The sequence below is a fragment of the Carya illinoinensis genome, chromosome 8, assembly GCF_018687715.1.
Source record: "Carya illinoinensis cultivar Pawnee chromosome 8, C.illinoinensisPawnee_v1, whole genome shotgun sequence".
In the NCBI taxonomy this organism is placed as follows: Eukaryota; Viridiplantae; Streptophyta; class Magnoliopsida; order Fagales; family Juglandaceae; genus Carya; species Carya illinoinensis.
In genome coordinates this window covers 8,121,863-8,192,203 of record NC_056759.1, presented here as the reverse complement: position 1 = coordinate 8,192,203, position 70,341 = coordinate 8,121,863, and the positions used below count along the sequence as shown (strand labels likewise).

Genomic DNA, 70,341 nt, shown 5'->3' with positions numbered 1-70,341 from the left:
TGCTAAGAGGAAGGGGCTCCAAAATGCATTTTGATTTAATCCAACAACTGTATCTATTGGTTGTGGCATTAAATCACAACCAGTAGAAATATATTGCAGTCGACTCTTCTAGCTCATTTTGTAAAGGAACTGTATTTCTAGTACTTCCATAGTGGAATAACTAAAAGGTGAAAGTCATGAATCCTCGCAGCGCCAAATGAAGACCAGCCACTGCACCGAAGGGTGGGTCTCACATTCTCACGCCGTGCGTCACATGGGACACACGCATGGTTTTGGCTGCGCACGAGCCTTAGACGTAAATATTTCGTGGCCCATCTTGATCAACGGATGGTGTGGCATATACGATGGTATTGGCCGGTACTTTCCGTACTAAAATAGTGATACATATAGAAAATGCATATGTTTCATCCCAGCTTAAATACTGGCCATATTAGTATGTTATAATCAATATCGACCATACCAGTATTGGTCAAAATTAATGAATTTTTTTAATTAATGTAAAAATTTTAATTTTTTTTATAATTTTCACTTTAATTCTTACATTTGAATTAAATTTTATCAATGTGTATTTTAATTTTTTAAGACTTGTATTGATATTATTTTAAAATATAATTTATACATATATAATTAATTTATTATATATAAATTATTTCAAAATAATATCTGAAATGATATCAATATTAAAATATTTTATTTTCATTTCAATACTTTAATTGAAATTACAACCAAAACAGTATTCAATACTTACTTTAATAGCTTTTTTCAGACCAAAAAAAACAAAAATGTGCATAATATCCCTCTCATTTGATATACGAAATCTTCAATATGTTACACGCCGCATCTAAAAGACAAAAAGATAAAACGGTCCAATTTACACGTGCTACTTTACCAAAGTGCCGAATGACCGACCAATCTACCATTAGATTTTTTTTATTTTTGTTTTTATATAAATTAATATGTTTATATTTAAATAAAAGAGTAAAATTGATAAATTTGAGGTGTGACGTTGAAAATAATAATATAATATATATTTTTTTACATCCTAGTCAATTTATTATCATATATTTTCTTCTTTTTATAATTAATGCGATAATCAACGTACAAAACAGCCCCCGTAAGCCAAATCAACGGCCACAATAGCCTCATGAGGCGGCTGACCGTCTCAAGACTAGATAGACTCTTGGAACAACATAGTCGGGTCCCACCAAGCAAACAACGTGGTCAAAGACTCTTAAGTTCGGCTTTCAAACTGTATAAAAAATGAAGCTGAAAACCAAGTTCGTCTATTCGAGAACGCGCGAAGTGGCGTCGTCGTCGTGTCCCTAATGGCGCAGAAGAGTAACCTCGTGATCGATCCGAAGTCCGGTTTCTGCGACTCCAACTCCGTCTTCTACAGCAAACGTAAGCCCATCGCACACCCACCGAACCCTTTCCTTGACGTGACCACATTCATCTCCTCCCGAGCTCACCATGGCAAGATCGCCTTCGTCGACGCCTCCACCGGCAGCCACCTCACCTTCTCCGATCTCTGGCTTGCCGTAGATTCCGTATCCACTTGTCTCTCCGACTTGGGCGTCGAGAAAGGCCATGTCGTCCTCCTCCTCTCTCCTAACTCTATCTTCTTCCCCGTCGTGTGCCTCGCTGTCATGTCCATCGGCGCCGTTATAACCACCACCAACCCCCTCAACACCACCCGAGAAATCGCCAAACAGATAGCTGATTCCAAACCGGTCATCGCTTTCACCACTGGCCAACTTGTCCCCAAGCTCGCAGGGTCAAATCTCCGAATTGTTCTCCTGGACGAGCAGTCCACCCCCGCTGTGCAGAATGCTCTAATCATTTCCACATTCGGGGAAATGCTGAAGAAGCAGCCAAGAAGGACCCGAGTCAGGACCAGAGTGAACCAAGAGGACACCGCGACTCTGCTATACTCGTCAGGCACAACCGGTGCGAGTAAAGGTGTGGTGGGTTCACACAAGAGCCTCATAGCGATGGTTCAAATCGTGCTCGGTCGGTTCAATCTCGAAGGAGACCACAGGTTCATCTGCACCGTCCCAATGTTTCACATCTATGGTCTAGCAGTGTTCGCGCTGGCCCTACTCGCGTCGGGAACAACGGTGGTGATCCTCTCCAAGTACGAGATGCACGATCTGCTCTCGGCGATTCAGAAGTACCGAGTAACCTACCTCCCCTTGGTGCCGCCCATTCTGGTGGCGCTCGTGAACGGTGCTGATCAGATACGGTCCAGGTACGATCTGAGCTCGCTGCAGTCGGTCTTGTCGGGTGGTGCGCCGCTGAGCAAGGAGGTGATCGAAGGGTTCGTGGAGAGGTATCCGGCAGTAACGATTCTGCAGGGGTACGGTTTAACGGAATCGACGGGGGTTGGCGCGTCGACGGACTCGTTGGAGGAGAGCCGGCGGTACGGTACGGCAGGGTTGCTGTCTCCGGGCATGGATGCGAAAATTGTGGAGCCGGAGACCGGTAAGGCTCTACCGGTGAACCGGACCGGCGAGCTTTGGCTTAGAGGTCCCTCGATCATGAAAGGTACAGATTGTAGTATTCTTCTTGTAATCTTTTGTTTTGGGAGATATTCTTGTACGTTCACTTTGTGCTAATTGACATTATCCGATTGACACTAGCATAGGGACCCATCAATATCATATAGTCATAAAATTCATAAGAAACTTTACGATAAGTACTAATCATGGAGCTTCAGGCCAGATTTTAAGATATTCTTCGATTTCTTCCCGTCTGCTTCTCAAGTCTCTTTTCAGAATTTGAAAAAATTAAGCCAGAAGTTACTATTATTAATTAATTGTGTTGAAAATTGAAGTATTTTAAGAAATATTGTTGACAATTTTTCTATAATTCATGTTTTGACCCCTCTTGATAAAAAAAGATTCTGATTTTGTCCCGGTGGTCCTCCAAATTAATAATTTAGACCTATATAAGTTTCAACTGTGGCACATTTATTCTGGTTTGTTTCTTACTCTTGATGCTAATTTTTACTCCAGATTTATGCAATAATGATGTGACAATATTGTTACAAATGTTCGCCATGTAACAGAATGTTTCTTGGACTATATTATTATATTTGCATATCATAGAAAAGAAGATGGAGAAGGGAGATGATCAGAGAGAATTTTGGTATTCCCAATTGTCATTGAATACAAATTATTAATTTTTATTTATAAGAAAATTACATAGAGATCAAATAAGGTAAATATATATTTGCATCATAATGAAAAATATCTTGATTTGATAATGAAAAATTCTATTTATAAGTCAGTGTATAAAACACACATCCATTTGAATGACAAGATTTGTTTGGCGAAAGAAATTTAAAATTTTAATCTTTTACAAATCATGTATTGCCATGTCAACGACATAGAGGATGTGCTTTACGTACCAACTTATAAGTAGAAGAACTCTTTGATAATGATTAAAATCAATTCAGCAAATCAAATCATAATAAAAATTCTTGATTTGATGTTATCTCCAACATGGGTGGGAAATATTTTTTGGCTGGTGATGTTTCTTTTTAATGATTCTACATACCGGGAATGCTGTTGCAGGTTATTTCGGTAATGCAGAAGCTACAGAATCAACTCTTGATTCAGAGGGATGGCTGAAAACTGGAGATCTATGTTATATTGATGATGATGGGTTCATCTTTGTGGTTGATAGGTTGAAGGAGCTAATTAAATACAAGGGTTATCAGGTGAGACAATGAACATTGGATTCTTTATAAATTAATGAAGCTTTGCCTGGTTTCTGGAACTCTTGTGCTTTAGTTTTGGGTTATCTGATACAATTCTTAAGTACTTCATACTATATGGATGCAATCAACAACTTGGATCTTCTATTTCAACAGATATATCTGATTATATTCTGAGAAAAAAATGTATCTAGCTTGAAATATATGCTGATTTCTTTCTTGACCTTTTAGGTCCCCCCAGCAGAACTAGAGGCCTTGCTACTAACTCATCCAGAGATCTCTGATGCCGCTGTTATACCGTAAGTCTTATTCTCTACTGCATTAAAGCTGATCAGGGTAAACACTTGCTCTTACAAAAAGCAAAAAGAAAAAGATAGCCTCAGTTTGATCATTCTTGTGTTTTAGGTATCCTGATAAGGAGGCTGGACAGTGCCCCATGGCATATGTGGTAAGAAAAGCTGTGAGTAATCTATCTGAGAGTGCAATCATGGACTTTGTAGCGGGACAGGTAAGCCGACGATGAGAAAATTTGTGTGTGTGTGTGTGTGTATGAGTTGTATTATCAAGTCTATAGAAATATTTTGGTTAGCACTGTATTGATCACCTGGAGTTATAAACGTACGTGCAGGTGGCTCCGTACAAGAGAATCAGGAGAGTGGCGTTTATAGCTTCTATACCGAAGAATCCCTCCGGCAAGATTCTCAGGAAGGATCTAATCCAGCTTTCCACCTCCAAGCTTTGAATCTTTGGGGAAAGATGCAACTGCATACACGCATGCATGCATTTCTTCACTACTTAAAAAAAGGCATGCTTTTAGCCGTTTTACGCTGCAGTACTACTGGAAGTTCTGTGCCTTTGGTTTGACATCGATGCTTATGCGGGAATTTTATTTTCTGTGAAATAAGTCTTGGTTGATTAATAATCATGATAGTAATATCTAATTAATTTCGTAGTCGTTTTGAAGTAAGAACATTGGGTTGATGAAAGACAAATTTTGATCTGCTATGGTTTTTACTATATACACACAGATGGGGGATCGGAAAAGAATGAATACCAATTACCAACACTGACATTGATAGGTAGAAGTTAGAACAAGGTAAGTGTACGTAGCATTACTCGAAACGTAAACAAGAGGATCGAATAACTCTTGATAGTTAAGGCAGAGGAATGACTCTTGATATTAGTTAAGCCGAATGGGCCTGATTCTTTTCGAAGTACAAGAGAGTGGGCAGGAAATAAGGAAATATTGGGCCTGGCAATACGTCATGTCTTGTAAGTTATGGATATTCGATTATATGGGTTAACCTACACACGACCCATTAAGTTAAACGGATTAGATTTTTAAATCTTAATGCAATCTATTTAAATAATAGGTCACATTATATCATTTATTTTGACCCCGTTTAATAATTAATTAAAAATATATAACACAATACAACTCATTTCAACATGTTTCATGTAAATAGGTTGAACTAACTTGCATGATAAATTTGAACTGATTAACATAATTTCACATAAAAGATAATAAGTATTGATATTTTATTACAAATTTAACAATAATAAATATGAGCATAGGTCAAAAATTACAATTTCAACTATAAAAATATAAATATATTGAGAAATATTAATATTACAATTCAATAATAATAAAATTATAATTTTGAAATAAAATTTAAAATTGGTTATTTTGGATTGGCTTATTTATTAATCGTATTTTAACGGATCAATCTGTTTTGATTTGGGCTCATTTTAGTCATTTATATTAAACTCAAATTCGTTAATTTTGTATCGTATTTATGTTAAATTTACGGACCATAGTATATATTGACACCCTAAAAAATATCAACATAATTCACCAAAGCCAGTCAAAATTGAAGTCATGTGATAGACAACACGATACTAAGCTTGACACCTTATAGGAGTAAGGGGTCAGGGCTGTAGTCTTGATCTTCCACAGGCAACGTAGGATACAGGGCACAACAGAAATCATTTCGACAAAGATTTAAAAAAAAAGCACCTCACATGAGCAGGGCTAGCTCATTCCTATAACATTAGAGAAAAAATATTTACAATCATGAATTAGATAACCGCCACGTAATTGTTTTAAAAAAAAGTTAATAAAATATGAAATTCACATTAAAAAAAATAATTTTGTAATAATAGGTCTAATTCTTTTTCAAAACAATTATGCGATATTTATACACTTCATAATTATATGTAAAATTACTTATATAATTATATATATTACATTAAAAGGTGTAGCGATCCTTCTAGACTATTTATGGCAAGAAGCATGCATGTGTGGGATCGACCTAATCTAATTGAAGTACTCACTGTCAAAATTTTGCCCCTACAAATTTTTTGAGATGTTTGTTGAGATCTCCCTTTCTCACAATCCTTTTAAGAGCAAATTGAGACAAACGTTGAGCTAGTAGGCGTATAGATAATAACGATAACAGTAGTACTCATGTCTATATGTAAAGAAATTTATGGGCTTAACCCGTTTTATAAAACCGGTTCAATAAGAAATGGTTGCTCATTTTTTATAAACATATCTAAAATCTTGTCTATAAATAATGTGAAATTTATTCCTCAATAATATGGTACAGCACTATTATATGGCTGGTGTATGTTAGGGAGGGCAGGCTTGAAGCCTTGAAGGTGCTTCGTATGACAGATTAGAACTATACATATGGCTATGACTTTCAGCGTTCTGATTCCTTGATCATATCCATGTATATCGTGCATGGCATTTGTTACGGGGGGGCCATAACTTAATTTACACGAGTTTCAGGTACAACTTTCACTTTAATACATATAATGAGTTTGCTTATTGGTGATGCCTGACCCAATCTAAAAATCAGATCAATCTAGGTACAATGAACCTTCCTTTTACGATTCTAATTTGCTTCTTTTCTTTTTCTTTTTCTTTTTTTTTTTAAGGGAAAGGAAAACCTTTATTGCTCATAAATCAAATTACATCATCCCATGTAACACAAGATCATGAATAGACTCTGAAATTTCCTCAACATCCATGATATCTTCAGTGAGTTTAATAGCATCTTTAGCAAGATTATGAGTAGCATAGTTTGCTTCACGTCCAGCATGCAATTGACCAAACTAGCTTGAGAAACATTTCAACAAGACTATGATGTCCTCTGGCAGAAACCCATATTGGCTCCAGTCCCTAGTTCTCTTATTCAGTGCATTGACCACTTAAACGCAATGAGATTTCTTAAGCCAAGATCTTGACAAAATTTAGTAGACATCATAAGTGCATGAGTTTCAACCAGCGTAGCAGATGCATGCATCTCTCTACATGTATTAGAGGATGAATCATCACAGCACCACGTCAACAAAGAGAAGAACAACATGGTTACCTGAATTCCATTGCTCTGTTTGTTATTTATCGCTCATGCAATGAGCTGTATATAAAGGATAGTATTGTAATTCCTTAGGATAAGTTAGTTAGAAGATTCTTTTGTTATTGTATATATAATTGTACCGTTGGCATCATTCAATATACACACGAGAAGATTTCTCTCTGGAATTACTTTTTCCTCTATTTTGCATTCTCTTGTTACATGGTACCAGAGCTACCAATCAATGGACGATGCTAAAAAAGAAATTAATCCAAAATCTCCCAAAAATACAAACCCCATGAATAAGTACCTCAACTTTTCTGACCCTTTCAACCCATTTCGAATTGAGACTGGCGATAACCCAGCTGCAGCCCTTGTTTCTAAACTCTTGACTGCTAATAACTATGTCATCTGGTCCTGTGTGATCTCTCGAGCTCTTCGTGCGAAGAACGAACTTGCATTTATCAATGGTACATTGCCTAAACCTATTGACCCCTCAGAACCTCTCTTCGAAGCTTGGGAGAGATGCAATGACTTGGTTGTTTCTTGGCTACAGAATTCTGTAAATCCTTCTGTTAAATCTAGTCTTGCTTTAGTTAATGATTCAAGAGTATTATGGCTGGAACTCAGGGATCGTTTTACCCATCAAAATGGCCTTCAAATTTTTCAACTCAAACATGATTTAGCCAGCTTATCTCAAAACCAAGACAATATCAGTACCTATTTTGGTCATCTCAAATCATTATGAGATGAACTTGCTGTCTATGATCCTCTTCCCGATTGTGATTGTGGGAAATTAAAAATCCTCCACGACCGATATGACTGAGACTGTGTCATTCAATTCCTTATGGGGTTGTCTGATTCATACTCAAATACTCGAGACCAGATAATGCTACTTGACCCCCTCCTACCTCTTAACCGTGTGTTTTCAATGATCCAATAACAAGAACGACAGCATTTGATGATTCCTTCTACCAATTCCCCTGACCTTATGGCAATGATAGCCAAACCAACCTTTCACTCCAGCAAAAATTCCCCCAAGCCCACTTACCAAAAAAATAATCGTCCATACTGCTCTTACTGTAAGATCCCTGGCCACTCTCTTGAAAATTGCTTTAAGGTTGGAAATGCCGATCCACCACGATGCACTCATTGTAATATGACTGGTCACATTGCTGGGAGATGTTACAAATTACATGATTACCCACCTAATCACAAACTCCCTGGGAAAACTAATGGCACTGTAGCAGCTGTTACTCAATCCCTAACACTCTCAGATGGTGATCATGAGGAGGATCCAGCTGCATCAATGATGCTCACCAGGAGTCAATATCAACAATTGCTTTCTCTTTTTCATTCCAAGGAAACTAGTTCAGCCATGGCATCACTATCAATTACCCAACCACCTACTTCCTCTTCAAACACTCAAGTCAGCAACTCTCAAACTTCTGGTATGACCACCTGCTTCAGCACACGCACACACTCTTTTAATCACACACACTTTGCACCTTGGATTATTGACATTGGTACAACAGATCATATGATCTATTGTACTTCTCTTTTTACATCCATCACAGCCACACTTTCCTATCAAGTAAAACTCCCAAATGGTCGAGATGTTCCTGTTACCTACATTGGTGTTGTAAGATTATATGAGAATTTATTCTTAACTCATGTTTTGTGTGTACCTTCGTTCAAATTCAATTTACTGTCTACCAAGAAACTTACCCAACATCATTCTTGTTGTCTCATTTTTTTTATCCCCTGCTTGTTTCTTTCAGGACTTAGCATCATGGACAACAATTGGGATAGGTGAAGTTAGAGGCAGTTTGTATCAACTCCTCAGGTCTCAGGTGTCACCATCTACTCTAGTTGAAGCCTTGCCTCGTTTTCATCACTCATTCCCACTTCCTTCTACTTCCGCTACTCACTCCACTTCATTATGTGATTTATGGCATTATCGTTTATGCCCCATTTCCTTTTCAAGACTAGCTTTAATTACTGATCCTAATGTGACTCATAGTCAAACATTACACAATCAAATACCATGTTCAATGTGCCCTTTGGCTAAGCAACGGCGTGTTTCTTTCCCAACTTCTGCACATTCAGCTTTAAATAATTTTGATCTTCTCCATTATGATATTTGGGGTCCCAACTCCATTATTGCAGCAAATGGATCACGATTTTTCCTCACAACTGTTGATGACCACTCTCGAACCACATGGGTTTATATGCTTAAAAAGAAATCTGATACCATGTCTTGTCTTATGGCATTTTACAACTTAATTGAAACTCAATTCCACATCAAAATCAAAACCATTAGAAGTGATAATGGAGCCAAATTCCAAATGCAAGAGTTTTTTCAAGCTAAAGGCATTATCCATCAAAAGAGTTGTGTAGAAACACCCCAACAAAATGGAAGAGTCGAGAGAAAGCATTAACATATAATGAATATTGCCCGAGCCTTAATGTTTCAATCTCACCTTCCACCCCAATATTGGACTGACTGTGTTCTCACAGCAGTCTACCTTATTAATCGTACCCTCCCCCTTCTTCATAACAAAACACCGTATGAATTCCTCTTCCAAACCCCACCCCAATACCAACACTTGCGAGTTTTTGGTTGCCTTGCATATGCTTCTAGTTTATCACATGGTCGCAAAAAGTTTGATCCTAGAGAAAGAGCCTGCGTTTTTTCAAGGCTACCCTTTTGGAGTTAAAGCATATAAATTACTTGATCTCTAAACTCATCAAATTTTTTTTATCCCGAGATGTCCATTTCCATGAATCTATTTTTCCATTTCATTCTACCATTTCACCTTCTGGTCCTCCTTCCAGCTCTATCACACATCCTTTAAATTCTTCACTGCCTCATTCAGTTCATCTTCCTACTCCATCACAATCTACTCCTTCCTCACACTTCAGTACTCCCTCATATGCACTTCCCATTCCAGAAAATTCATCTCCCATTCCTACTTCATCTCCACCACAGCCTTCCACATCACCACCACCACCTGCTACTTTACCTCCACCTCAAACTTTACCAGTTCCTCTTCGCAGGACAACTAGAACCAAATGTGCTCCTGAGTATCTACAGGATTACCATTGCTATCAAACAACTCTAACTCCTCCCATACCGAAGTTGGACACGCTGCTATGTTCTTCATTAGGTACATCTTCACCTCTACACAACACTATTTCTTATCAGCATTTTTCTCCCACTTATAAAGCTTTTTCAATCACTATTTCCACTTACATTGAGCCAAAAACATATAAGCAAGCCCTTAAAGACCTCGGATGGTGTAAAACCATGGATGCTGAATTAGCAACCTTGGAGGCGAATCAGACTTGGCAACTTACGGATATGCGTCCTGGCAAACTTCCCATTAATTGCAAATACATCTATAAAATTAAGTATAACTCCGACGGGAGTGTTTAGCGCCTCAAAGTAAGACTAGTGGCTCGCGGTTTCACCCAACTTGAAGGAGTGGATTATCAAGAAACTTTTTCTCCTGTGGCTAAGTTGGTTACCGTCAGATGTCTCTTAGCTATTGCCTCCGTTAAAGGTTGGCACTTACATCAATTCGATGTAAATAATGTGTTCTTATATGGAGATTTGAATGAAGACATTTATATGAATAAACCACCCGGCTACACAAAAGGGTCACCCACTCAAGTATGTAAATTGCTCAAGAGCTTGTATGGCCTCAAACAAGCATCAAGGCAATGGTATTCCAAATTTTCCAATGTTCTTCTTGCTGCAGGTTTCTCTCAATCCAAGGCTGACTATAGCCTTTTTACCCATGACATTAATGACACTTTTGTTGTCATCCTTGTCTATGTCGATGATATATTGGTTTCAAGCAATGACATTGCTGCTGCACACGAGTTAAAGTCTCTCTTTCACAGGCATTTTCAGATTAAGGACCTTGGACCATTACGCTACTTTCTCGGCATAGAGGTTGCAAGATCATCAAGAGACATCCATCTCTGCCAACAAAAATACATACTGGATATTCTTGCAGATTCCGGCACCTTGGGCAGCACCCCTGCTAAGGTTCCAATGTAGCAAAATCTCAATCTTATTCAGGCAACTGGCACTCCATTACCTGATCCCAATATTTATCACCGTCTCATTGGAAGACTCCTATATCTTACAGTTTCTCGGCCTAATATTTGTTTTCGTGTCCAAAATTTGAGTCAATTCGTGGCAAATCCTACTGATGCTCATTTACATGCAGCCCACAAAGTCCTTCGATACCTTAAAGGTGCACCTGGTTAGGGGCTTTTGTTTCCTAAATCTTCTTCTTTACATCTTGAAGCCTACTGCGATTCCGATTGGGCCTCTTGCCTTGATTCAAGACATTCCGTTAGTGGTTACTGCATTTTCCTTGAATCTTCCTTGATATCTTGGAAATCCAAGAAACAATCAGTGATTTCTAAGTCATCAGCAGAGGCCAAATACTGCTCAATGGCTGTCACCTGCGCTGATTTAACCTGGCTGAGATACATTATGTCTGCACTTAACGTCAATCATCCTCAGCCCGTTTTGCTACACTGTGACAACCAAGCCACGATCTATATTGCGGCAAATCCCGTTTTTCACGAAAGAACTAAACATATTGAGTTCGACTGCCATTTAATTCAAGACCAAATTCAAGCTGGCAACATATGCACTCGTTAGGTCTCAAGCTTAAATCAACTCGCCGATATCATGACAAAAGCCTTATCCTCTAAGGTTCTCAATTTTCATTTATCCAAGATGGGAGTCATAAATTTTTACGCTCCATCTTGCGGGGGGGTATTAGAGGATAAATCATCACAGCACCAATTCAACAAAGAGAAGAACGGCATGGTTACCTGAATTCCATTGCTCTGTTTGTTATTTGTGGCTCATGCAATGAGCTGTATATAAAGGACAGTATTGTAATTCCATAGGATAAGTTAGTTAGAAGATTCTTTAGTTATTGTATATATAATTGTACCATTGGCATCATTCAATATACACACGAGAAGATTTCTCTTTGGAATTACTTTTTCCTCTGTTTTGCATTCTCTTGTTACAACATGCTCGAAAAGTGCCTATTACCTATGCTTCATAATCCCTGACTATAGCCTCGATGACAATTTTGCTCTGTAGTTTATCAACTGCAGCATCTCAATTCAAATTATAAAAACCTTATGGAGGTTTCTCCCACAATCGAACCACTTGAGGGGAAGCTGGTGATGAGGTTTTTTGAGAGATTGAGCACTCCTAAAAGCTTGTATATCCTCCCTAGCCTTCATATAAAGCAGTAAAGATTTAGGAAGGACCTTCAATGTAAGAAAACATCCACGTTTTTAGGATAATAATGGCCACTATCAACCATTAAAGTAGTTTCTTTTTGCTGTCTTCCCTTTTTATTTTCTTTATTTTGCATCGAATGGCCCCTCTCAACAAAAGAACATGAATTTATTAATTAGAAATATTGTTAGCATTTAGGAAACATAAAAGTTCCTCCCAACCCCTTCGATTTCCACCACATAAAGAACCACTCCAAAGTTTCAATCTTGACTTTTCAAAAAACACAAATAATTATTTATTTATTTTTTAATAGGTAATCAAGAAATTTTATTTATAGAAATAGACAAAACTCAAGTACATATAATGTATATATGAGAATAAATTAATTAGAATTTACGATCGAAAAGAGAAGATAATCTTTACCCAAAAGATAAAAACATTTGACATGATGAGGTGATCATTTTAGTATTGCAGGCAACCATGCATGCCTTCGACTGAGAAAAATCCATCCATCCCACGTTCAAATTACGCGGGTCTGGGTGAAGGCCTGCTAATTGTTTCGGAGGATATATATTGGGCTTGCGGCCACAAGAAAATAATAATACAATTCATATAATGCGCTATTAAAAACGTCTCATATTTGGATATACAGATGAGATATAAAATTATTAAGATTATATATATATTAAAAATAATTTAAATAGAAAATAATTTTTAATTTTAAATATTCAATATTTTTATCTAATCATCATCCAAACATAAATACTAACACAACTTTTACAAACATTGAAATAAAACACAAAAATTAATATAGCATAATTAGCATTTTCCAACTTCAAAACAAAATTATCTTAAAAATTTATTTTTATAATATTTTTATTTAATTATTATTATTTTTTTAAATCAAATAAAATATTTTAACTCAAATTATTTTATTAAAAATATTATAAAAAAGAGTCTTAAGTTATGTTCAAATAAGAAAAGCATCTCGGAGGGTCCTTTCCACACTTGAAATTTAAGAAAAGAAAAGTAGGGTCAGGTTTTGTGTGTAGGTTCAAGTAGGAAGCCCATCTGGTCCAAATCAAGCGTCATGGCCAGGTCTGGAAACCCGAGGTATTAGATCCAGTTTGAATTATAAAAGGAAAATTTTTCTTATCATCCTCACACTTCACACACCACATTTATTTTATTTTATTTTTTCATTTTTTCTATAAGAAATATGAAGTATGTAGATGATAAATAGAATAATTTAATTAGTTTAATAAGAATAAAATAAAATAAAAAATAAAAAAAATAAAAAATAATATTTTAATATATAAAGTGTGTGGTGTGGGATGTTGTGTAGCATTTCTCATTATAAAATATCTCATGTTATCTTATTTTATTTAATTTTATTTCAATATCTAAATATCACAAATATAAATATTTTTTAATTTCAATTTTTTAACGTTTTTATCTAATCATTATCTAATTATTATAACTTTTCCAAACTTTTAAACAAAACCTAAAAAATAATTCAATTTTTTCAAATTTAAAAATAAAAATTATATTCTACCACTATTTTAATTTTATAATATTTCTATTCGATTTTTTTTTATTTACTTTTCCAAAATCCATAAAATATCTTTACTCGATCAAACATTTCAGTACCATTCACAAATAATTTTATTACTATTCACAATTTTCTCGTCTAATTTCAACATCTAAACTAGACTTAGCTAATTTGCATACTAGAATATTCTAATAATATTTTATTACTATTTATTATTTTATTATTATTTTTATACCTAATTTTTATTACTATTTATTATTATTTAATATTTTATCATTACTTTTCTATTACTATTTATACAAAATATTTGAAATCACTGCCCAAACGCAACCAATAGTCTTATAAGTCAAGAAAACAACTTTATCTTTATGAGTGTAAGGATCACTAGTACTGTAGTGTCTAACAAAATTATTCCATTGAAAGAAAGGGCAAAAAAACAAAAGAAAGAAAGTTGGAAACTTCCGGATTAACTTTAACAAAGGAAACTAGGGTCCCATTCATGCATGCCACCATATATATATATTATATATATATATATGTATGTTTGTGTTTGCATGCACCAGAGTGTAAAAAAAAATTAATGATATCAATCTAACATATTTTATAATATGTTTTACAACATATATTATAAAATAAGAGTATTTTTATAAAGTAACGTTAGTTTTATAAGATATTTTATAAAAACACATTTCTTTATAAAATATTACTGTAAAAAGTATTATAAAAAGTCTGTATCATTTTTCCAAAGAAAAACCACCTACTTCATGGAAAGTGACCAAGTTAAATCGATCGATGGCTTCATACGAGTCAATAGTCATGGGTACTTGTCAAGCTGCCCCAAACTATATTAGAATCTTTTGATTATGAGTCCCTACACAAACGTTTCACGTCTGACGTCACTAGCTATGAAGCCATGGACAAACGTCTGGCGGGGGTAGAAATTATTAAAAGAAGAAGAAATGGTTCAAGAAAAAGCAACCATAAGAATCTATAAAGTGAAAGGTAGAAAAAGAAAAATAAGAAACGTCATATCATCAGGAAGTTTTCTAAACAACTTGGCTCTGACATTGCTAGCTATTCATCGTACGTTAGATGAGTAGTACTACTTCTTGACACATAATGAAGCGGAGTGACAGGAGATAGCTGGATCATGGAATGATGGAAAAGAAGATAGCTGGATCAGGAAAGAATTGTTAGGTATTGTTCGGTTATATGTAATTTTTATTTTAAATTTTTATTTTATTATTATAAATTTTTTAAATTTTTATATAAAATATAATGAATAATTTAATTTTTTTTAATAATTTTAAATTTTAATACAATAATAATATTAAAATATAATATTTTAATATTTAATCTTAAAATTTAAAATTCTTATTTAAAAAATTTTAGTGACCAAGCACTTTAATGGTTATGTATTTATTTTGTTTGAATGTTTTGACAAATAGTAGTAGTTGATGGTGCTTTCCGTCTCATTGTTTAGTTACATGATATTGATTAGGTTTAATAGGCCCACAAAGAATACTATAAAAGAGTATAATAGAGAGAGATCGAGAAAGTGAATTATTTTAGGATCGTGATATCATAGTATGATGAATTTATGATTATGTAAGAGGATAAATGAGAGAAGTGATATGTTGTTTAATCCGTAAATCATTAGGCTCTATTTGGTTGCAAGACTTAGCTGAGATCAATTCAGTTCAGTCTAGTTTTAAGCTGAGTCTAATATCTAAACACGTAACTCTTAAATTATTAAACTCATCTAAACTCAAAACCTCATTATATGTAGAATCCACAACCTTTTTCAATTCAACATTTCTTTATACGTAAGATGCACAACCTTTTTTAATTTTTTATAAATAGTACTAAACTTATATTAATATTCAAATGCATTTAAATTCATTTATATATGCCCCATATAATTCACTTCACCTACTCAACTCACTATTATTTATAAAGAATTCAACTTATCTCAACATCTAAACGTAGTTTAAAGCTAAATAGATAAACTATTCCTTCAAATTCCTCTCTCTCTCGGAAGGTCACTCGCGGCCCCTAATTGATTATTTTAAAGCATACCTTTTCACTTCTCTTTACTCTTTTTTATCGATTCAAAACGTGCTTTTAATTTCTGCTTAGAAATTAATTAATATCCTAGAAGTAGAAGGTGAGCTCGCATGGCGTGCTGCTGATCATTTGTTTATAATTAAAGTAGTGGAGCACCCCGAGACTTAATTGGCCCCATCCATAATTCGTAGTACTATGTATATATAGTTAAATTCTCTTACACGGGAAGTGGAGTTTGTGTGTGTTTATCTATATACGTACATCATGAGTGCTATATATATAAAGATTAATATGATTGCTTTTCAGGGCAAGCTCATGATCATGATATGTTATATCCACATATAACCATGCATGATATATATGCTTCGCTACAAAAGCTTAAAGCTGGTCGTCAGCTTACTGTTACTGATAATGGTGGATAATGAAATAGACTATATATATATATATATGTATCCTAAATATGATATGTCGAGTGATCTTGGGAAGGAAGGAATTGTGGATCATAGATAGATCTGCATCTATTGATATCTGAGATGTTATATATATTTAAACCCACAAACTGATCATCTACTTTACATTAGAGTGGTGCATGGCCGACGCATCCGTTTCCAAAGCAGATAGACAAGCTGGAAAAGTTTCTCAACACCAATTGGTTGTGCCATCTTTATTGCAGATAAAAGCACGGTCAAAGACCTGCTTTATTTCCTCACTCATTCCTTTCCTACGTAATGCTCCACCTTAACCTACTTACTCAGAATCCACATAAATGTGACAATATCTTCCTTAAACAGTACTTCTATATATATAGGTGCGCATATATTTATTGAACATCAAAACCATAAAATTCCTATATAAATACGTCTAGATATCCGCTCGTTACTGCACATCAAAATTATCTAATTAGTTCACTGTTAGAGAGAGAGAGATCAGACTGTACATGTCTTTGGCAGTGATGGGTAGTGAGGTGGTGGAAGTGAACATGATCGGTCCGGTGACAACAAAGAGGCCGGAAGAGGCAGAAACTCCGGCCATCTCAGCCCCACCCCTTCAACTTCATTGCCCTTCAATGTCTCGCTCTCCACTTTTGGATTTAGCCTCTAAGACCCCTAAATTAAGCCCATTTGCTTCGCGTTTTATGAGTACTCCAATAGCCAGCCCCATGAAAAAAGCCATTATAAGCATGCAGGGCTACTTGGAAGAAGTTGGTCACTTTACCAAGCTTGATCCACAGGATGCTTGGCTTCCCATCACAGAGTCAAGGAACGGTAACGCTTACTACTCTGCATTTCATACGTTGTGTTCGGGCATCGGGATTCAAGCCCTTGTTCTTCCCCTATCTTTCACTTCCCTCGGCTGGTAAATTTCCTCTCTTTCTGTCTAGGGTTAAATGCTTAAGATTGCATATACGTACCTGAATGTTCGAATAAATTATATAAATGTGATTATTAAGTACTAGTGATCATATCCTATAAGCCAATTAAGATCTATAATTGAGGGATTTGAAAATTTGAGTTTTTGTGTTGCATGCATGCATGAAAGCGCTTGAGTTGTCTTTGTTTAATTACCTGTTTGAGATATATAGCTAATTGTCTTTGTTTCAGGACATGGGGAATTCTGTGTCTTTCTCTGGCTTTTGTCTGGCAGATGTACACTCTGTGGTTACTAATTCAGTTGCATGAATCGGAATCTGGGACACGTTATAGTAGATATCTCCGCCTTTCCATGGTAGCTTTTGGTACGTACGCATATGATCATCATCATCTTATACACATATAGTATACCTGTAGACTGAACAGTACTACTGGCTTTCAAGCAATTTCTATAAAATTAAATGAGTACTTTAGACTGTAACGTACATTGATATAAGATAATTATTAGAGATTATGAGTTGAAAAACTTAAAAAGATATATAATGAATCAATGATCAGGAGAGAAAATTAAAGATATGATCTTTTAATAAACAGAAAATCTGCAAGTTTATATATACATAATTTTCGAATGAGAAATGATTTGTGCAGTCGGCGTGCAGTCGGCTGTAAAAAAAAATTAATACAGGACTTACATGAAAAAAAAAAATTATTTTTATAGCTTTTTATAATTCATGCAGGTCTCCCTGAATATAAAATAATTTTTTTATAATTTTTTTTTATTCATTCCGTACAGCCGACTGCACGCCGACTGCGTTTCTCGACTGCGTGTAGCAAAGCCCTCTTCGAATATATATTACGTAATTTTATTTATATTTATCAAAATTCTTTGTCGAAACGTGTTGTACGTTGATAGACCAAGTCACACCATCCGTATCAATCAATCAAATCAACACTCTTAACGTCACATGAATGGTACGAACGTTAAAAACATAAATGAACTTACCAATAAATTAACACTATTTTGCCAAAACGTGTTTTGGTCTTTCCTCTATTTTTGTTGCAAGGCTGCTTTCTTTCTTGTCTGAACTTTTTCTTACTGTTTTATTGTAAAGGTTAGGTTTATAAATTGAGACGAGGGAAGTTGATTTGAGTTATAAATAATAATATTTTATAAATTTTATTGAGATTAATGTAATTTTTTAAGTTGAAATGTATGATATAGGTTTAAAAGAATTTAATTTTTTATATGAGAAATATTAGAACGTGGTTCGTTCTAAGAGGGGACAATTGTAATTGACTAATTCCTACTTGAGTGTGAAGTGTGATCAATAGGACTTAAAAAAAAAAATAGATCGGAGGACTTTAAGCTATACAGAATTGGAGGCATTTCTTTTCTCGAATATAAACCTAATTCATTCTTATATATTGGAACTGTTCACAATCTAATTTAGGAGACCAATTATCATGTATAACAGGTGAGAAGCTAGGAAAACTGCTTGCACTGTTCCCAACCATGTATCTATCTGGTGGGACATGTGTGACCCTAATCATGATAGGAGGTGGGACCATGAAAGTCCTATTCCATATCATCTGTGGGGCCAATCCATTAACGACAATTGAGTGGTACGTGATTTTCACTTGCTGCGCCACTGTTCTAGCTCAGCTTCCTAACTTGAATTCCATCGCTGGAGTTTCACTGATCGGAGCCATCACTGCCATAAGCTATGGCATGCTGATATGGATTGTCTCTATAAGCAAAAGTAGACCCATGGGCATCTCGTATGACCCAGTACCCCATGCAAAATCTCATGCAGAAAGGGTTTTCACCATTTTCAATGCACTTGGGATAATAGCATTCGCTTTCAGAGGCCACAATCTCGTCCTTGAAATACAAGTAAATTTTCCAATATATATTGTAAAATGATTATTTCAAATGAGAAAGAGATTTATCTATCCGTTTAGGTTAATCTTGGAATCATTGCAGGGGACCATGCCTTCGAGCGCAAAGCGCCCATCGAGAGTACCAATGTGGAAAGGAGTGAAGTTTGCATATATAATTATTGCAATGTGTTTGTTTCCAATTGCAATTGGAGGCTATTGGGCTTATGGGAATTTGGTAATTAGCACCTCATTAATACTCGGAACATTCTTGTAACAATTAGATTAGTGAATTAATTCCTCTTTACAGCAAACACAATCAACGATTTCTGCTTTGTTGCCAGATTCCTAATGGAGGGATGCTCAATGCTTTGTCCAAATATCACGCGGAAGACACATCAAAATGGCTCCTAGGATTAACAAGCTTGCTCGTGGTGGTCAACTGTCTCAGCTCATTTCAAATATATGCAATGCCAGTGTTTGACAATCTGGAGTTGAGATACACCAGCAAAGTGAACAAACCCTGTCCATGGTGGCTGCGAGTGGGGTTCCGAGCCGCCTTTGGTTGTCTTGCATTTTTCATAGCAGTGGCACTGCCATTCTTGCCAAGCTTGGCAGGATTGCTTGGAGGAATAGCGCTACCCATCACCTTGGCATATCCATGCTTCATGTGGACACTGATCAAGAAACCACAAAAATACAGTGGGATTTGGTACCTCAATTGGGGGTTGGGAGCCTTGGGAATGATTCTCAGCATCCTGGTTGTCACTGGAGCAATTTGGGTTATAGTGACCATAGGAATAGAGATCCACTTTTTCAAGCCCCAATGAATGGTAATGACAAGAAAGCATAAGAATCTGTCTCCAGTCTTCGGTTTCTAAATTAACCTCTGGGCTTTAAATAAGAATTCAATGATCTGGAGCCAATGGCAAGGTTTCCTTACCATTTGAGTGCAATCTGGGAGATTTCAATTCCACCACAAAGTATGGAGGGAGGGGTGCACTTTGCATATACGTTGAGAATTTGAGATAGAAAAGTGGCAACCACGGAGAATAGCCATCACTACAGTCAAGTGTTTGCATATGATAATAATCACTCACAGAAAACAACTTTAATTCTTTAACACAACTACATCTATAACCCCTCAATTCAATCATAAAACCCCCAATTTTCTATCTTGCGAATGTACCAGTTTGATCAGCTTTTCTTGAAGCGAGAACATCATTATATTCTCTATCAACCTTCTTTAGGTGCAATAGATTGTCCAAAAACGCTGGACCAATTGCAATGGCCAATAACATATATATAACACAACAAAGTTGGGTTACTTTAAAAACAAATAAACAAAAAACAAAAAGAAAGAAAGACTGCGACTAAATATTGTTTCACATTGATAGTGGAAGAAGCATCCTTCGCTTCTTTTTCCTAGCCAATCTCACTTGCTTTGTAATTTTCATACATAATAGGAATAGCATCGTGATGCATAGTAGAGTGAAAGCTAGTCGCATATGCCTAAAGTATAGAGAGACTGCAGAAAAAACCAGCAAAGCTAGAATAACCAGTTCCCATATTACAAAGATCACAACATCCACCCTGCATCCAGATAAACAAGAAAAATGGGCAAAAACACTATCAGAAGTCATCCTATGAAAACCAATCTGCAGCATAACCGAAAAAGAAAATGCAGTCAAAGAACCCATGAATTAGAAGTACCCCAATAAAAATGAAACTCTTCTAGTAAACTAACATATCAAGAAAATTTAAGACTAGTGACAAATTAACTCATTGGTTAAAAATGCAAGGTACTCAGATAAAAACGAGTGCCACTGTGCAACAGCACCAATAACAGTATTCTTGCACACTGATCAATACACTATGGTTGCGGCCAAGTGATTAATGGTCCATAAAAAAAAATTACATAACCTCGTGTCTACCAAGAATTGCTAACATCCAAACAAACACTCAATACCTTGCAGTTCCAGGTTAGGAGTTTTATGCTCAATTCGTAGGTTGTACTGATTCAAGCCAAGTTTTAAAACTAGACCAGGCCGGTAAGTAGAACCATGAGTTGCACTGGATCGGACCATTTAACCAGTCAACTGTGAGTTGAACTGGTCAGAGGATAGGTCAGTTCTCTATGGTAGCTTAAATTAAAAATGTTCTTCTCAATATGCCGGAGGCATGTTTCAAGCCTCAGACAAAGGAATTGATATGTCCATTTTTACCACACAGCTAACTTGATGTTTGTACAAGGTGTTACCCAAAAAGTATTTATATATGTTTCTTTAAATTAAATTAACAAAAAAACAAGACATCAGTTCACAAACACTATAAAATTTAGTTATCCATATATAAAATTACATGATATATCATGAACTCCAACAAACATAATCACTTTACTACCACTATGCTCTAACCACAAGACCAAAACTTATTCTGATATTAATTTCATTACTTTAACCCTATACAACTGGCATCTAGTTTTTCTTTATAAATAAAGGGTTTGAGACATTTTTGACATTATGGTCTACCCTGATGGACCTCTCAATAAGATCTCTGGACCTCGAACCCCGAACTTTGTCAGCTCTCTCAATTGCCAGACATTTAGAACCATGATTAAAGAATAAAATGGAATGAATGGAAAAAAAAAAAAAAGACCTTAACCATTTTGGATATGACCACCAAACAAATTTTCAAGACTTTTAAGTATGTCTACTTCATCAATAAGCCCCTCTCCAACCACACAGCTACTCCATCCCGTGCATTAAGAGTACATAGCTAGTCAACCATATAAAACAAACATCTTAAATTTATTCAACTACAGGATCATAATGTGCCAATGTCCAAAGAGAGAATCAACAATATTAACCTTTGCCCCTCCACCACCCCTAACCAAAAAAAAAAAAATCAAATAATAAAGCACACAGTTATGCGCCCATACATATAACCTTTGAAAAATTATTTTCATTGAACTTCTGCCATATGGTTCTCCCATCTGTGCCTCCATAGGTGGCAAAGAAACAAACTGACTACTCATGGAAGCAACAGCTTCCACATTAATTTGAGTCAATGCATTCACAGACGCAGCATGCCTTCCACAAATCAACAGACAAATAAGATTTTCATAGGTTAGTGTATGGTAACCAAAAGGCCCACTTTACAGTTGTCAGCATCTGATAAGGCATGAGTGTCCACCCAATATACCAACCCCAGTTCGACTTCAACAATCTGTAGTAAATCTGATGTCGGAAACCAGGCATCTCTACCACGGCCTTATGTATTAAGTCATTCATAATTGAAACCTATAGGTATTTGTCAATGCACAATAATTACAGCCAACTCCTAAAACTTCGATGGTCCAAATTTAAGAACCACAGAAAATACCAGCATAAGTTACCAAGTGCAGAATCTCTATTCCTGTGTACTAGGGCTTCACCTATATACTTCTATCAATAAAATGTTATTTTACCTATATATATATAATCTATCAAAAACAACCAGATAGACATGTCATTTACACTCCAAGACTACCTAATAATCATCCATTGAAAAGAACCTCTGGATAGTTTATCCAGGGAAAAACATGAAGCTCCAACGAAAAAACTCGGATCAAATGATTTACAGCTGCCACTAGATGTAATATGTATGGTAATTTTATGAAACCACGTGCACATACACAACAAAAATCCTCGAGTAAATCCAAGTATATGTAACATGATAAACTAAAAATAAGGTCGGTGACAAAAAGTCCCAAAGTTACAACCTGAAGGCTCTCTTTTCTAAAATGATTCGACACACCAGATGATTATATTTGGTAGGTCTTCCAGCTTCGACAGGAGACCCGATGATGGTAATTTATGAATTAAAAGTGCAGTAAGGAGAGATTTTTAAAATTAATCCCAAACGTAAAAACTATAAAGGAAATAGTTTTCACAAACAATTAAAAATCCCACTGATCCCAAAAGGAGCCAAAAAAAGTAACAAGAAGTGCAGAATTGTGAGGATGCAAACCTAAACGGCGAACAATCACATCTTATTGAAAAAGAAAAACATATGAGGTAAATTGGCATACCTTGAAGAAGAAGGGAGATTAGAAGTAGATGAGAAGAAGGAGACAGAGGCCCAGTCATGCTTGGATCGAAGCTGGTACTCTCTCAACTGCTCCGCCAGATTCGATCGCGTAATCATGGCGCTCTCTCTATCTGTCTCTCCCTTCCTGTCTACCTGTGTGAAATCTTTTCCCTCGTCTCTCTGGAGCTCAGAGATCGTCGACAGGGCAACGGGCAACGACGATTTGAACGATGAAACGCGACAGAAGTGGACCTCAACGTTCAATTCGTCACGGCTCCACCCCTTTTCTGAGCTCTCCCTCGTGTATGACGGTTTGGCCCAACATATTTGAAAGCGCTGTATAGATTATCTTCCTGGACCAATAGGCCATTTTCCCACCCGGGCTTTGAACATAGCCCGATATAACAAATAAAGCCTATCTATGAGCTAATCCCATTATGGGCCCATTTGAAGGGTCCGCTTGAACTCACCTATTCATTTGCAAGTACCACAACTAATGACTTTTGGTTAATTTATCGGTGTGCTCTCAATATCAAACAAACAAGTAATGTTATGTACAGTTAGAGGTATAATTAGTCTAATCTAATTTTATTTTAGACAAAATTTAGGATCAAATTAATATGCACCAGTTTTATATTTTTTAAAATCAATTATGTACTAGTTATCTTCCTAAATCGGTATTTCAGTTTTATCGATTTCCAGTCCTATTTAGTCTGGTTTTTCAATTTTAATATAATATATTATATAATAATATAGTATATTATAGTATATAATACTATAGTGATAATATATTGTGATATAGTATTAGTATAACTATTGATACAATAAACTATAGTGATATAAGATTTTAAAATTTAATATTATATTGGTTAATAATTTATCATATAGTATAAAATTATTTTATATATAATTATATATTATATAGAAAAATAATATACAATATAAAAAATAATATATATAAATCGGAATCATATTGATTTTGACTAATTTTAAAAAAAAATAAAACTGGTACTGAATTGAACCAAACTCAGTACCGAACCAAACCCACCGGTCCAGTCTGATTTGCCGATTCACCGGTTTTTTTTATATCTCTACATACAGTTTTAGAATATATACATCCCATGTGCTTCATTTGACAAAAATTGATTCCACAATAAAAATGGATATTTTCGTTGAGAAATTCAACATGAAAGCTTTCCACACACATCTACCTAATCAATATGTAATTTGTTATTTTTATCATTCTATCATAATGCATAAATATATATGTGTTTAAATAGAATGACAAAATTGACAAATTACGCATTGATTAGGTGGATACATGTACTAATATAAGGCTTCTTTATAATATTTCTCATTTTCGTTTAAACTCCAAACTTGCTCACTATTTTTTGAATGAAGTGTATAAAATTTGTACACATTAAAATAATATCAAACATTATTATAAAAAAATATCTCACTAAAGTCTTCTCAAGTTCTCTGTTCAAATTTGAGAACAAAAATATCTCAAATTCATTCCTATTCCCTCTCGTTTGCTAAAAAACAAAAACAAATGAAAATATCAGTGTACAGCCTGTCTTGAAAATGGATGCAACCGTCTTGTTTGGATAATAGATATTTTTAAAACTTCTGTAATTTTATTCCAAAGCATCTTTAAATATAAAATACTTTTTAATTTTTAATTTTTAATTTTTTTATTTAATAATTATATATCCAAACTTAAAACTCAATACAATTTTTTTATATTTCTAAAAAAACACAAAATATATATATATATAACTTAAATTATTTTATTATTATTTATAAAATATTTAATTATTATCCACATGACTTTAAAATATTCTAAATATCCAAACAATAACTTACACGATTCTATTTATAATAAAATGAGTCAGATTAGATATAATTATTAATTATGCAATCGCTGTTTATTTTTTTTTAAATAAATTAAATCTGTTTATATCTTAACTCTATTTATATTTTGAAGATTATTCATCACTTTTACACTGCATATGAGTTGACAGCCGTGACTGACAGCCGCAAAAGGAAACAGCCAACCCAAACCGACCACTTGTCCAAGTGCAGCTCCCAAAGCCTTTTCCCACGAGTAGTCCTAAGGGCAGCCTCAGCCCTCAAGGGATTGTTTAAAGTCAAAAGGAAAAGAAAAAATCTACACAACTTTTCAATATCTTAATATCTTATTTTTTTTAATTTTTTAATATTTTTTTTTGAATTTAATTTTTTAAATTAATTTAATTATTTTATTCATTATTTATATATTAAATATTTAATAAAATAAAATAATAAAAATTTGAAAAAAAATAGAGTATTAGAGTGTTAAAAGGTTGTGTAGCAAAACCCAAAGGATAATCTTAATTAACAGTAATGAGAATTTGACTCTTTGTTATTTCGTCCATATAAATTCTTATATTAGAATAGATATTTTTTTATTATATTATAATAAAAGAATATAATAATAATAATTTAATTTTAATTATTCGCATTAAATTTTTATAATAAATTATCTATTTATTTATTATATAATAATGAGTAATTAATAATTAAAAAAATATTTAATTTATTATAATTATTAATTTATTTTATTTATCATATTTTACTATTTTACTTATTATATGTTGATAAATACTTATATTATAATTAAATTAAATTAATAATTAATAATTAAAAAGATCTACTTATTCCTCATTTCACTATAACAATTCTATTTGCCTGTATTTTCTGTTTAGTTTTTTATATCAATGAAAGATTCCTTCTTTCCCAAAAAAAAGAAAATTCTATTTCATGTTGTTTCATTTTATTTATTTAATATTTTGATTTCTTTTATCGGTGGCGTTACTTTTCTGCATTTCTTTCCTTTATTTGGATTTAATTTTTTAATGTGAACTAAATTTAAGTTATGTAATTAAAGTCTTAAAAAAGTTAATATGATGTTATTTTAGAATCGGTTGGCTTGGCTAAATATAAAATGAATTTAGCATTTAACTAATAGGATCCTAACATATCGCAAATAAAAATTTTATATATAGTTATTTTTGTGCACTCTAATGATATGATTGGTTGAATATTAAAAAAAATAATTCAATCAATCATATCAATAAAATGCATAAAAAATACGTAAAAATATTATATGTAGCATTGCTCTATAACAACCAGTCTGCCCACCAGTCGTAAATGTCGATACACCCCCTCCCCTCTCCTTTAATTGCCACGTGTCGCCGTTCATGCTTTAGTAGGTGCCCGCGCCGACCATTCCATATTCATCCCCACCTAGACCGACAAAACTGGGTCCCACAACTACACCCTTCCATGTTATTCTTACACGTGTCATTGGCCCCATTGATTCGTACGTGCATGGGTGTCTTCCCCTGGCCAATGGCCATCCCTCCTTTCTCTACTTTATTTCTTCTTTTAATTCTTTAGACTGTGCCTTCTCATCTCTCCCGTCCTACGGGACAGTTGTCCGAATCAGAGCGTACGAGATCTCTGCTTTTCAATCTCGACGTTAATACGACAGGTCGGTTACAGAGAAACGGTAACACCAATTGATTGGCCACCGATTGGCAATCGTGTCAGATCCGCGTCTTAATGGCTATATAAACCGCCTCCTCTCAGTGTCTCTACACGCAGAATCCATAGTCGCAACACTAAAAACCTTCACAAAACCTTTCGGCGAGCTAGAGTATATTGTTACATAAGATTTGTTTGATCTCGTATAGGTATTATTGTTTGATCGAGAATGGCGGAGGAGCAACACAACACGAGTAGCCATGAGTACCAGACCGCTCCTGTGGTGGATCATGGTCGGCAAGAGGATGCTGTGGAGAGCAAGGACCGAGGGCTGTTTGATTTCTTGGGGAAGAAAGAGGAGGAGAAGCCCCAGGAGGAGGTGATCGGTACTAAGTTTGAAGAGAAAGTTTCAGTGTCTGCAGTACCTGAGCCAAAGTTAGAGAAAGAAGAATACAAGGAGGAGAAAAAAGGCGACGTTTCGGAGAAGCTCCACCGATCTAACAGCAGTTCTAGCTCTGTAAGTATCCATCTGTATTTTTGCCTTATCTCTAACAATCGTTGCATGAATCAGTTAAAATCTGTTTTGATAATTAATAATTTTGTTCTTGTTTTGATCTGAGTGATCCGTTTTGGTCATTCAATAGCGACTTGAACCATAAGAAACGTACATATATTGGAAGCGGCCAATGGGCTAAGACGTGAAATCTACTTTGTTGTCTTTTTCATGTCTAACCAGGATAGACAGTATATACGTATACTGTAAAGTTTAAACCAAGTAAGTTGTAATTAATATTAGAACATTTTTATTGCTTGAAAATTTTGCAGTCTAGCGGTGAGGAGGAAGGCGAAGGAGAAGAAAAGAAGAAGAAGAAGAAGGAAAAGAAGGGGTTGACGGATAAGATCAAGGATACGTTTACAGGAGATAAAAAAGAAGAGAAGCACGAAGACACTTCGGTCCCGATTGAGAGGTATGAAGAAGTACCAGCAGCAGCGCCTGATCATCATTTGGCAGAGCCAGTCCAACCTGAGGAAAAGAAAGGTTTCGTCGATAAAATTAAAGAAAAAATTCCTAGCCAGCGGAAGAAGACCGAAGAGGTCCATCCTCCTCCTCCTCCTGCTTCTCAGGCAGAGTACTACGCTGATGCCGCTGAGCAGCCTAATCCTGAAGGCGAGGGGAAGGAGAAGAAGGGCCTTTTGGAGAAGATCAAGGAGAAGCTGCCTGGACACCACCCCAAGACTGAGGAAGTAAAGGAAAAACAACCTGCTTAGTGCTTCCCATTAAGAGAACTGGACGGAGTTGTCTGCCATTAAAATAGTCATGATATTGTGTGTGCGGTTTGTTTGTTTTGTTGATTTGCGATGTGGGATTGTTTCTTTTGCTTTCTGTTTTTGTTTTTTTAATTATATAAAATTTGTGTCTAAAATACTTTAGTACAAGTGCTTTCTATGTACTTATTCTGTGCAAGTTATTTCCGATTTAATATTTGTTTTTATAAATAAAATTAAGAGAAAAAGAAAAAGAAAAATAGTTTGTAACTTGTTTATATATTACCTTTTTTTTGGTCGTGTATTGAGCAATATTTTCGAAAAAAAAAACGGTTGAATTGTTTGTGAATTAAGCAATATTTTTTTAAGAAAAAATTTAGTTATAAATACAACATAGCATTATCAATATATATATTAATTTAATATGATTAGTTAAAAAGTAAATTTTATTAAAAATAATATTAATTTAAATTATAAATATAAATAAATTAATATTAATATACAAATTAATACGCGTTTTTATATTTATTTTAATATAATAAAATTATTTATTTAATTATGTTTATGTCATAGTTGGAACTTATAATTGTGTATTAATTTAATATAATTAATTAAAAAATAAATTTTATTAAAAATAATGTTAATTTAAATTTTAAATATAAATAAATTAATATTAATATTTAGATTAATATGTAATTTTATTTATATATAGTAAAACTTCAACTGAAAAGAGAGAAAGAAAGTGAAAGAAAAAAGAAAAATAATCTTGTAATTATGCCTCCACATTGTCGTGATCTCTTTCACTTTAGGACTTGTGTATTGAGGAAGGTGCAAATCATGATGCCCTCTGACCCACTTGACTTTTACTCGATGAATCGCGCACCAAAAGCAAAGTAACGTTAAAATTTGAAATAAAATAATAATAATAATAACAATAATTTAATTTCTATAACAATGTGAACTTTCTATATAATGAAGAAATGTTCTAGAAAAAAAATTATAAAATTAATATATTTTAAAGTTAAATTATAAAGTTATTTAAATTCAAGTTATAGATTTATATATTTTATAAAATTGATTCATAAGCATAGAATTTCTGGTACCAATAACTCATATAAAAATGAAAAATAAAATAGGATAAGTTCAAGCCTAAACCTATGGGTCCCGTGCAACGGTCCAAAGTCGAAGGACAGTGTCTGATGTAAAGTTAGCACATAAAATAAGTTGCGAATTATTGGACCAACCCAGACTTTCTTTCTTTCTTTCGTAGTTGGCAATCTCACGTCAAGAAATTTTGGCCAAGAATTTTGTAGTGGAGTCTCTGGAGACGACGGAGACATTTAGCTACCAGCCCTTATGATTCATAGCCATAATGCACTGAAATGGACTAGTAATTTTATACGAACAATATTATAATATAAAAATAAATTTATAAATTAATATATTTTATATGATATATTAAAAATAAACTTATAAATTAATATGTGAAATTATCCAAACATTCCTAGGTGTGATACAAAGATCTATCAATTCACTTAATAAATTAGTTAGTCTTCTACTATGCAATTATTTAATAATTAAGCGATAATATAAAGTAAATAAATTGCATAACACCAAGATTGACAACAAAGGGAAACTCTTTAAAGAACTCTTTAAAAGTAAAACTTTACGGGACAGTCAAATCTAGAAAAATTAATTTTATTATTTGAAAATCAAGTTACAATTAAGTTCTTAATTATAAAATATTTATCAATTGACTTTCTTACTTGTTTAGACAAACAATCCGTTTTTCTCTACTACACTAGCAGTCAGAACTTCTAACTATATTCAAATATTAACTTTTTTCCTAGAACTATAATAGCTGAAACTCGACCAATCAGTTCTCTAATATAGAGCATGATCACACTCTTTGAGATAAACAATATAAAAATTCTCTAATGAATTTTCCTACCAAAATATTCACTGGAAAGCGCTCTAAAAAATAACTAGATCTGAATCTCTATATATCTGAATCTGATGAGATGTTGACGCTGTGCGATAAATCCTTTCTGCAGTAATAAATTTCAGTTCAACCTCTTCTTTGAATAAGTACAGATTCCTTGAGACTCGATTTTAACATATATGACTTATCTAAAACAATCAATAATAACTCTTAGATAAACTTAATATTGTTATAGAAAAAGTCAATAAATAATTTATATTCATCCAAAATACAAACTTAATGATTGGATAAATTCTATAATTTTAGTCATCTAGTCCTATTCAAATTTATCAACTTAGTCACATAGTTTTAATCAAACTCTTGCATCTATAATATATATTATATATTAGATTGAGTACTTCTACATTAATCATAATTAAATTACACAAAAATAATATTATAAGTTGATATGATTTCATTTGATTCAATTCGTTAGATATATTTTATAATAAAATTAATTTTATAATCTGATGAATCACATCAAGTCACGTTAGTTTGTGAGATTATTTTTATGTAATATTTTTTTCCAACAAATTTGTGATACAGAGCTATTGGATAGAATTTTTTCTTGCATAATAGAAAAATTTTACGTGGAAGCTTTACATGCAAGACACACATTCACGTAATATGTGCGGTTAAATAAAATGATAAAAATAGCTTGCCCATGGAAAGGGGAGAAATAGGTGTTGCCGCTTTTTCTTCAATTCATAAGGCTGTGGTTAACTAAGAAAGTATGAAAATTGGGGACAGCATTAGAGAAACATTCTTAACCAGGAAAAAATTTATCTGGTTTCTTAAATTAGGAATGGCTATATATCTGTTATAAATTGAAGGGTTGTAGAAAAGTGAGCAGGCAGAGGATCGAACAGACTAACAAGAGACTCGAGGGAAGAGCGTGCGTGGAACAAAGAAGATGAGGATGGGTGTTGAGAATCAAACACTATTGTTGTTGATGGTCTTCTTTGTGCTTGTTCTGCTTGCTTTTCCTGCAGAGGCCAGAAAGCTTGGCTCAGTGGGTGGGTTCTTTAATCATTTGCCCTATTATTTTGGTGGGCGTGGTTACAAAAGGGCGCATCCCGTTCGACCACCTCCTTCTTTATAATTTGTTCCACGACATAGGATCATAGGGCCCGGAGTTGAATCTGTAGGTTACACCATAAAACCTACAGCCTCACAGAGAATATTTCTCTTTCCCTTGATCCTTTGTTGTTCTTATCTCCTCACTTGCCGGATTGAGTTACTGAGATTAAAAGAGATTTATATTAGAATAATTATTCTCATCAGCCACTATTCATAATTACACACCACACACCCTATGAAAAGTACCCCTACATCCTATAAAAAGTATCCCTACATCCTATGAAAAGTACCCCTACACTCTATGAAAAAGCTAGAAGTGTGTGGTGTGAAATTGAATAGTGGCTAATGTGTATCACTACTCTTTATATTACATACAGTTATTTTTGTATACTTTTTATGCATTTTATTAATATGATTAACTACATTAATTTTTTTAATATACAACCAATTATATAAGTGAAGTGTATAAATAAATACATAAAATTGATTATATATAAAATTTTTGTTATTAAACCTATGAAAATATTAATTGCATCAAGTATTTGTGTTATTTCTTTTGTGATTTTCTGTTCTAATTTTATCGATCAAGCGTACGTAAACTCATCCACTGCACTTAAGTTCACTCTCATGTATGGGCGTGCAATAATTAATAAATTTTATCAATAATAATATATACAAATTTAAAATGTATAAATCTCATACACTAGATAACTAGTTGCCACAGTCTGGAAAATATTTTCCAGATGATTCAAGTATCAAAATTTTGGTGGAAAAATTATGGTTTCATATATGATGTTCACAACTTGGATTTGTAGTAGGAAACCAAAGTTGCAAGTATTAACATTGTGTAGCACAATTAATTCATTGCAAACTTTTTTTTTTTTTGCAAAGTGCCATCAAGAAAGTTTTTGCATTACCCATCCTCTATGAAGGTGAAGCAAGCAAACCACTAACAATGGATCTCTTGTGCCACGCAAACTAGATTTCAGTGTCGGATGGTGGCTGATGAAGGGGAGGGAATGAGAACTGTTGAGATTTGGGGGGATGGGTCGTTCTATGCTTATCTGTAAATTAAAGGATTCTGTAAAAGAAACAAATCCTTCAAAATCAAATTTTGAAAAAGCTACTGGGAACATGCCATGTCATGCGGGAAAGGAAAGCAAGACATTTGAGCTGTGGCTATAGAACGATCCTTCTATTATTAAAAAAAAACGAATGAGATTCAATGGCTTCTATGCAAGACTCAAGGAAGGTGAAGCGATTATCTTGAATATTTGTTTGGACAGTGAAAATATTTTATCTCATATCATCTTTTCTGCCATCATACGTTAACGCATATGCAAGGAGAAAGTTATGTGTTATGGTAAAGATGAATTTGGATGCTGATCATTGTGCTAGGGAATGCATGCCAAGAACGAGAAGAGAAAAAGTAAAGCAAAAAATGAAATCAATCACACGGAACACAATAATATCTATGTGATTTGGCACGAGTGGACGTACAAAAATATAATATACGTGTGTATGGCGTAATCCTAATTAGGGTTATTAGCAAGTAAATCCTAATTAATAGATAGGTTGGACATGTTGAAGAGTTAAATTGGTCCAAAATTTTCAATTCAAGCTCAAGGCTAGTTGAAAATCTGTTAAAAAAATCGCAACATATTCTTATCAAATCGGACAGCCATAAAATAAAACTAGGCTTAAAAATAAAAATAAAAATAAAAAACCAACAGTTCGCACATTGATATTGGTTTGATGAATTTTTTTGGCTTGCCATTGTTGATTGAGCACAAGAAAGAGCATTAGCATTGGCATCAAAGTTATCTCCAAAATTTAGCTAAAAGTACGTATTTTTCATAAATTTAAAACTATTCAAAACATAACCTCACATTGGATTAGTAAAAATAATAATATGTTATTATTTTTTAATAATAATATTTATAATTTTTTTATATATTTTGCTACTACACTTACCATATGTTAATTAATAATTTAATTTTTACTTAAACTATTATTTTTCAACTAATTTTTTTTCTTAGCCTAATTTGCAAAACCAACTTATTCTTAAAGACTAATCTGTGAACCTAATATCGCGACATATATATGTATCTTTGCTGCTGATCGATGTTTTTTAACTCAAACCCAAAGATGATTAGCAAGATGCATCGAAACCCAGATCGTATGTTCTTTGTACTTTTTCTCGGCATAATCTGCGGTGTGCTTGGAAGCACCACCAACTGGGAATACCTGATTGGCGTGGGGAGCTTTGACTTGACTGGTCCTGCCGCCGGCGTGAACATGATGGGCTATGCTAACATTTTCCAGAACACTGCCGGCGTCCATTTTAGGCTAAGAACTAGGACTTTTACAGTTGTTGAGAGTCCCCAAGGTCCAAGGTTTGCTTTTGTAAATCTTGACGCTGGCATGGCTTCGCAGGTTGTCACTACAAAAGTGCTCGAGAGGCTAAAATCAAGGCATGTACACTAAAGGCCAGCAAGACCCAGTGGTACCTGATCAAAACATATACAAATGTTTCTGACTTGTTAACTCAATGATGATTCTTTTTTTGTTTGGGCAATTTGAAGGTTAGGAAATTGGTACATGCAGGAAAATGTGGCAATTAGTGGCATACATACTCATGCTGGGCCAGGAGGCTACTTGCAGTATTTGCTTTATTCCATCACTTCTGCAGGTTTCGTGCAACAATCGTTTAATGCCATTGTTGGAGCCATCGAGCAGAGCATTGTTCAAGCACACAATAATCTCAAGCCCGGTTTGGTTTTCATCAACAAAGGTCGACATTTTTCCCTGGCTACGAAGTGGGAACATATATATATATATATATATATGAGAAGCATTCATCTTTATGCAATATATATGCCATACTTATTTTGCAGGAGAAGTGGAAAATGCGGGAATAAACAGGAGCCCAAGTGCTTATTTGTTTAACCCGGCAGAGGAGAGAGACCGGTATCCAAACAACGTGGATACCCAAATGACCCTTTTGAAGTTTCTTGATAGAGGAAGTGGGAAGAGCATTGAAGCATTTAGCTGGTACGCAACGCACGAAACCTCCATGAGCAGAGATAACAAGCTCATCAGTGGGGACAACAAGGGTGCGGCCGCCAGGTTCTTCGAGGACTAGTTCTCTTCCAATAAATCTTCCTCCACGCCAATCTTCAGCCCTTCCGGTAAGTGGAAGACGTACGTAAGCCCTTTAAATGTGTCGTGAACATAAATTAATAGGATCATGCCATGCTAATCTCTTGTGTTCTTCATTTACTATATAGTAAGTAACAATGATATATCTTCGTGATTTTCCATCTTATTTCAAATTTCAACATACGGTACATAATTTGAAATAATCTTTGCTATGGAACTGTTGATTTTCCATGTGAGATAGAGATTGGAACACTGGTGGAGAAAGCGCAAACAATCAAAGCAACAGGAGGACAACCTTGTGGTAAAACAACCAGCCAAGCTTTTAAAGTGAGGAAGAACGACGGGTCACTGTTCGTAGGAGCATTCTGCCAATCAAATGTTGGAGACGTGACCCCCAATGTGCTAGGAGCATTTTGCACTGATAGCAGAAAGCCTTGCGACTTCAATCGCTCCTCATGCCACGGCAATGACCTCCTCTGCGTTGGCCGCGGATCTGGGTATTGAAACTTTTAGCCCAAGTTAACCCAAGCATGGGTTCATGTCTTTTACTAAAACGAGCTCACATTAATGGATGGACTGGTAATTTTATGTGAAAAAACAGATACCCAGATGAAATACAGAGCACAAAGATTATAGGGGAGAGGTAGTTCTAGAAGGCTATTGATCTATTTGCGTCTGCCATAGAGGAATTGACAGGGAAGATTGACTATCGCCATGTTTATTTGAATTTTTCAGCATTGATGTTGTATTAGATGGAAGCAAGGTCGTCAAAACATGCCCTGCAGCCGTTGGTCCAGGTTTTGCTGCTGGAACCACAGATGGACCCGGTGTCTTCGGTTTTCAACAAGGTGATACGGGGGTCAGCATGAGACTTTGCCTCCTAAAATTTGCAAAATGCTATATATTTGTCTTTTACGACAATATCTATAAATTTTTTAACTTCTTTATTTTTATTAAATAATTATATTAATGATTGATAGGCAATTAAACATTAAAAAAAAAGGTGGAATAAAACCGAAATGAGTGTCCATTCTATAACATATTCAAAGAATTCTGATGCATATACAGACAGATTACATGGATTGAACACAGACAGGCCAAAAAAAGGTTTCTGTCCATGAGTAACCTTTTTTTTTTTTTTGGCTCGTGTTCGTGTTCAATCCATGCATGCGTGTGTACAAATCATTCATGTTATTCAAATTATCATGCTCATATTCGTTAGCTTTCTATTTGGTGTCTCTCCCCCATGTTTGCAGATCAGTGAAATGTGGAAAAGGTTGAGAAATTCACTGAAAGAACCGAGCCCATATCAAGTGGAGTGCCAAAAACCGAAGTTTGTTTTGCTTGACGCAGGCGATATGTTTGATCCATATGCATGGGCGGTAGGACTGATTTGTAATTAGTTTTTTCTTTTTAATTTGTTTATATACAACTGTTATTCATAGATTTGTTACGTTTTGTTGACACAAATGCATGCAGCCTGCGATTCTTCCAATTCAGATGCTAAGGCTGGGAAAGCTAATCGTACTTTCTGTACCAGGAGGTTTGTTTTTCTCACAAATTTTCCTGCACCCACGTAAATGACACATTCTGATTCTTTGCTTCGACTGTTTATGTGATAAATACGCCAAAACAAGTTGGATAGTGAATTTTTAACTCATGAAAACGAAGCCTAGAGAGGAAGTCTTACCGTCAGATATATGAACTGTTGCGCTTCCGGCCGCCCAGAAATCACACCCACAATAGATAGAGACAATATTTAAGTGGTTCGGCAACTGCCTACGTCCACTGAAGCGGAAATTCAAATTTTTTACTATGTTTGTACAATTTTACAAACACTCACAATATCTCTCTATCTCTCTCAAATGGTCTCCGTTCTGGGTTTCTCCAGAACCCATTTTCGCCCTCAGCCCTCTGCTCGATCTCTCACCTCAGTGAGGATAATTTTTCTGCAACTGAACTCTCTCCTATTTATAGGAGGAGTTCTCCTCAAACAGTTGCTAAATTCGGTGCAGCAATTAGCTGCTGAAAATATGGGGTGGGTTGTCTGTGGGAGGCGCCTAACATTGTCAAGGGAGAATAGGTGGCCTAATAAGCCAAAGCACCTTACGGTGCATGTGCAAATTAGACCACTTGGGTGGCTCGCAACAATCACCCCTTCCACCCAAGTGTGTCATACCAGGCTGCTTGTAAACTGATTCATTCTTCAAATGAATTCACCTCTTTCTTGGAATGCTTGTCAGTCATGAGAGATCCGCTATCAAATGCATCTGCAGGTACGTCTTCAAATGGATATCCAGATGCCTCTCCAAATGCATTTTCAAATGCATTAGCATCATCTATATCCACGGAGCTTGCAAGGGATTTTCTTCAGAGGAGATTTACCAGTGCTCAATTGCACAATCTCAACTCTCTAGGATTCTTCTTTTGCTCGAGTCCATGAGTCCGCACTCATGTACACCTTGAGCAAACTGAGCTTTGCTCTAGGCTCATCCGAGCGAACAATCTGCTTCGCTCTAGCCACATCCGAGCGAACAATCTGAGTAAACTGAGCTTCGCTCTAGGCTCATCCGAGCGAACAATCTGCTTTGCTCTAGCCACATCCGAGCGAACACCTTGAGCAAACTGAGCTTCGCTCTAGGCTCATCCGAGCGAACAATCTGCTTCGCTCTAGCCACATTCGAGCGAACAATCTGCTTGGTGCCTTTATAGCTTTCAAACCAGGCTCCATAATCCTACAATCACACCAATCTCCAACTTGGAGACTGGTTCTCAACATGCCGAGTTCTATCTCCAGCATGATCCCTTATACAATTTTACAGCTCATGTCTTCAACTTAGAAGACTAACTAAAGTGATGCATAACTTTAGTTCATCACGTACAATGCCCTTAATCAACACATCTACATAGGGCAACACATCTCCCACTGCACTGGGAATCAATGGTCTCGCACAGACCTTGACACATATCAGAGAACCTGTTGCTGAGGTCTCATCTCTGATCTGGGTGACTGACCCTTCATCCTGCTGCTATCTTCAGTCGCATGTGTCCATCTTGTGTGCAGTCTCCGACTTGCATAATCTTGCACGATTTTTCTTCATACCGTAGTTCACTACCTTCATTCAGCAGGATACATTTTAAGATAGTAACCACCATGGAGGTCTGATCGTCTTGGTAGTTCTTTAGGTGTAGATATCCCTGGAACATCTGACGTTTTGTTCCCATCTCTCACACCTATACTTCATGTCGTGGTCTAGGGAGATTTCTTTAGAAAAGTAAAACTGGGTTCCTTTTACTTTCTCTAATTCACACGACAATTAACCCGAGCCAAGACCAATTAATCCTTCGTGACCTTCCAACACCAAATGCTATTGGGCAACAATAGTACCTTCTGCCTTATCTGAAATTGAACCGTTTCTCCACCTCAAATCTGACAAGATTTGAAACCTTACTTCCTAACATTGCTTTAATGAATTTACCGTAGAAATAAATAGTACCTCACTAAGTCAGTTCCCAGGAAAGATTGGAGGGTCACAATGGACACACTTAAAATTTCCAATCTCCTAGACAGAACCTCCTTAGACTGTACGTATCCATACTACCACACCAAAGCTTCATCTGCACTTTGTTATTTGCAACTGGCTTTTCAAAGAAAGCCACAACGAGATCCGATGTGGTTCTCCTCTTAATAACAATATGCTCCATGAGTTGTATGACTGCCAAAACCTGCTGATATAACAAGTTAATCAGCATCGTCCAATGATCTGAAATTTTCTCCATCAAATTTCACGATCCCAACTGGCTTAAATTAAGCCCAAAACCAATGAGTCCATCATGACTCCAACTGGCTACGATCAAGCCCACAACTGATCTGCAACACGTGGACGGTTCAGATCAAATGTACCGATGGCGAATCTCAACATTCCCACCGTACCGATGAGTGCGGAATGATCCAAATAGTTTGCCACCACTATTTGATCATCGCGATGGAACTCCAACTGGCTACGATCAAGCCCACAACTGATCTGCAACACCTCGACAGTTCAGATCAAATGTACCGATGGCGAATCTCCACATTCCCACCGTACAGATGAGTTCGGAATGATCCAAATAGTTTGCCACCACTATTTGATCATCGCGATGGAACTCCAACTGGCTACGATCAAGCCCACAACTGATCTGCAACACGTGGACGGTTCAGATCAAATGTACCGATGGCGAATCTCAACATTCCCACCATACCGATGAGTTCGGAATGATCCAAATAGTTTGCCACCACTATTTGATCATCGCGATGGAACTCCAATTGGCTACGATCAAGCCCAACATGATCTGCAACACCTCGACAGTTCAGATCGACAGTACCGATGACGAATCTCCACATTCCCACCGTACAGATGAGTTCGGAATGATCCAAATAGTTTGCCACCACTATTTGATCATCGCGATGGAACTCCAACTGGCTACGATCAAGCCCAACATGATCTGCAACACCTCGACAGTTCAGATCGACAGTACTGATGGCGAATCTCAATATTCCCACCGTATGGATGAGTCCGGAATAATCCAAATAGTTGGAAAGCACTATTTGATCGTTGAAATCGGATTCCGGATGGCTTAGATCTAGCCCAACAAAGATCTGAAAATCAGATGGTCCAGATCTCTCTGGCGCGTGTACCACACGCGCCGCAGTAGGGCGTCTGAGGCGCGTCTGGCGCGTGTTCAACACGCGCCAGAGTACTCCGAGTGCGTGTGGGGGCGCGTGAGCGCGTGCCCTGAACGCGTCTTCAACCCCAGCCGCGCGTGAGGGCGCATGGACGCGTGTCCCTCACGCGTCTTCATCATCTGCCGCGCGTGAGGCCGTGTGTTCCACGCGTCTTCTTCCTCCAGCCGCGCGTGGGGGCGCGTGGCACGTGTATCCCACTTCGTCTTCTTCCTCCAGTGCGACTGAGGCGCGTGCATCGCACTCTCCAACTTCCAGGGGCGCGTACGGGCTCCTCCGACATCCGTTTTCGACGCCGTTTGCGGCTATGGATCCGTCTTGATGAGAGGAACATTGTGGTGTGATCAAAAGTTAATTTTGATCAACTGTAATTTTCTAGGTAGCACGAACCGAAGCTCTGATACCATTTGTTGCGCCTCCGGCCGCCCAGAAATCACACCCACAATAGATAGAGACAATATTTAAGTGGTTCGGCAACTGCCTACGTCCACTGAAGCGAAAATTCGAATTTTTCACTATGTTTGTACAATTTTACAAACACTCACAATATCTCTCTATCTCTCTCAAATGGTCTCCGTTCTGGGTTTCTCCAGAACCCATTTTCGCCCTCAGCCCTCTGCCCGATCTCTCACCTCAGTGAGGATAATTTTTCTGCAACTGAACTCTCTCCTATTTATAGGAGGAGTTCTCCTCAAACAGTTGCTAAATTCGGTGCAGCAATTAGCTGCTGAAAATATGGGGTGGGTTGTCTGTGGGAGGCGCCTAACATTGTCAAGGGAGAATAGGTGGCCTAATAAGCCAAAGCACCTTACGGTGCATGTGCAAATTAGACCACTTGGGTGGCTCTCAACATGAACAACTGAGCTCTTGCATGACTTGGGATAATAAAGTCTCCACAAAACACTGATGACAATGTCGTCTAAGTTATTGAGAATTGCAGAGTTTACAACAATGGCAGGGCGGCGATTGAGGGAGGCAGTTAAGCAGACGCTGATAAGTAATGGGAATGGAGGGTTTGATGACAAAACTGAAGTTGTAATAGCGGGTCTCACAAATACCTATTCGCAATATGTTGCAACTTTTGAAGAATACGAGCAACAACGATACGAGGTATGTATGTATAATGATTGGTCTCGCAACCTCTGTGCTTGGGATATCGTTTCCAAAAATATAATAAATCCTAGATTTTTGTATGTGCTTGGGATGATATAAAGGATAATGATATTTTGGTATGTGCAGGCTTCCTCAACGCTTTACGGTCCACACACGCTATCGGCCTACATCCAAGAGTTCAATAAATTAGCTAAAGCCATGGCAAAAGGAGAGAAGGTAATTTCCAACGGCCACACGCTGCCGTACCTTTCCTCTATTCAAATCAAATTCTCACTCGAAACTGTGGGTGACTCACCTCCTTCAGGAAAAAACTTCGGCGACATGAAACAAGACATCATTATACCAAAAAGTGGCACATTCAGAAAGTGAGACAAACCAAGTGCCACATTTTGGAGTGCAAACCCATGATATGACCTATTGACAGAAGGCACATATGCAGTGGTGGAGATGCTTCAGGTGGAGCATTGGATCCCAGTTTTTGATGATGATGATTTCTGTTAGTACTTTAAATGGAGCGTAGATAATAGCAGCTTTTATGGCTTGGCGACCATTGAGTGGGAAATACCAGAGGTGGTAAGTTCTGGGGTGTACAGGCTAAAGCATTTTGGTTCGGCAAAGAAAACAAAGGACTCTCCCAACACATACTTCACTGGGGCATCTACTGCATTTACAGTATCATAGAGATTACATTCCATATGTAATTTTGCAATTTACAGAAAACAATAAGAGCTGTCCATTATTTGCTTAAGATTACTTAGGGGACAGACCATTTACATAAGGTGCACCAAAACTTGGTTTGGGCACACTAAGAATTTCTCTCTCTCTCTCTCTCTCTCTCTCTCTCTCTCTCTCTCTCTCTCTCTCTCTCTCTCTCTCTCTCTCTCTCTCTCTCTCTCTCTCTCTCTCTCTCTCTCAATATATATATATATATATATAGTTGGAGGTCTCTCAATTGTTCATCCAAATCACACATCGCAGACACTGTCCTTCAATAAGTAAATCAAAAGCTTTGTTGATTTCATCGAACTGTATCTCGTGCGTGACGAACTCATCCAATTGCAGTTCCTGGTTGCCATTGACAAAAATAGAAATTTAGAAACTATAAAGAAAACCATTAGCAAGTACTTGAAGCAAAATAGGCAGCAGAAAATGAATGCAGCATTTGGTTTTGCATGCTAATTACCATCAGCCAAATATAAAAGGTATGCTTAGACCTAAAGACATATGTAGATCAGAGTCTGTTAAATCACCTTGTCCAAGTAACGCTTGAGGAGGATGGGAATATCAAACTTAGCTTTGATTCCTCCATATACGGATCCCATGACGCTCTTCCCCCCTCCATCAAGGACATCTTGAAAGTTAACTCCCAATTCTGACCCCGGCCTAGCCACTCCTATCACAACAGTTTTCCCCCAACCCTGAACACAGAATAAAAATTGTCATAATCTTGAATATTGATTTCCAATCATAAAAGAAAAATTATGATTCATTTCGATTAAGCTTCCTTTTTATTAATCTAGAAAATTTTCTATTCTCAAATATTGATTTTAGTGCACCATACACAGCAAGCTTAATGCGACCAGCATAATCAGACTTGCCTTTTTTCATATAGACATGAGAGGCATGATTCTGGGTGCAGATCTGATCTATTAGTATGCCATAGAACATGTCATGTGGGAGAAGTGTGTGCGTGTGTGTGTGTGTTTGTGTGTGTGTGTGTGTGTGTGTGTGTGTGTGAGAGAGAGAGAGAGAGAGAGAGAGAGAGAGAGAGAGACATTTCGGCAGCAAGCATATGCTTCTTTCACCAAGGCTGCTACTCCTATGCATTCAAAACAATAGTCTGCTCCCCCACCAGTCATCTCATTGATCAGCTGTACGGTGACATAGAAGGAAACCACAACACATTAGAAACAAAAGTATATACACTCATCAGAATGTGTTGATCATTAATGACACAATACTCCGTTCTTAATCGTTTCCACCCTCATCCCTAACTCAAAAATCAAAAGGGAAACTAATTATGTCCTTAATCATCATAAACTAACATATCAACCACAGGCTGCTTCCAAGCCCAAAAAGTAAATTTGTGAAAAGTGAGAACATAACAAAGGCACTTGTCGAGTTCTTGGGGCACAAGCTCAAGCCACCAAAAGCATATACACTTTCAAGACAATAAGAGTTCATCTCAAGATTAAGAACATGCAAGAGTATAAAACTAAAACACAAAGTTTCCAATTCCTTATTGTGTGGGTTAAGAGGAAGACCTGGCTCGCAGATTTATCTCCACAATTTCCAGGGTTGACAAAGTCTGTGACTCCAAACTTCTTTCCTGTACATCGTGACAACAAAAGTGACTTGACATATGCTCCCTCATATAAAGGAAAGTCTGTTATTTCATTAAGACGAATTCAGTGTTCCATAAATCCCAAAAAACAGTACTCTCTATTGGGAATTTGGACCTCCCAAATTCACCCTCTTAGGATCTACCCATTGTAGGAATAACAAGAAAAATAAAAAAATAATAACAATACAAGAAATTTACGTGGAAACTCCAAAATAGGAGAAAAACCACTAGACCCAGAGAAAAAAATTTACTATGTGAAAAATTGTTACAATTACACAATTTTTCTCCTTATTCCAAACACACCCACAAACCTTTTCTCATTAGCAAAGCTTTAACTCACACCTTTTCTCATTTTACAAAAATGGACAACAGAGGAATTTAACTAGAGTTAAAAGTTACTATCTAACAATTTGACTGGTGCACTTAAACTAAGAGTTTATTTATAACTCATTAGTTTTGTATCTTCCTCACTCACTACCGATGTGGGACTCCAAAGAGCAACACTCAATAATCTCCACCTTACGACTTTGACTGGTTCCACAGCCAAACTCCATCTTAATGAAGATCTTCATAACTTTCGCTATCATGCTTCACCATAAAAACATACCCACTCTGAATAAACCAATTCCAAACATTTCATTTCGGCCCATGTCGAAAAACAACCTTACTGAAAAATTATGGTGTAACTTCCACATTTGGCTTTCTTGGAAGTTCATCAGCCATCAACATGAATTTCCACCACACACCCTGCATCAATGTCAAACCAATGCCTGTATGCAAACTTGTAGACCCGCTAACATTAACACATCCTCTATCATGACAACTTGGGGAATTAGCGACATGTCATGAGGATATACATGTCTCTTTTTCCATGGAGAGAGACACAACATTAGCATTAATACTAGTATCTCCATTTACTAACTTGGAGCCACTTGCCGAATCCGCTCCTTGTACTAGCCATTCCACCAGTCACTAGTATAACGGCTGGTGGAACGGCTAACTTCAAGAGTTGGTCTACTCTTCAAAGTCTTGTGTAATCCAATTTCTCCACATCAAATCTGATAGAATTTGAAACCCTATTTCCTGATATTGCTTTAATGAATTTATCGTAGAAATGAATAGTACCTTACTAAGTCAGTTCCCAGGAAAGATTGGAGGGTCACAATGGATACGCTTAAAATTTTCAATCTGCTAAACAGAACCTCCTTAGACTATACGTATCCACAATACCACACCAAAATTCCACCCCACAAAAAGAACCCAGTAGCTCTGATACCAATTGTTAGAAATTTGGACCTCTCAAATTCACCCCCTAAGATATACCCTTTGCAAGAATAACAAGAAAAATAAAAAAATAATAACAACATAAGAAATTTACGTGGAAACTTCAAAATAAGAGAAAAACCACCAAATTCAGAGAAGAAAATTCACTATGTGAAAAATTGTTACAATTACACAATTTTTCTCCTTACTCTAAACACACACAAAACTTTCCCTACTAGCAAAACTTTAACTCACACTTCTTCCAATTTTACAAATATGGACAACAGAGGAATTTAACTAGAGTCAAAAGTTACCAGCTAAGTATTTGACTGGTATACTTAAATTAAGAGTTTATTTATAACTCATGAGTTTTGCCTCTTCCTCACTCACTATCGATGTGGGACTCCAAAAAACAACACTCAACACTCTCCAGATATAACAGACTTACCAATTTCTTTTTTGTCTGGATTAACATCTACACCAATAATTCTAGTAGCTCCGCATAGTCTAGCTCCCTCTGCAACCTAGAAAACAAAAGGGCAGCCATGAGCTTCTCTCTACAATACCAATGATGAATGCAAGTTATAAGGAAGAAGATAAAACTCTTGATAATAAGTTAGTTCGGGTTCATACAGCTAATCCAACAGAGCCAAGCCCAAATATAGCAACAGTTGATCCTTCCTTCACATTTGCTGTTTTCCAAGCAGCGCCAACCCCTAAGAATTCAAGTTGCATTCAATGAGATAAAAATATATCAATGTTTTCTTAGCGTAGAATGCAAGCCTTTAATCAAGTACTAAAATTCAACACAAAATACATCACAAATCACCTGTTCCAACTGCACAGCTGAGAAGGCACGCCTTGTTTGGGGGGACCGAGGGATCGATTTTTGCTAGATTGGCAACATCCACCACTGTGTACTCGCTAAAACTCGACACGTTCATGAAGTGGTATATAACTTCTCCTTTAAGGTCAGTGAATCTGCTGCTGTCATATCTTGGCATCCAAGGAGATACTCTGAAAGGGAGTTTTGAACACAGGTTGCTCTTCTTTGATCTACAATCTTCACATTCTCCACATTGTGAGACAAATATGGGGATGACAGTGTCTCCTTCAGTTACTTCATCTACATCCTCCCCCACACTTTCCACCACCCTACGGAGCACAGAAATTGGATTAACTCATGGGCATTGCAAGGCCTAAACAACAAAAACATGGTATCTAAATATCACAAAAATCATTAAAATCAGAATTAGAAAGTTACAATAAACGACTGTATGATAACGACATAGGACAAAGAACAAACAGAATGAGCAATGCTAGTCATCTTCATCTTTAATTTTATTATCCTTAACCAGATCAGCTGAGTTGACACAGTTTTAAGTTGTTTCATAGGTAAACCACTTAACATATGACACATTGATCAGTATACTGACGATAACAAAGAAAAACAAGGACAGCAGGTAATTATTTGCCTAGAATGTATCACCTACCCGATAGCTTCGTGACCAAAAATTCTTGGAAACATTCCAGGAGGATCCTTCAAACATTAGAAAAAGAAAATGCAGGCATAAATGTGTGTCAACAAAGTAGTCAAGAATTTATGAATGTAAGATTAAGACTAAGACTATGCTTTCAAATAAATATAGTTACTGACTGACTACCTTTAGTTTCCAGATAGAGACATCAGTATGACATAGGGAGGTGCATATGATTCGAATCCGAACCTCCCGAGGCATTGGCGGCGCCACCATAATCTCCTCCATCACTAGAGGCTCCCCTGGTGCCCGACCAACCGCAGCTACAACATATACACATGACAAATCAGTTTTGCCCGTTAAAATGAAAAAATGCTTAACTTTAGCATCTTGGGTTCCTTTTTCAGAACATCAGTATCTTTTTAGAATCAACATCAAAAGTATATCAAATATCCTTTTAAATATCATCATCAAGATATTAGTCCATAATTATCTTTAGAAACGACCATTACCTTATGTTTATGATTTTTCTTAAAAATTGACTAAAAACTGCTTTTTCAAAACCATATTTCTTCAATAAAAGTTGTTCTCAATGTATCCCCATGAGGAACGTACCTCTGCATCGAATAGGCTTCCCTGCAGTGGACATTTTCTCAAGCGTGCAGTGCCAAGACCACCCTCCTCTTTCCCTCCTTCGCTTAATGTGGGAGTCGTGAGATGTAGTTGTTGGAGGGGGGGCGACATGTTATTTATCTGCTGCAGTTGCCTAACCAACCCGGCAGATAACTAACTTCATTAAAGACCATTTCCAGTTATAGATGAGGCCCCATTTTGGGACGGGAACTTTACTTTAATTAGTTGATAGATAAGGATGGTGGGTGATATCCTGTGCAACAATTTAACTAATTTAAGTATTTTTTTTTTTATACCGGAATTTAATTTTATAATTTTTTATAAATCAAATTATGTTACGTGACATTGTAACATGATTTGTAAATGTAATTTGTCTATAGAGTGGCTCTACAGCTACACATGGGGATCTCGATCCTTACAAGGCAATTTTTTTTTTTTTTTTTTTTTGCTTTTTTTTTTTTTTATATATTTTTTGTAATGCTTTTAAATATTTTAAAAAAATTACAATGTTATTAAAAAATTAATCATGAAGTGAAAAAAAAAAAAAAAATCATGTGTGGCTTTAACATTTCTGTTTGTCTATATATATTCCAATGAACGCGATAACCTCTTTAAATAGTAGTATGCATGTACGGGTCAAATGGCTTTCTTAAATGGATGAATATTGGACAATGAGAATGAAAAACAATTATTTTATAACTATTTTATAGTTTTATATGAAATAAATTAGGAAATGTACTGGTAGGAATCATAAAAGAGTGATGGGTGTATTGCCTCCATATTCATATTAGATGGGTGTATGTATTGGTGCGCAGAATCGCTTATAACCAAATTTTTTTTCACAAGTATAATTAGAAGTTTGAAAGGAAGAGAGGAAAGAGCTAAGAGAACATCTATGTCACTAAGGTGTTTCAATTTTATTTTCCGTTATATATATATATATATAACTTATTTAGGGATACAAAAAGAATTAAGAAGAAAAGTGACGATAATTTAGAGGTGCAAAATTGAGAATATTGAAATAACAAAATTGTTTAACAGATTTAGAAAATGTTAACAATTTCTGTAAAAGAAATATTTTAGCCATAAAGAGATTTGAGATCTCTCAAAAGTAAATTTATAAATTAGCACGACTTGATGCGATACGTTAAATTATAAAGTTATTTTATAAACATCTTATTGATAACAACAATTTTACAAATGCTCATTATTCATCATTCTACAATTTTTAACATTTATAAAGGATTAGTTACAAATAAACAAATACGATCAAAATGTCATGCAAGGGCTTTGGTTAATCCGTTGAACATAGATGTTGACCACCTAAGTGTGAAAACAATTAAAATGGCTGCTTTGCACCAAGACTTTGCATCATCCAAATCTCATGCTCTACACCGTCCTATATATTACAGATTAAATATAGCTGATGCAGCTCATTATTTGTCACTAATATTAATTGATTTTTAGTAGAGTTTTTCCTATAAAAAGAGAGCTCTTATATGTGAATGTATGTGCATGAAAAATAGAGAGATAAAGAGGTGTATTTGGGTGTTGTTAAAACACATTGAAATACAGTGAATTTCAACTCCAGTTGATGTAGGCAAGTTATCGAACTACTTAAATATCATCTTATATGATTCTTAGATAGTTTTGAGGCACAACAACCATAATATTATTATTATAATAATAATAATAGTAAAATCATTTATTTCAATATAATAATAATAGTAGTAGTAGCAAAATCACGATTCGCACACAAGAATATATATATATATTTTTTATGTCTTGGAAAAACTTATTGCCATCATATAAAGTAATTAAGGTCTCGTTTGGTTATACAAATGAAATATTATTAAAGTTAAAAGTTGAATAAAATATTATTATAATACTTTTTTAATATTATTTTTATTTTAAAATTTAAAAAAGTTGAGTTGCTTATTATATTTATATAAAAATTTGAAAAAATCATAATAATTAAATAAAATGAGATGGCCAATATAACCAAACGAGACCTATGACATTTGTCTTGACTTGCATTTGCTTGGATTCTACTCGGCTCAATGAGATTTTTTAGAATTGGTCAAAAAGTGTAAACATAAAAATTATCTTACTCAAAATTTCAAAATTCTTAAAAATAAAAGAAACTAAATAATACTTCAAACAAAAATTAAGGAAAAAACCAACGGCCAACAACCACATGGCAGGAGTCACCATGCTACTAATGGCGTAAAAAAAAAATAGAAAATCGAAAAAATCGGACTGAACTGGCTTGAACCTGTCAAATTATCTAGACCCAGTTTTCATAATGGCAAAACCAGCCAGAACCGGACCAGTTCTGGTTCTACGCTTTTTAGGCTTGAATCGGACCGGTTTTATATCATATATATTTTAAATTATTTTTTTAACATTATATATAATATTTTTATATTATATATAATTTGTATATAAAATAATATAATAATATAAATTAATTTAAAAATAAAGTGAAATTGTAAAACTTTAAATTGAAATTGATAAATCACATCAATACTTTTTTTATTACTTAAAATCAGTTTAAAATTGAAAAAAAAAATCCTAAATATCAAAAGATTTGAATTTATATACCAAAGTTGTAAATAAGATCACTAAAATATTATTTACTAAAAACGAAAGAAAATCATTCAAATATTATTACCAAATTTGAATTTATATACCAAAGTTGAATTTAATGTGTATGCATGCGTGTGTATATGTGTGTGTGTTTAGGGGTGACAATATGTGACACGACTCATTAACTTAACACAAAGACGATACGATAAAAGCGGGTTAGGGTTTAGTCTTAACATATTTGGATCAAAACGGATTGACTTGTTAAGATACAATTACTTAACTGGTCACTAATGGATCAACTCGTTATGACCTGTTAAAAAAATGAGATTTTCCTTTGTACCCTTAGATGTAAAACTCAAAAAACCCTTAACATTATGATCCACTTCCTTCTTCAAACTCTAAATTTGTTTAGATCTATGTTTTTATCATATTTGGGATTATAACATTAATATGTTTAAAATGTGTATTTTGTTTATTATGTTTGGGATGTAATTTTAATATTATTACAATGTGTGTGGATCATATTTGTGTGTTTATCATATTTGGTACTGTAATAATTTTAATATTGGTATTTTTATTATTAAGATTGTAATTTTAGATACGTAGTTGATTTCTTTAATAGATATTATTTATAGTTTCATATTTATATTAAATCAATCAAGTCAAATAGATCACTAACAAGTCTGTTTAACCTATTAACGTAAACGGGCTGAAGCGGATCGTATTGTGTCAACCCGTTATCTTAATAGGTCGTATTAGGGTTTGAGATTTTAACACAAAACCCTTAACAGATTGTGTTCGTGCTGATTCATTAAGTATAATATACATATCTTGACACGATACGAACACAATCCATTAATACGATTTGTCACCCCTAGGTAGTGTATGTGTATAAATATGTATGTATATATGAAAGTAGCAATTGAGCTTCCCATCAACATTACTATATATGAGCATCATTTGATATTATCAATCGTGTATGCATGCATGCATGTATATATATATTTTTATATATACAATTTTTTTTTTTTTACAAATTTACATATTATTAAAACCAAAAAATGGGTAAAACTAGATGTATTGATTTAGAGGGGATCAATGTATAATCGATTTATAAAAATGTAAAACCGGTACATACCGATTCTGTATTAAAAATTGTCTAAAATCGGACCAGTTACACCCCTACAATCTACCATTGTTGCTATTTCTTTTTTTATTTTTTTCCCTTCTCTCATTGATTTTTCAAAATTAATTTATTATATTAAACATAATTTATTTTTTACCATTATTCAAACCTATCCAAATCTCTTCTAAAAAATATCTTACAACCATTCATAGACATTTCTCTATTATTCATGATTTATATTATAATAACATGGTATTGTCTATTAACTCTTAATTAAAAGAATTTAAGATTACAGACAATATTACATTTAGGTAATATAATAAATATGAGATGAAAATGTAATATATATTATTTTTTAAGATAAGACATATTTGGTTAATAATGATAACATACAACTAGGCCTGCACAGCAACTCGACCGCCCATATTTTTGGTCCGACCCGACCCAAGCTGCAAGGAAAGTCCAACAATGTGGATCGACCCAATCCAAAATTTATGAATAGGGTCAAACCCGTTCTTTACTCTGCTTTCGTTACCTTCATTTGCAAAGTTTCAAAACCCAATATCTTATCTTACCTACTTGCGTCCTTTCCCACAGCCACATTCTCTTCTTTCACCAAAATCCCTTACCCACTTTGTATTATGGCCTGGTGGTGATAGGAATTGCGGCTTTGCTTCTAGCCATATACAACATCCTCATCATCAGATGGTGCACTCACAGTCGCAGCCAAAGATGATTGCCAAGACTGAGCCAGCTAGTGAAGATCTCTACAACTGAGATTTGAGAAAACCTAAGCAGGTACTTGTTGTGCAACTTCAAGTACAAGAAAGAAGGGCTTGGGAATATGAAATGGATGGGTTTTGAAAGAAATAGCTTCAAGTACCGTTTCGGCTAGAGAGAGAAAGAAATAGTTAAAGAGAGGGATGGGTTTTGAAGCTTGCCTCTACGTCTTCTTCTTGCTCACCTTTGCCAAACTGTGCTCTGGTTGCAAAATCCATGCAAGTATCAATCTGTAATTCGTTGTTGCATGCAATAAGTTATATGATTTCATTATCTTCATTTACCTGTTCGGTTTGGCGGAGAATCGATTAAAATGCCAAAGACGAGAAACCTAGATGGAGGATTAAAATGCATAAAGTGAAAAACTAAACTAGTTCTTCTCGATAGCTTCACCAGTAATTGCTTGAGAGTTCAGATTTTCAATCAAGCCATTCAAATCAGAGTAAGAGGATCCTCCTCCTTCAACAAAGCTCTTTGCCACCTTCATAAGCCCTCTTGGTCTGCTTCTCATTTCCTCTGCTTCTTCTCCAACCATTACTCAAATATCGTATCAAGATCAGAAATTTGCTCCTGGCCTCTAGATCTCCAGATCGATCGAACAAAAAAAATCCAGATAGACCCAACAGAGAGTAACATAAGTGAGAAACGAGGGACTTTTTAGATTTTGAGTTGGGTTCAAATTTCATCCGATATTAGCTGGATTGGAGGGTTGTTTAAATCGACATGTACCCAACCTGATTTTAGCGGGTTCGACCCAATCGGGTTGTATGGCCCAGCGGGTATTTTGCACAGGCCTACATACAACCTATTTATAACTTGGCTAACTTAGCTATACAAAATTTCAAACTTGAATATTATATATATAAATATAAATAAATAAATATATATATATATATATATATAAATATTTAGAGGTTATTTAGATAGTTATATGAGATGAGATGGTTTCACATGAAAGTTAAAAATTGAATAAAATATTGTTAGAATATTATTTTGTAATTCGAAAAAATTGAATTATTTATGATATTTTATATGAGAATTTAAAAAATTATAATAATGAAATAAGATGAGATGGATTAAAAGTGTTTCTTGATCAAATGGCCTCTTAATGATATCCTAATGATATGAGTTCAAAAAATCTCAAATTTAAATAAGTTTTTTTATTAAAAATATTTTATAAAATATATATTTTAATAATATTTTATTTAATTTTTAACTTTAATTTTATCTCATTTTATCATGCAAATATATGAAATTCGAGTTTAAAAAAATTGTTGAATCTCATTATTCTATATATTTTTTAACTATTTAGTCAAATTAATCGCCTTTTCATCTAGATTATTCTGGAAATTCTGTTTCATGATAAACAGAGGCCAAGGTTGCTTTATTCCCCAAAGTTTCCTGCTTTTTGGTGCTCCAACCTCGTAAACCCGAGTAAAGCTAGTCTCGTTTTGCTTACTCACCAAGTCATGTACTTTCTCAGTGATCAATAGTTAAGTACAGCCCACTAACAGCTTCCTCTCATCTCCGATCTTCGATTCATTTCCCAGCCATCCACACACCCAACGAGGTTCGTTTTTGAATTCCTAGCTCGATTCGTGCCTATACTATGTGTATTTGGCGATAGGCAGCTTGCGTGTTGTCCTGGAAACTCTCATACCGTTGATTGTGGATGAACTTTTGAGGATTCGTTTTCCTTGTGTTCTCTTTTGAAGTTATTTATCTTGTATTTGTGGATATTTTTTGGTCGAGTTAATTTCTTGAAAGCAATAGTTAAGCAATGATAGAGTTGAATTGTAGGATTTAATGAACGTTAGGGATATGCGCATTTGCGTGATTCCAAAGTTTGAGGGTTTGATAATCTCTCTCCTCTTTTTTTTTAGGCAAGAAAACAACTTAGGGAAGTTGCATTTTGTTATACATTTGAGTTTAATTTGAAGGAAGTTAAATCTCATTGATACTGGAGTATGAAATCGATGTCTTGGTGATTGCGGCCTACTGGTGTCGAATGCAGTACCGGGTGGTGGAAAAGAGAGATTTTGTGAATCTGGAGGCTTTACCATAAGATTTTCCACTTTGGATCCCCAAGAGTTATTGACTGGACTCTAGGGCCTAGAGTGGGAGAGAAATAGATATATGAAGGGAACTTGACAGCATTTATAGTTGCCAATTTGAATTTCTTGGTTGGCATTAGAGGATTCAAATCCATTTTGAATATGGGAAATAGTGTGTGGAATTGAAATTAGCAATTGTGACATGGCCAAACCCATGAATCATAATGGACATTAATGAATCAGTCCATTATGACTCATGGGCTTGATATACACATTTCATGTTGTGACTTGGATTAAAAAAAATGGTAAGTCATTGATTTGGTATACGTATTGCATGTTGTGGCTTGAATGTTGTCAACTGTAGTAATATTTGTGGGAATATGCTATCTGGCACTATATGTCTATTCTTAGTCCAAGTAAACTAGTAAACTTTTAGTAACGCTTGTAAAAAAAAAAAAATATTAGTAATTTTGTCTCTGAATTTAACTGCTGATAAGGAGTTGGCCTAGTAGATACTATAATGGAAAGTTAAAAGTTGGCATCTTAATGTATTTGCATTCACTGATCTGCACCCCTTTTTCTATGTGAGAAAGGTCAGATTGCAGTCTTGTATTTGGAAGCAACACCCAGTAATGGACGAAAGAAGAGATGTAACCTATGACAAGAAATTTTAGTTTTTATGGTTGCTTACAACATATATTAATTACGTCAGTAAGGGTTGTTCTCCTTGAGTTATAATAAATTCCCTTTACGTTATTAACAATCTTTTTTAGGTGGGTCTCGATTTGAGACACTGAGGCTTTTGGATTTTTGCACCCCCTTTATAGCACTTTTGTTTAACCATTAGGGGTTTTTGTTGTTTTTATCGTATGCCACCTATGCTGTATATTTCGTGCTGCATTATTTAAAATGATCTGAACAGGATTGTCTGAGTACTTTCTTTGGGTCTTGGACATCAGTTTCTGTTGATAAAGCATGGCGGATCAATACTCCAATGAAGGTTCCAGAACTGTAAATGTTTCTGGGGAAAGCTCAGATTTGACTGTTCAGCTCAATATCAAGACTCTTGATTCCCAGATCTACAGTTTTCAAGTGGACAAAAATGTGAGCGCCAGTCTACCTTATTCAGGGTTATGTTATGCAATATGCATGGGATTATTTGTCTAACTTTTGCCATTATTGAGTTATTACAGATGCGTGTTTCATTGTTTAAGGAGAAAATAGCTGATGAAATTGGCATCCCAGTTGGTCAGCAACGGCTGATTTTCAGGGGAAGGGTCTTAAAGGATGATCATCTTCTCTTGGATTATCGTATCCAACCATGGCATCGCAGACATTTATAACTGATCACATTACTCAGTTCTATGACTTGGATACTTATTAAAACCTTTTCATGTGAGCTGACATGAATGTTTTTGGAGATCTACAACAATCCATATTAGTTTGCTTAATTTTCTTAAGCGTTGTAAATGTTTACTTTTCTTTGGTTGGGTTAGTTTGATCCAAAACCTTCCTATCTTCTTTTGACCACAGCTAGCATATGATTATAAAAATATGTATTCAGCTAGCATATGAATAAGAGTGCCATTTATCTAAGCACTTAGCATCAAGTAAACCCTGATGGATTGAAGTAAAAAACTTGGAAAGTGCGCACACACACAGAGTTAACTTGGTCAGATTTTTGTTGGGCAAGTCATAATGATAAGTTTGAAAGGGCTTTGTTGATCACTGATGTGTCTCTGTCTTTGTGAATACAAGCTGATTGAAATTAATGTAATGAGAAGAATTGGTGTTTTGTTCTTTACTGAAATTGTTAAGGTTTGTAAAGGGCTTAGTTTCAGGGTTCTATTGTATATGTCAACCGTTCATGTTTTAATTCTCGTGCATAGTGGGGGTTCGTAGTTCTGATTGCTTGTAAGTTTGTTACTGGCATTTTATTGTTTCTAGGATGGGTTCATGTTAAATAATAAAGTACTATGCCCATAACTTTCAACGGTAGTTACTTATCAAAATAAAAAATAAAAAAAAACTTTCAACAGTAGTTCCTTAATCAGTTGTAGATGTGGAGAATGGGCATACCTTGCATTTAGTGGAGAGGCAGCCATCACAGGCACAACCTTCTTCTGGTGCAGGTTCTGGAGAGGCAGCTGAGAGTAATGGTAGTAGAGGTTGGTTTTGGGGCTATGTGCTTGTGCTGTATATTGAGCTCAGAGCAAGAATGAAAGTCAGTCAGTATTAAGTTATACTAATAGTGGTTATTTGCATGAGTTGGCAGGGAGTGATCCTGGTACCGGCAACCCTCGCAATCGCGTTGGGCAAATTTCACACAGTGTAGTTCTTGGGACCTTTAATGTTGGGGAGCAGGGTGAAGGAGTTGTTCCGGACCTTTCTCGGGTTTGTCTTTTTGCTTGTAGTTTATGAAAGTCTTGCTTTAATTTGTTGGTAGTGGGGTATGGGGTGAGGTAGGATTATGTCCATTAATATTGACACAAGCATTTATGCTCTTTTTTTATTTGAGTTGTAGGTTATTGGGGCTGTTCTGAATTCTATAGGACTTGGCGGCCATACTACAGCTGTTGGTACTAGTGGCACACAGTCTTCTACGTTGGTGAGTGATGCATGAGCCTTGAAATTGTGGTTATAATATTGTACTATTTTTCTAATAAAAAATCTCAGTTCTCACAGAGCATTTTTTACCATGATCTACTGTCAACTGCTAGAATTACAATTTTTTGGCTTGACTTCACAAATCATGCTGTTCGGCATTTACCTGTAACTTAAAGCAATAAATTATGCATATTTGAGGCTTATGATTTGGATGGCACCTGACATCTGATCAATCTAAGACTTTTTAGTTTCTGTTAAATGGCTTCAACTAAGCTGTCTTTCAGTGGGGGTTTTTGAGTCAGTAAAGAAATTTGACTTAAAAGAGATAATGTGACCTTTTTTCATGTAATGAATAATTATATGCATTTCCCTCCTGTCATAGCCAAATGCTGCTGGCCAGGCTCCTCGAGGAAATGAAACAGAAGGGATACGTGGCAATGTTGGAATTCAGATCCAAGCAGGAAATCAAGCACAGTCTGGGCAGGCATTTTCTGGTCAACCATTCCAATCTTTACCTCAAGTCATGCAAATCCCTTTGGCTGCAGCAGCAGCAGCACCTGTTCCTTCCCTTCATGTGGTAGTGATATATACTTTTCTCAATGTTTTACTTGTCTTTTGCTTTTTATTGTTCTTCAATGTCATTTACTTTCCCATTTCAGCCTATTCCCGACTCTCTGAGTACTCTTTCTGAGTTTATGAATCGCATGGAGCAAACATTTTCGCAAAATGGTGAATATTCCAAATACCTTTTAACCTTGTAGTTGCAAACTACTACATAAAAGTAACCAGTTATCCTTGATGTAGGGTATCATCCAAATTCATCTTCAATCAATGCTGGTGAGCCACCGAGGGCGGAATTACCTTCCAATGCACAGGGGTTGTGTACGCCTGAAGCATTGAGCATTGTCCTACGCCACGTGCAACGACTTCTTGGTGGTCAAGCAGCTGCTGCGCTATCTGTAATCATCATATTCAAAATACTAGTAGTTATGTTTTTTGTTGTTAGTGGCTTGGTTCTTCCTCTTGGGTATTTGGACCTCTAATTTTTATGTCTGGCATCAAAACTTTGTTAGTGTGTAGCGTGTACATTTGTTGTTAACCTCTTTTTGTGCTTTGTACTTTATTATATTAATTATCTCTCGATATTTGCCCTCTTTTGTGGAAGAGAATAACTTTTGGGTTTCAGTACTTCCAGCAACATTTGAATAATTCACTATGAATTAGGTGTATCCGATGCATACCTCGTGTACTTGGGATGGTCTCTCTCTCTCTCTCTCTCTCTCTCTCTCTCTCTCTCTCTCTCTCTCTCTCTCTCTCATTATCATTAATAAAATTAATCTTTCTTATATTAAAAAGAACAATTTATCATGAGGAAAAGAGAGGAATGCCTTTCATTAGTTCTCTAAATATCCCCCCCCCCCCCCCCCCCCCCCACACCAACCAAAAACCCAATCTTGGAATTATGTCTATGTTTGTTGATAAGGACTCAAAATAAATAATGAATTTATCTGTTATATGTCTCCTAATTATCCTATTTTATTAGGCATTCCTCTCATATTCTTCTTGTGTACTTGGCTACGCTTTTGCAATTTTAATGAAATCTTAGATTTCTTATGTATAAAAAAATCTCCTAATTGTATGAAAAAGAGTTTTTTTCCATAAAAAAACTCTAATTTCTGTAGAGTGATATCGAAGAAACTCGGATGCTCTTAGATTTGTTGATTTTACATTCTTTACATTTGCTACTTATCTGATCATATGTTAACTGTAACTTGCTGCAACTTTGTAGCATATTGCAGGACGCTTGGAGCAAGAGGGATCTTCCTCTGATACTACTGTAAGGGCCCAATTACAGGCAGAGTCAATGCAATTAGGGCTTGCAATGCAACATTTAGGTGCTTTGCTTCTTGAGCTTGGTCGCACAATTTTGACACTGCGAATGGGACAGTCTCCAGTATGGGTCTTATCCTTCATGTATCCCTTTGTCCATTGGTGAGTAGAAGGCATTTAACATCTCGTGATTCAATTTGCAGGCAGAATTTGTTTTGAATGCAGGACCTGCAGTTTACATATCTTCATCAGGGCCTAATCCTATAATGGTTCAGGTTTGTCCATGATCATATGCTTTTACGAATTCTTTACGTGTTATTAAGCATTTCGGGTGTTTGATTCATTTTGAAGAGTTTAGAAGAAGTTGGATATGTAAGTTACTGTGAGGTTAATCTGATTTAGGCTAGTTGAAGTAACATCAATTATTTGCAATATTAGTTGTCAATAGATTGACCGAATCATTCTTGTTTCTGTATTTAGCAATAAAACAATTTTCTCCTGAAACTGTAAGACTGGTTCATCCCTAAGTCAATGCTTTATGAAGTGTATTTGAATTTTGATCAGGTTTGGTAAGTATATTCAATATGAACCAGGCATGCTTTATTCTCCGAGTAGAGAACAAATAGAACAATCTAACAAGTGCAATGAATTAAGTAGAGCAAGCTGTCGAATAGAAAAGATACTGTAGATTAACTTGGCTAATCCTGATCATCCTTAAGCCCTTGTAGTTATGGCTTATATAAAATTGTGTTGTTTTGATGTCCATTATGCATTGGTGATCGTGTACTATTTGCAGCCCTTTCCTCTTCAAACCAGCTCCTTCTTTGGTGGTTCTGTTCCTCAATCAAATCCTGGCCCTGTTGGTATAGGGATTACTCCAAGGCACATAAACATTCATATACATGCTGGTAAGAAATTGCTTATGCACATGAGGTTTCTTCTCCTTTGTACTGAAAATTTTAATTTACTCATTTAGAAATAGAGGAATTTTTGTACAAACCCGAACTGCGTATTGCTTATATACTTGAGTTTTCTTCTTTTTTTTTTTTTTTTTTTTCCTAATACAAGGATTATCATCAATAAAATTATTATTTACCAATGGATTTTCTTTCATATACGATGATTTAATGCTATTTAATATCAGGTAGTTCACTTGCGCCAATTGCTTCTGCAGTTGGTACAAGGGCCAGTAGTGCAGAAGTAATGCAGGGTGAACGTCAGAACGGTGCTGGTTCTGGTGATTCCAGTGCAACAAGGGTACTACCTACAAGAAGTGTCAATCCAGTGGTTGGCACATCGCATCCTAGTGGTCTTGCAGGTTCTGGTGTAGCACAACCTAGTCTAGGTATTTCAGTTTCAGATCCACCTTCTGACTCTGTTTGACTATCATCTGTTATGTCCTAAGTCGATTCAGGAATTAGAACTTTCGTTGGTAACTTGCTAGGAGATGCCGTGGTTTCATTTAGTATTCTGGTTATGAAGCCATTAATTGTTTGTGTCAATGAATGTAATGCCATTCAACTCATCAACCTGTTCTTTGTCTACACAGGTGGCCAAGCAGAATCAGTTGTTCAAAATTCTTCTGTTGAATCTGCCGCAGGCAGGGATGTGGGGAATGAACAGAAAAATAACATGACAGTTAATTCAGTCAACAGATTTGGGGAATTAGGCAAATCCATTCCTGGGTGCATACCTGAAAGTGAAGGTCAGAAGGTATATATTTTGATGCAATATGGGGATCCTATTTCTGTTTTTTCTGTTTTTATTATTGGAATCTTCTGCTGATTTATTGATTAACCAGCTCGACCAATTGAGTAATATTAATGCTTCAACTGGCTTGAAAGATGTTTCTACCTCCTCTGGAACTTCTCTGAGTTGTTTAAGTGGAGGAACTGAATCAAAGTCTTACTTTCCTCAGGAAAGTACTCTGAGATCTGATCAGAAGCATGATACAACTGAGGGTGCCAAAGCTGTTCCGCTTGGTTTAGGGCTGGGAGGTTTGGAACGTAAGGTAATTGAGCTATGTATTTCTATCAGTATTCTTTTAAATATCTTATTGGAAGTTATATGATATCCTTAAACTACTGCTATATATTTAACTTTCCTTGCACGTGGTCTTCTTGGTATAATGTGTCAGAATCTCATGAAAATGACCATATGGGGTCTTTCTTTATACAATCATAAAAAACGCGCTCATAATAACTGAAAGGATCTTCAAATGCAAGACTTACTGCTTGGAATCTTTAAAAAGTTCTTTATCCCTCTTGGTCAAATGTTTCTTATAGTTAGTTTGTGCTTTTGTGTCCTTGCTTTATCTATGTATCTTGCCGTGATGTTCCTTTTTTAGATAACATTGTTTTAAGATGTATGGTTGGTGACGATTAAGCAATAGAATAGTATGAAGCTTTGATTATCATATTTAGCATTTTGGATGCCTATTGTGGGTTCATTCTATATGCTTTAGTCAGATGGCTTGAGTTTGTATATTTCCAAAGTAGTACGTGAGTATTCTTCCTCAGGTGTGATTCTCTGTGTTGAATGGCTATGCGTGCCATGTGCTACTTTGCCTTGTTTGTAATTATTTTATTTAATGTTTCAAATGGAGTAGTGGGCTATCGGTACATTGCTTAGTTTTTGGGTGCTTTTGGTGACATGATGAGTCAATTGCATGTTTCGTAAATACTTAATCCATGTAATACTAATGCAAGCAGAGGCGAGGCAAGCAGCAAAAGTCAAAGGTCATGGGTGGTGATGGTGGGACCACTAGTAGTTCTGATGATCAGAATCAGCAGATAAGAAAAAGCGGCCAACAGATTTTGCAGTCTCTAGCATCTCGTAGCTCTGTTGTAAATAATATGAATGCAAATGAACGGTCCCCAGAGCAGCTACCCTCTCCAATTGATATGGCAGGTCTTATGTCTCAGGTCATGCAAACTCCTTCGTTGAATGGTTTGTTGACTACTGTTTCAGAGCAAGCTGGGGTTGGCTCTCCTGATTTCTTGAGGAATGTGTTGCAACAGCTCTCTCTGAGCCCCCAGATGAGGAACACAGTCAGTCAAGTGGTTCAACAGGTTGATAGGCAAGATCTTGGAAACATGTTTGCTGGGCTTGGAAGAGGCCAAGGTGGTGGCCTTGATTTGCCTAGGGTGTTCCAACAGATGCTGCCTGTTGTTTCCCAAGTCCTCAGAGGTGGATCAACCCAGTCTCAGCTTTTTCCTGACATGGAAGCTGAAGCCCAACTGCACCATAATGAGCCAAGGGTGCACAAGGATGACAAAAAAAATGAACAAAACTTCCAGGTTTGAATAGGCACACATCCAGAAAGTAATTTATTTAGTAGTTTCTTTTGCTCTTTTACATTTGTTACATTTTATGGGCTGCAAGTCAAATATACTAACAGTGCTTCGTTTGCATGAGTCCAACTTTTTATCTATGGCTTCAATACTTGTATTTGTTTTTGATACTGCTGCCTCATTGAATTGCTTCAGGTTGTTGATGGACTTCTTTTTTTCCTTCGGAGCACCTCTGTTAACAAACCAAGTTTTGGAAAGTAAATCTGTATATTGTTGTTGCTAACCGACAAATTGAAGGACTGCTTAGATTACATACTATGATAACATTTTCTGGTCTATTATTTTGTGGACCCTTTTTTTCATGATTGTTCTCATGTGGGTCCCGTGCTTAATACTAAAATTTTGTACTTTAGCTAAAATAAAATTAAAGTCACCATTCTGCCTCTTTCCGTCGGTTTGGATCATCTGTTACCATATCTAGTCATTTGAAACTGGTGCTTCTGTCTTGCTGTTTTCTTGGGCTGATTTGTTATTTCTCTTGATTGTGTTGATGCGATCTTCTGTTCTAATTGTCTTTATCTTATTTGTTTTTCAGACCAATCTCCAACAAGTGGCTCAGAGGATTGAGCGACTGAATCCACCTGGAAATGTTTTCCATTCTGTAGTCGAAAATGCAGTTCAGTTATCTGGCAGAAGTGGTTCCGAAGATCTTATTAATGAATTGTGCAGCGATGAAGGTCTTGCTGATGTAAGTGTTCCAATGTTATGATTTGTGAACCCAATCCTGCCAATTGATTTTTATTTTTTTCCCTTTTCCCCCACGCATGCCGGGGGGTGGGGCTTGTGGGTTTGAATGGAAGCACCATAAGCTGCACTTTGCGTTGCCATGCAGTTAGTTTTGACCCACTCGATAACAGTCGCAGTCAGGCATTTGGGTTTACTGCTCTACCAGCTTTAAAATCTTGTTCTCTTTGTTGTGCGTGAAGTATGCTAACAGTTGATGAAGTGCGACTCTTCAGTTGACTGCTTCAAAAAGTTATGAACTTCCATGGTTTGAGCTCACGAGATATTTCTGGCTTATATATACAGGAATATATGGAGATGTTGCGCCGTGATGTTCACCAACGACTTAATGGCGAGTCTAGGCCGGACGACTGCTCACCATAGGTTTTGCTGGTAATTATTGAATCTGCTAGGGTTTATTTGCAGTTACTTGGCATCTTTATACAATATAGGTTTGTTATATGGTTTGCTTTTGATTTATAGTTTATATGTTTTGTTGGAGTCGCTTATCTGGTTCATAGTTGTATCAAATTACTATCAGAAATTATTGAGTCGATAATATTTTAAGATCAAAGGGATATTATCCATGATCGTGGCAACTATCCCTTTCTAATTTTTTCCAAACTTGTTCCACCGTGCACCAGCGCCAATGCATCCCTGCCGCAGGTAAATGCGGAACAAACATATGAAAATACATATTGACCGATCCTGGTCTTTCACCATGCATAAATTATGAGTACCTACAATTTTTTAGCATGAATCATTTTTCCTTCTGAAAATGTTTGATCTAACATGTGTGTGCAAACATTTCATTGGTTTGATAGAAGTCAGAAGGATTGCCGAAGTGGGGAATGGGGACATAGCAGCAGCAGCTGTGGTCACAAGAATCCAACGGCCAATAACATTTTGCTCAAGTTTCGATCAAATGTTCTTCACTCGTAAGATGGATTTCAAGCTGTGAACTCCTGTGAACATTCGTGTTCCATAGTGTTGATCTCCTGGCATTATAATTTATGTTTATGAAGATTTTTGTTTTTTTATAATATTGGTATTTGATAAAATTATAATTATTTAATTAAATTTAAACCCAAAAAGTGGAGTCAGGTTGAATTTCCATAGAATGGGGATTCCTGTTTTTTTTCCATTCAAAACCATTATAACTCCAGTTGATGCTGGCTCATGTCATCAGAGGCTTTCCGAGAGATCGCTAGCGAGAATTAATAATATTAATTAATGGGATCTGTTTGTTTGGTTTTTCTTCAAGTTGATTAAATCATCTTTTTATCTCAAGATAGCATCTTTACCCTGAAAAAGGGACAATCGAAAAAAAAAAAAAAATACTACAACTAAGAAAACCAAACATGCCCTTGGGACTGAGGACGGCTTATCAAATAATAGCAAACCCAAAACTCACAAAATTTCATATCATATTATACTACGATAAAATTACGTCAATTTGTAATAATTATAAAGCGTACAATGTGGTGTATTTGTGGGGGGCAAAGTTATTTACCAAAATCTCCTCTTAATAAAAAAAAGGTAATAAAAATTTTATATACAGTTTTTTTTTAAAAAAAAAAAAAAAAAGAATATACAGTTAATTTAATATGTATGGTTATATTATTATTTTTTAATATTAATTAACTGACCAAAATTTTGATGTGGGGTGAGAACGCAAAAGAAAATATGGGTTTTCTGAAAGCGTCTTGCGCTATACTTAAGCTGAGTTACTGCGATCTATGATTTTCAATCATTTTTCCTCCGTACTCTTTCCCAGAAAGAACAACGGAAACCGGTTGGAATGGAGGAAGCCGACGGAAACGGAAAGTCCATGAAGGGCAGGGGTCGTCTGTGCTGCATCTGTAACAAGAGAAGGGCCGCCCTCAAAAGACCCAAAACCCTTGAGCAGGTGACTCTTCCTTCCTTCCCTCTCGCCCTCCGCCTTCCAATGAATTAGTTCAGCAAAGAACGGTGAAGCTAAGTATGAAGGCGGAGCAGATTGCTTTTTGTATTTTTTTAGATTTTTTAAGTGAACTGATTGCAAATTACCGCGAAGAGTTTATTGCTGAAGCAAATTTGAAAGTTCTAGTTCTTATTTGGCTCGGAAAAGAAGAAGATTTTTTAAGTAATGGGCAGTTATATTTGAGCTCCGCTACTTGATTCTTTCTCTCCACTTTGTTAGCGTGATTATGGTTTAGGCTACATTCGTATCTGTAAATATATTGAGCTGAACATAGAGGTGCCCCAATGGAATTGAAAGACAGGCGATGGCACTAGGGCAGGACTGAAAAATTTTAATCTCTGTGAAGATTTGCAGGGAGTGTTTCTATGAGGTCTTTGAGGAGGAGATCCATCAGGTAATTGTGGAGAACCAATTATTCAAGCCTGGTGAACGAATTGCTCTTGGCGCCTCTGGTGGAAAAGGTGAATGCTTTGTTCGTTATTATATTCTTTTACATTCCAGTGATCATGCTTGTTAGCTTATGATACATTCTGGGTCACATCCCAGGGAAACGCCAGGTATACTTCATACTGACAGAAGCAAATATTTTCATTCGGATTTGGGTGTCACCTAATTTCTGTGTGTTTGGTTCCTTTTGATTTTGCATTTTATTTCCCGCGTGATTTGAACGAGACGTTTTTTATTACCTCCAGGGATACGGATGAAACTGACAATTTATGGTTTCATTATAATAATGGGTCTCCAAGTTTGGTTCCATTCATGATATCGCTCAACAATTCTATGATGCTTTGGGTAAAAAATAGTCACATATCTTATTTTGGCCATGTGAAATGTTGTAAATGTTTGGTAATCAATATATACTAAGATAGATACAGAAATTTTGACGATTAAATTTTATTTTAGTCAATTAAATGCTAATGCTAGCTTGAGAGTGTCCAGGAGCAGCAATCAATAAATCCATAAGAGAGTTGGGGGTATATGAGGAATGACTGAATTATTCATCTGATGAATCAGATCATCTTAACTTAATAGATACTCACCTTTCCAGATTATGACATAGGAACATATATGATCGGGTTTGTTGGAACATGTGCAATGGTTATACACCTTTTCTCCCCAATTGATAATGCAATGTATAAATTTCCCTTGCAAAAGAAAGTGGGATTAGTTCAATTACGTATTCTGTAAAATTTAGGAGCACAGGTTGCCTAATGGCTGAAGTAGAATATATCTATACTTTATGGCTCAGGGTTTGTTTTAAGTGCTAAGATGCTTGACATTGAAAGTTGTTCTCATGTCCTATTCGTTAGTTATTTGACTTCTTTGTGTTTTATGTTATATGATGCTAAATTCAGTTTTTTTTTTCTTCTTCTTTTTTGTATCTCATTATCTCTTCCCTTGCTTGCAGATTCCACAGTCCTTGCTTATGTATTATCAGAATTGAACCGGCGACACAATTATGGTCTGGATCTCTTCCTCTTGTCAGTTGATGAGGGCATTACAGGGTACAGGGATGACTCTCTTGAAACTGTCAAACGAAATGAAATTCAGGTGAGCAAATATTTTTTAGTAATATTCCATTTCATTTTCATTCATATCGTGCTATTATTAAGACTTCAACACCATTTTCCAGATCAGATGTTTTTTTGTTCATTTAAATTTGGATTCTTATCATTTTGTTGATGTTTTGAATAAGTTGTAATAAAGTTTTCATTCTTTAATTTTTTCTGTTATTCCTGAATTTGAGAGAAACACAGTGACCATATTTTATTGTCCAAGCATGCTGCTTCATAATATGATAATTTTCAATTCACGGTTTTGTCTGTGAGCTTGTGGATTTTGGAGTTTATTTATTAAAATTAACTCTTGCTTGTTTCAGTACTTAGAGGGTAGTTTTGCTACTATCTTCTTTGCATCATTTTTATTCCATGTTGTCTAGTGTATGAAACCCATTCTAGAGCTTTGAGTATGTTTTGGATAAGAATAGTTTGCCTCAATTCCGACATTGATTTAGCAGCTCTTAACTAGTTATACTTTATTTGATAGTCTTACTGCTTTGTCTTTAGTTCATATGGGGTAATGTTTTGCAAAGGTTTTGTTTTTGGTTTGCTTTTATACGATATTCCTCTGCCATAAGTGAGGGTAGATAAATAAAATTGGGGTATTTTCCTCTTCTTAAATAATAATAATAAAAAAAAAATCTAGAGCTTTGTGTTCGAATGCTTGGGCTTGTTAATATATTTTCTCAGCATTCCATTTATTATTTTCTGACTATAGTTACTTTGATTCTTTCTATCATTCTGATGACTGGGTATTATTGTAACTTTTTACTTGCAGTATGGACTACCACTAAAAATTGTCTCATACAAGGATCTGTACGGGTGGACAATGGATGAAATCGTGAAGATGATAGGTTTAAAGAATAATTGCACATTTTGTGGTGTTTTCCGCCGCCAGGTATTGGACTGACTTCCTATAAAAAATTAAACATGTATAGATGTTCATTATGGCGTCAACAACTTGTTTGGCCATTTCTGCTATCGGTGGCAGGCACTTTGCACTGATGATTTACACTCAACATGCATAGCATGATTTGATGCTAAACCAAGAACTAAAGTTTTTTCTGCCTGCTTATGCTGTCTTTAATCACGACGATGAAAGTTTTATTAGAGGTGAAAGTAGATGGAATGATTTGATTACACTGATTGGTTGTTTGATCTTTTAGGCCCTTGATCGAGGTGCTGCGTTGTTGAAAGTAGACAAGCTTGCTACTGGACATAATGCAGATGATATTGCCGAAACAGTTCTTTTGAACATTTTACGAGGAGATATTGCAAGGTGAAGGCATTTGTCAACTCTTATGTTTGTTGTTCTGCTAAAGGCTTTATGTGATAAACTCATTGATTCTTTTGCTTTATAGATTGAGTAGATGCACTTCAATAATCACTGGTGAAGATGGACCAATTCCAAGATGCAAACCTTTTAAGTACACATATGAGAAGGAGATTGTTATATATCCTTTTTATTGAAATTGCTAACGGATTTGAATGTCTAGCAATGTGTTATCATTTAATTCTTTGATTGTACTATATATGAAACCTTAACCAGATGCTCACGTATGCATATTTCAAGAGGCTGGACTACTTCTCCACTGAATGTATGTCTTTAATTTCATTAATTCTCTTTTCGGTAGCTCATTGCATTTTTTTTGTTTTTTTTTCCTTTGAGACCAGGATTTCGTGAAACTTAACAAAGTTCAATGCTATTTTATGAGTTTGCAACTGATCTTACCAATATAGATTTCATGATCTAAAGTCAATCAATCACAAGATGTTCATTTTAGCGTTCTACTTTTGTTTCTGGTGAGTGGATTCTTAGGTATACTCATTACTATGATTTTTTTTTTTTTTATTCCCCTTTTTGAAATTGCAGGCATTTACTCTCCAAACGCATATCGTGGTTTTGTCCGTGAGTTCATAAAGGATTTGGAAAGAATCAGGTTCTTCTCTAGTTGAGTCTGTTTTATCAGTGGTTGGCATTTCTGCTGTTCATTATTAATTCAATTATCTATTTTAAGTTTGACATTTTGCATGGAATCCTACTGAGGCAGACCTAGGGCCATACTTGATATAATCCAGTCAGGGGAGGATTTCAGGATTTCCACTTCCACAAAAATGCCAGAGCAAGGGACTTGTGAACGCTGTGGCTACATTTCGAGCCAGGTAAGCATTGCTTCTACTTCCATCTGCAATAAACCTGAAGATTTCAAAGAGTTATTAAGTTATTCAGCACTCTACATGCAGCATTGACCAGTACATTCCATGACCATGTGTTTAACCAGAACTCAGTACCATACGATCAATGCTAGGGTCAATTATAGAAACTGTCCTGTTCTTGCCTTCGGTATTATATTTCGAATTTGCGGTACCAAAAGATCAACCATATTTCTCCCCTATGAGAACATATCAGCTACTGGCTTTGCCCTTGTAATTTTCTTCTGTGAACCAGTGCTCCTTTTTGAGATTTCAGGAGAATTATATTTGTAAGGACAGTTCTGAGATCAGACTCGTGGCTAAATCAAACTGTCATCACGATATTTGATGTTGCGATTGCCATCAGTTTCCCCTTCTTTCCCTTCTGTGACAGTTTCTGTATGTTTTGCAAGACTGCAGATGCATACATGTGTGCTACACCAGTTTACACCCAGTTAGAGCACGGGATTTATCATTCTTATTTTATTTTGCAGAAATGGTGTAAAGCTTGTGTTTTGCTCGAGGGACTGAATCGGGGATTGCCAAAGCTGGGCATTGGGCGGAGTCGAGGTCTTAGTGATGATCGTAAGAAGGGAATAAAAGAAAATATTGGAACAAAGAGTATCGAGAGCAAGCAATGTGGAACTTTAGACTTCTGATATAGCATGTTAGCATCACTAAGCTTTTGTGAAAGAAAGTCCAGGGACCAAACCCCACTAATGCACCTGACTTGAAAATGAAGTTGCAGAATTGGTTGCTTGGATTGAATCCAGCCTTTTGGTTCCATAGGAACTAAATGAAACGAAGAAGAAAAAGACCAGGGAGCCAATTAGAGGAAAGGAGTTGTATTTTTGGTAGGGTTATAGTCTCATAGTCTGGGAAGAATCCCATTACATAGCATGGAGTTAACATGGCGGAGACTGCCTTCGTCTATGACAATGGCTGATGAAATAGCACTTTGCCCTTCATATTTTATGTCGGTACACATTACAAAACAAGTTTGTTTTCAGGGAAGTTCTTCGCAGTTTGCTAGTTATGCAAACTTGAACGATCACAGCTTCTATTATTTGATGAAAAAAATTTATAGTTTATATTATTTAAAGAGAAAACTTACTAGTACACATACTTATTGATGAATAATGTTAGCTACAAGTCTTATTTGTGCTTTAGGTGTCCAAGATTTCGTGCAGAACTCTTGAAAAAAAGAAATAATATTTGCAATCATAGAATACTCGAGCACCATGTACTTATTTAAAAAAAAAAATTGAATAAATATAAGATTAATTAATTTTTAATAGTGATTTATTTTTTTCCTCTTTTTGGGTGGACTTTACATTGGGCTCTGATTGGGCCTATTTCTACATAAATCAAGCAAATGGCTAACATGGTTAGAATCCACAAGCCATTGGTCCCAATTAGGTCCGAAGCCCAAAACTTATTTTCCACTTAACCAACGCCTCGACCAGTTGCGGACTCGAAGCTCACAGCCGCTTCGAAGCATCCCGTTCTGAACCGGCAGACGCTCTCTCCTCCATGGCTTCCTCAGCACCACCCAGCTCGGGTCCAGGCGTCCAAAACCCTAGGCGATCGATGGGGCTTTTAGCGAACGCATTGAAGCGCAAAGACAGCTTTATACAGTTCTTCGCCATGACGGGGATTTTGCTCCTGAGCATCAGATCCTTGGGCCAGAAGTACCGCATCCACGACCTCCAACAGGACACGTCTGCTCTAATAGAGGAGCGAGACACACTCACCGAGCGCATGAAGAACATCAAGCGCGACCTCCTACACGAGGCCTCTCTCGATCCCACCGGTTTCCTCTCCTCTAGATTTCGGCTTCTATTCGGCGAGGAGGATTGACCGGGCCGAGGTCACTGTAGCGTGAGTTCTTCATTTTCTCTTCTGTGAGTTCGATTAGTCCTGAATCTATGTTTTTTGGCTCCACGAGTCCCGTGAAATGTCTTTCGCATGACTGTTATATGATCATTTTGACAACAAATTGCTCGAAAAGAAACTCGAAATCGACAGGCTTCAGTGAAATGCTTTGATTATTTGGCTCGCTATCTTCTGAACTCTTGGAAATTTACTCAGTATATGGTTTTTTTAAAAGCTGTTTCACGTTCTTCGATGATTACGTTTTGCTCTGATTGGGACGAAGATGACGAGGAGTCGGAGGGTTAGTAAGTTACCCCATACTCTGCTGGTTTTTGGGCCTTTGGTATTTTCTTCTAAATAATGCTATACACCGCACCAACATCTTACTTATATTTTATTATATATGATAAGACGTATTTATCACCATTTATAATAAAAGGGCCTGAAATAAATGATTATTTAATAATATTAAATATGTCACATCTTACTTAATGAAATATAAATAAGTAAAATGGTAGAATGATGCATATTTTTTTTTCTTCTATTACTATGATTAGTTTGGGTAGTATTGTTTTTGTGGGTTTAAAAGAAAAAACATTTTAAAAACACAAGTTTTGGAATAATCCAGACTTTGCCCAGAATCGGGCTTATGAATTGTTTGGACGACGTTCATAGGGCCATACTAGCTGCCTGTCTCTGATAGATATTTAATGTGGTTGATTAATTGGGAAGAGGATAGCACGAGATGGTTGGATAGCTTCCCTGCATGATCGTAATGAGATGCATGTAATCCCCAACCACTTCTCTTACGGTGTAACTTAAAAAAGCGTGGGTTGGATGATAAGTGGATAGGGGATTGGATATGGCTCTTTTAAACGGATTGATTGGTGTAAGGGCATTTACTATTTAGTATTTATGGTTGATTTAGACCTTCTTCTAGACTACTTCCCAGATGACTCCCTATGAAGTTGATTTGATTGTAATTTAGCATTTTGATTGAGGTTTGCCAAAGCTTTTGTCGTCGTCGGTTTATTTTTTGTTGTTGTTGAGAAAATCACACTTTTATCTCCACAAACTATTTCTTCTGCATTGTTATCTATTTTTCGTCTATCTACCATTCAAATGATAACAATGGGGTAAATTGTAACATGCGATTGAAATTGGGGATGGATCAATAACTTTGATAGTTTGATAGCGATACTGCAAAGATGGTAATAGATTAAGGAAGTCAAGTGCATCTCTTCCTTTTGATTTTGGATGAAGTGTTGATATGCTTGAATTGGGCTGAGTTGACAAACAAAGGACTGAGTTGGAGGACATTTTTAGTGCTCTTTTTTTAGAAGAAAAAAAAAAAAAAGGTTTCGTAAGCATTTATTTACAAAGAGGTGATCTAACTAAGGCCATCAAAGAGGATTCTTGATTCCGCAGTATTTGTGCTTTTTATGGTGAAGAGAAAGGGGAAGGGGTGACTCATGGATCACTGGAATTAGAAATAGAATCCATTAGTTTTGAGAGGGAAAAAAATGATCATTTTAGAGATTGGTTTTGAAGAGGAGTAAATAGGTAAGAGTATAGGTGTATGTGGGAAGAAGGAGCTAGCTAATGGGATTCTTGAAGAGAATACGTGGTTTACATGCAAATCTTACAAAAATGAACTTACAAAACTAATGCAGTTTAGTTTGATCAGATAAGATGAGATAAAAATTGAAAATTTAATAAAATATTGTTAAAATATATTTTTTTAGTATTATTTTTATTTTGAGATTTAAAAAGGTTGAATTGTTTATTTTATTTTGTGTGTTAATTTAAAAAAATT

The 70,341-nt window shown here is 35.7% G+C and overlaps 8 protein-coding genes and 1 pseudogene across 12 annotated transcripts; 7 read left to right on the top strand and 2 right to left on the bottom strand.

Annotated features, from left to right (window-relative positions):
* The first annotated feature begins 1,197 nt into the window (after positions 1-1,197).
* On the top strand, positions 1,198-4,718 carry LOC122319319 (probable CoA ligase CCL5). The gene is made up of 5 exons (XM_043137337.1): positions 1,198-2,544; positions 3,576-3,721; positions 3,950-4,017; positions 4,124-4,226; positions 4,347-4,718. The coding sequence occupies exons 1-5, from the start codon at positions 1,326-1,328 to the stop codon at positions 4,458-4,460; spliced, it is 1,650 nt and encodes a 549-aa protein (XP_042993271.1). The 5' UTR covers positions 1,198-1,325; the 3' UTR covers positions 4,461-4,718.
* Positions 4,719-16,784: 12,066 nt separating this feature from the next.
* LOC122319346 (lysine histidine transporter-like 8) lies at positions 16,785-20,176 on the top strand. The gene is made up of 5 exons (XM_043137372.1): positions 16,785-17,339; positions 17,585-17,718; positions 18,829-19,247; positions 19,338-19,469; positions 19,576-20,176. The coding sequence occupies exons 1-5, from the start codon at positions 16,921-16,923 to the stop codon at positions 20,059-20,061; spliced, it is 1,590 nt and encodes a 529-aa protein (XP_042993306.1). The 5' UTR covers positions 16,785-16,920; the 3' UTR covers positions 20,062-20,176.
* Positions 20,177-20,491: 315 nt separating this feature from the next.
* LOC122319347 lies at positions 20,492-23,617 on the bottom strand. Its single transcript, XM_043137373.1, has 2 exons — positions 23,304-23,617; positions 20,492-20,824 (listed from the first exon to the last, which is right to left on the bottom strand). The coding sequence occupies exons 1-2, from the start codon at positions 23,417-23,419 to the stop codon at positions 20,617-20,619; spliced, it is 324 nt and encodes a 107-aa protein (XP_042993307.1). The 5' UTR covers positions 23,420-23,617; the 3' UTR covers positions 20,492-20,616.
* A 3,319-nt stretch (positions 23,618-26,936) lies between these two features.
* On the top strand, positions 26,937-28,281 carry LOC122319326 (phosphoprotein ECPP44-like). The gene is made up of 2 exons (XM_043137348.1): positions 26,937-27,347; positions 27,656-28,281. Exons 1-2 carry the CDS (start codon positions 27,060-27,062, stop codon positions 28,097-28,099), a joined length of 732 nt encoding a protein of 243 aa, XP_042993282.1. The 5' UTR covers positions 26,937-27,059; the 3' UTR covers positions 28,100-28,281.
* A 4,987-nt stretch (positions 28,282-33,268) lies between these two features.
* LOC122318292 lies at positions 33,269-40,908 on the top strand (annotated as a pseudogene).
* LOC122318293 (alcohol dehydrogenase-like 7) lies at positions 40,786-45,977 on the bottom strand. Its single transcript, XM_043135522.1, has 10 exons — positions 45,856-45,977; positions 45,427-45,563; positions 45,256-45,302; positions 44,592-44,917; positions 44,396-44,478; positions 44,211-44,286; positions 42,420-42,484; positions 41,931-42,026; positions 41,406-41,573; positions 40,786-41,220 (listed from the first exon to the last, which is right to left on the bottom strand). The coding sequence occupies exons 1-10, from the start codon at positions 45,887-45,889 to the stop codon at positions 41,104-41,106; spliced, it is 1,149 nt and encodes a 382-aa protein (XP_042991456.1). The 5' UTR covers positions 45,890-45,977; the 3' UTR covers positions 40,786-41,103.
* Positions 45,978-51,716: 5,739 nt separating this feature from the next.
* On the top strand, positions 51,717-62,029 carry LOC122318138 (ubiquitin-like domain-containing protein CIP73). Of its 5 annotated transcripts, none has more exons than XM_043135316.1 (19): positions 51,717-51,938; positions 53,382-53,526; positions 53,616-53,733; positions 54,483-54,590; positions 54,698-54,816; positions 54,947-55,030; positions 55,412-55,606; positions 55,689-55,758; positions 55,834-55,988; positions 56,819-56,983; positions 57,063-57,134; positions 57,656-57,767; positions 58,034-58,204; positions 58,409-58,572; positions 58,661-58,870; positions 59,571-60,158; positions 60,748-60,900; positions 61,242-61,328; positions 61,760-62,029. In XM_043135316.1, exons 2-18 carry the CDS (start codon positions 53,398-53,400, stop codon positions 61,317-61,319), a joined length of 2,691 nt encoding a protein of 896 aa, XP_042991250.1. In that variant the 5' UTR covers positions 51,717-51,938; positions 53,382-53,397; the 3' UTR covers positions 61,320-61,328; positions 61,760-62,029. The 5 variants fall into 5 exon arrangements, with proteins under 5 accessions (XP_042991250.1, XP_042991249.1, XP_042991247.1 ...); XM_043135315.1 differs by having other exon boundaries at positions 51,718-51,938; positions 58,004-58,204; positions 61,763-62,029; XM_043135313.1 differs by having other exon boundaries at positions 51,718-51,938; positions 58,004-58,204.
* Positions 62,030-62,595: 566 nt separating this feature from the next.
* LOC122318139 (cytoplasmic tRNA 2-thiolation protein 1) lies at positions 62,596-67,746 on the top strand. Its single transcript, XM_043135318.1, has 10 exons — positions 62,596-62,844; positions 63,245-63,359; positions 64,307-64,449; positions 65,236-65,355; positions 65,624-65,736; positions 65,819-65,911; positions 66,015-66,055; positions 66,331-66,397; positions 66,509-66,620; positions 67,145-67,746. The coding sequence occupies exons 1-10, from the start codon at positions 62,737-62,739 to the stop codon at positions 67,307-67,309; spliced, it is 1,077 nt and encodes a 358-aa protein (XP_042991252.1). The 5' UTR covers positions 62,596-62,736; the 3' UTR covers positions 67,310-67,746.
* A 346-nt stretch (positions 67,747-68,092) lies between these two features.
* LOC122318140 lies at positions 68,093-68,759 on the top strand. Its single transcript, XM_043135319.1, has one exon. It carries the CDS (start codon positions 68,184-68,186, stop codon positions 68,508-68,510), a length of 327 nt encoding a protein of 108 aa, XP_042991253.1. The 5' UTR covers positions 68,093-68,183; the 3' UTR covers positions 68,511-68,759.
* The last annotated feature ends 1,582 nt before the right edge of the window (positions 68,760-70,341 follow it).

What these genes read in the sequence shown, in the direction of transcription:
- LOC122319319 (XM_043137337.1), top strand. Translation starts at nt 1,326, where the DNA reads ATGGCGCAGAAGAGTAACCTCGTGATCGATCCGAAGTCCGGTTTCTGC. An exon ending in TCTGATGCCGCTGTTATACC is followed by an intron (nt 4,018 to 4,123) that starts GTAAGTCTTATT and finishes CTTGTGTTTTAG; the next exon opens with GTATCCTGATAAGGAGGCTG. An exon ending in TGGACTTTGTAGCGGGACAG is followed by an intron (nt 4,227 to 4,346) that starts GTAAGCCGACGA and finishes ACGTACGTGCAG; the next exon opens with GTGGCTCCGTACAAGAGAAT.
- LOC122319346 (XM_043137372.1), top strand. Translation starts at nt 16,921, where the DNA reads ATGTCTTTGGCAGTGATGGGTAGTGAGGTGGTGGAAGTGAACATGATC. An exon ending in CCTTTCCATGGTAGCTTTTG is followed by an intron (nt 17,719 to 18,828) that starts GTACGTACGCAT and finishes CATGTATAACAG; the next exon opens with GTGAGAAGCTAGGAAAACTG. An exon ending in ATCTCGTCCTTGAAATACAA is followed by an intron (nt 19,248 to 19,337) that starts GTAAATTTTCCA and finishes GAATCATTGCAG; the next exon opens with GGGACCATGCCTTCGAGCGC.
- LOC122319347 (XM_043137373.1), bottom strand. Translation starts at nt 23,419, where the DNA reads ATGATTACGCGATCGAATCTGGCGGAGCAGTTGAGAGAGTACCAGCTT. An exon ending in AATCTCCCTTCTTCTTCAAG is followed by an intron (nt 20,825 to 23,303) that starts GTATGCCAATTT and finishes ATCTGGATGCAG; the next exon opens with GGTGGATGTTGTGATCTTTG.
- LOC122319326 (XM_043137348.1), top strand. Translation starts at nt 27,060, where the DNA reads ATGGCGGAGGAGCAACACAACACGAGTAGCCATGAGTACCAGACCGCT. An exon ending in CTAACAGCAGTTCTAGCTCT is followed by an intron (nt 27,348 to 27,655) that starts GTAAGTATCCAT and finishes AAAATTTTGCAG; the next exon opens with TCTAGCGGTGAGGAGGAAGG.
- LOC122318293 (XM_043135522.1), bottom strand. Translation starts at nt 45,889, where the DNA reads ATGTCCACTGCAGGGAAGCCTATTCGATGCAGAG. An exon ending in TCTCTATCTGGAAACTAAAG is followed by an intron (nt 45,303 to 45,426) that starts GTAGTCAGTCAG and finishes TAATGTTTGAAG; the next exon opens with GATCCTCCTGGAATGTTTCC. An exon ending in TCCAGACAAAAAAGAAATTG is followed by an intron (nt 42,485 to 44,210) that starts GTAAGTCTGTTA and finishes CACGATGTACAG; the next exon opens with GAAAGAAGTTTGGAGTCACA.
- LOC122318138 (XM_043135315.1), top strand. Translation starts at nt 53,398, where the DNA reads ATGGCGGATCAATACTCCAATGAAGGTTCCAGAACTGTAAATGTTTCT. An exon ending in TCATCTTCTCTTGGATTATC is followed by an intron (nt 53,734 to 54,482) that starts GTATCCAACCAT and finishes AATCAGTTGTAG; the next exon opens with ATGTGGAGAATGGGCATACC. An exon ending in TGTAGCACAACCTAGTCTAG is followed by an intron (nt 58,205 to 58,408) that starts GTATTTCAGTTT and finishes TTGTCTACACAG; the next exon opens with GTGGCCAAGCAGAATCAGTT.
- LOC122318139 (XM_043135318.1), top strand. Translation starts at nt 62,737, where the DNA reads ATGGAGGAAGCCGACGGAAACGGAAAGTCCATGAAGGGCAGGGGTCGT. An exon ending in GTGGTGTTTTCCGCCGCCAG is followed by an intron (nt 65,356 to 65,623) that starts GTATTGGACTGA and finishes TTGATCTTTTAG; the next exon opens with GCCCTTGATCGAGGTGCTGC. An exon ending in AAGGATTTGGAAAGAATCAG is followed by an intron (nt 66,398 to 66,508) that starts GTTCTTCTCTAG and finishes CTACTGAGGCAG; the next exon opens with ACCTAGGGCCATACTTGATA.
- LOC122318140 (XM_043135319.1), top strand. Translation starts at nt 68,184, where the DNA reads ATGGCTTCCTCAGCACCACCCAGCTCGGGTCCAGGCGTCCAAAACCCT.